This window comes from Manis javanica, chromosome 16, assembly GCF_040802235.1.
Source record: "Manis javanica isolate MJ-LG chromosome 16, MJ_LKY, whole genome shotgun sequence".
NCBI lineage: Eukaryota > Metazoa > Chordata > Mammalia > Pholidota > Manidae > Manis > Manis javanica.
In genome coordinates, this window is record NC_133171.1 from 67,566,290 (window position 1) to 67,638,378 (window position 72,089).

Genomic DNA, 72,089 nt, shown 5'->3' on the forward strand with positions numbered 1-72,089 from the left:
CAAAAATGAAAATTACAGACCAATATCCCTGATGAATGTACATGCAAAAATACGCAATAAAATATTAGCAAACAAATTTCAACAGTATATCAAAAGGATCATACACCATGACCAAGTGGGACTCATCCCAGGGATGCAAGGATGATACAACATTCGAAAATCCATCAACATCATCCACCACATCAACAAAAAGAAAGACAAAAAACACATGATCATCTCCATAGATGTTGAAAAAGCATTTGACAAAATTCAACATCCATTCATGATAAAAACTCTCAGCAAAATAGGAATAGAGGGCAAGTACCTCAACATAATAAACGCCATAAATGATAAACCCACAGCCAACATTATACTGAACAGCGAGAAGCTGAAAGCATTTCCTCTGAGATCGGGAACTAGACAGGGATGCCCACTCTCCCCACTGTTATTTAACATAGTACTAGAAGTCCTAGCCACGGCAATCAGACAAAACAAAGAAATACAAGGAATCCAGATTGGTAAAGAAGAAGTCAAACTGTCACTATTTGCAGATGATATGATATTGTACATAAAAAACCCTAAAGACTCCACTCTAAAACTACTAGAACTGATATCGGAATACAGCAAAGTTGCAGGATACAAAATTAACACACAGAAATCTGTAGCTTTCCTATACACTAAAAATGAACTAATAGAAAGAGAAATCAGGAAAACAATTCCATTCACAATTCAAAAAGAATAAAATACCTAGGAATAAACCTAACCAAAGAAGTGAAAGACCTATACCTGAAAACTACAAGTCACTCTTAAGAGAAATTAAAGGGGACATTAACAAATGGAAACTCATCCCATGCTTGTGGCTAGGAAGAATTAATATCGTCAAAATGGCCATCCTGCCCAAAGCAATATACAGATTTGATGCAATCCCTATCAAATTATCAGCAACATTCTTCAATGAGCTGTAGCAAATAATTCAAAAACTCATATGGAAACACCAAAGACCCCGAATAGCCAAAGCAATCCTGAGAAAGAAGAATAAAGTAGGGGGGATCTCACTCCCCAACTTCAAACTCTACTACAAAGCCATAGTAATCAGGACAATTTGGTACTGGCACAAGAACAGAGCCACAGACCAGTGGAACAGATTAGAGACTCCAGAAATTAACCCAAACATATATGGTCAATTAATATTTGATAAAGGAGCCATGGACATACAATGGGGAAATGACAGTCTCTTCAATAGATGGTGCTGGCAAAACTGGACAGCTACATGTAGGAGAATGAAACTGGACCATTGTCTAACCCCATATACAAAGGTAAACTCAAAATGGATCAAAGACCTGAATGTAAGTCACGAAACCATTAAACTCTTGGAAAAAAACATAGGCAAAAACCTCTTAGACATAAACATGAGTGATCTCTTCTTGAACATATCTCCCCGGGCAAGGAAAACAACAGCAAAAATGAGCAAGTGGGACTACATTAAGCTGAAAAGCTTCTGTACAGCGAAAGACACCATCAATAGAACAAAAAGGAACCCTACAGTATGGGAGAATATATTTGAAAATGACAGATCTGATAAAGGCTTGACGTCCAGAATATATAAAGAGCTCACACGCCTCAACAAACAAAAAACAAATAACCCAATTAAAAAATGGGCAGAGGAACTGAACAGACAGTTCTCCAAAAAAGAAATACAGATGGCCAAGAGACACATGAAAAGATGCTCCACATCGCTAATTATCAGAGAAATGCAAATTAAAACTACAATGAGGTATCACCTCACACCAGTAAGGATAGCTGCCATCCAAAAGACAAACAACAACAAATGTTGGCGAGGCTGTGGAGAAAGGGGAACCCTCCTACACTGCTGGTGGGAATGTAAATTAGTTCAACCATTGTGGAAAGCAGTATGGAGGTGCATCAAAATGCTCAAAACAGACCTACCATTTGACCCAGGAATTCCACTCCTAGGAATTTACCCTAAGAACGCAGCAATCAAGTTTGAGAAAGACAGATGCACTCCTATGTTTATCGCAGCACTATTTACAATAGCCAAGAATTGGAAGCAACCTAAATGTCCATCTGTAGATGAATGGATAAAGAAGATGTGGTACATATACACAATGGAATACTACTCAGCCATAAGAAGTGGAAAAATCCAACCATTTGCAGCAACATGGATGGAGCTGGAGAGTATTATGCTCAGTGAAATAAGCCAAGCGGAGAAAGAGAAATACCAAATGATTTCACTCATCTGAGGAGTATAGGAACAAAGGAAAAACTGAAGGAACAAAACAGCAGCAGAATTACAGAACCTAAAAATGGACTAACAGGTACCAAAGGGAAAGGAACTGGGGAGGATGGGTGGGCAGGGAGGGATAAGGGGGGGGAAGAAGAAGGGGGGTATTAAGATTACCATGCATGGGGGGGAGGGAGAAAGGGGAGGGTGGGCTGCACAACACAGAGAGGACAAGTAGTGACTCTACCACATTTTGCTAAGCTGATGGACAGTAACCGTAATGTGGTTGTTAGGGGGGACCTGATATAGGGGAGAGCATAGTAAACATAGTATTCTTCAGGTAAGTGTAGATTAAAAATTTAAAAAAAAAAAGAAAGAAAGAAAGAAAAGGGGGATTACTCCTTAACAGGATAAAACTATTGGTAAATCAAAGATCAACGCATGCTTTAAATATCCTTAATGTTGATCACTTAAAGGGTGTCAGATGATCAGCTATGGAGGTACTCTTTTCTGATAATATTCCTTTCTCTTAATTAAAAAAAAAAAAAAAAAAGCAGTTACTGTGTGCTGACCTCCAATGAGTTCTGCACAGTGGTATAGAGGGCATGTCAAAGTGTGGGCAAAGGGTCTGTTTGTTTCTACGCAGAAGATCAAGGCCTAGCTTGGATACCCAGAAAATGAACTAAGATACGATATGAGGAGGAGCTTCCGGCATCAGCACTCTCTGGAGGACTCGTGCCGGGGGATGATCATCAAAAAGCCTCCACAGGGATCCGGACGATGCTGCGGTTGTGGCTGCATCCAGCCCACCGTCTCCTGGACTTGCCATAAGAAGGAGGAGGGAGATGTCTAGGCTGGCATGTGCATACAGTGAGACAACGAATTTGACTGGATCTGTACTGTTGGAACTCAACCAGGAGTTGGGAGGGGTGCAAGTTGTAGCACCCCAAAATCTCATGACTATAGACTATCTATGGTTAAAAGAACATATGGGATGTGAACAGACCCCAGAAATGGGCTGCTTTAATTTGTCTGATGGTTCAAGTACAGTTGGAAAATATCCATCATATCATAGATAAATTTTCACAAATGCCTAGGGTGCCTAAATGGTTTTCTTGGCTTCACTGGAGATGGCTGGTAATTATAGATTTGCTTTGTTTATGTCACCGTATTCCTATTATGTTAATATGTGTGTGCAAATTAGTTAGTAGTTTAAAACCTATACATACTTAAGGTACTATACAAGAAGATATGTCAAAGAAATAATCAATCCTCCCAAGTTTCCTTCATATGCTACATCTATAGCTTTTCTTCTTCCTTCCTAATTACAAACCTTAAATAGAATTCATGCCTCATATCGAATTTACCGAGTATCATAATTCCTCCAGGTGGTAAAGATACCTCGAGACAAGTGCTGGGCATAGAAGCCACAGGGCATAAATCTGCAAAGAAGTAAAAAGCTAACCTTTGCAAACAATATGGCTTCTCTCTCACTTACCAACTTTACATTTCCCTGTATGGCCCCGGAAGATGACTGGTTAGCCAGAGACGGGTAAGATTCCTCAAGGGAGGAACAACCTAAGACAGGCACAGTCGCAGGGGGGCCATCAGGTGAGAATTTGGGGATCAACAGAGGTGAGGCTCAGAACCTCACCCCCCCTGCTTTGAGAGAAATCTTCTGCATCCGTGGATGTCTTGCTGCCCTTGTCTAGCCTGGATTAATACTTAGTCCATAGGCACACACCTGATCATCTGATCATCTACATTTGCCTTCTTACAGCACTAAACTATGTTTTCTACCTTTATCTTGCATCTACCTACCACTTCAGCATTTTATTAAAAATAAAAATAATAATAATAATAGGAGAAATGTGGGATCAACGTATAAATCAAGTACAAAAATCAAATGAATATTCATATTTGACCTGATGGTTTATAGGTCATATTGCATGATCAAAACCGAAAGTTTCTGTGATGAATGCCCTTGTACTGTTCACCATGTAAGAATTTATTCACTCTGTAAGAATTCGTTCACCATGTAAGAACTTGTTCGTTATGCTTCAGAAGATTGGAGACTGACGAGAATTAGGCTTGAGATGGATTAATGATTGTACATTGAGCATTGACCCCCCTGTACTGAATTTTATTGTTGTTAACAACCATTTGATCAATAAATATGAGAGATGCCCTCTCAAAAAAAAAAAAAAAAAAAAAAGCAGTTCCTGTGTGGTGACCTCCAATGAGTTCTACACAATGGTATAAAGGGCGTATCAAAGTGTGGGCAAAGGGTCTATTTGTGTTTATACAGAAGATCAAAGCCTAATTTGGCTACCCAGAAAATAAACTAAGATACGATATGAAGAAGAACTTCCAACATCAGCACTCTCTGGAAGACTCATACCAGAAGATGATCATCAAAGAACCTCCACAAAGATCCAGGTGATGCTGCAGTTGTAGCTGCATCCATCCCACCGTTTCCTGGACTTGCCATTGGAATGAAGAAGGAGATATCTAAGCTGGCCTGTGCATACAGTAAAACAACAAATTTGACTGGATCTATACTGTTGGAACTCAACCAAGAATTAGGAGAAGTGCAAGTTGTAGCGCTCCAAAATCTTACAACTACAGACTATCTACTGTTAAAAGAACATATGGGATGTGAACAGTTGCCAGGAATGGGTTGTTTCAATTTATCTGATTTCTCTGACTGTTCAAGTACAGTTGGACAATATCCATCATATCATAGACAAATTTTCACAAATGCCTAGGGTGCCTAAGTAGTTTTCGTGGCTTCACTGGAGATGGCTGGTAATTATAGATCTGCTTTGGTTATGTAACTGTATTCCTATTATGTTAATGTGTGTGTGCAATTTAGTTAGTAGTTTAAAACCTATACATGCTTAAGTTACTCTACAAGAAGATATGTCAAAGAAATAATCAATCCTCCCATGTTTTCTTCCATCTGCTACTTCTATAGCTTTTCTTCTTCCTTCCTAATTACAACCCTTAAATAGAATTCGTGCCTCATATCGAATTTACCAAGTATCATAATTCCTCCAAGTGGTAAAGATACCTCAAGACAAATGCTGGGCATCGAAGCCACAGGGCATAAATCTGCAAAGAAGTAAAAAGCTAACCTTTTCAAACAATATGGCTTCTCTCTCACTTACCAACTTTACATCTCCCTGTATGGCCCTGGAAGATGACTGGTTAGCCAGAGACGGGTAAGATTCCTCAAGGGAGGAACAACCTAAGACAGGCACAGTCGCAGGGGGGCCATCAGGTGAGAAATTGGGGATCAACAGTGGTGAAGCTTAGAACCTCACCCCCCCTGTTTTGAGAGAAATCTTCTGCATCCGTGGATGTTTTAATGCCCTTGTCTAGCTTGGATTAACACATAGTCTACAGATATACACCTGATCATCTACAATTGCTCTCTTACAACACTAAACTATGGTTTCTACCTTTATCTTGCATCTACCTACCACTTCAGCATTTTATTAAAAATAAAAATAATAAGAACAATAAAGGGAGAAATGTGGGATCCACATATAAATCAAGTATAAAAATCAAACAAATATTCATATTTGACCTGATTGTTTATAGTTCATAATGCGTGATCAAAACTGAAAGTTTCTGTGATGACTGCCCTTGTACTGTTCACCATGTAAGAACTTATTCACTATGTAAGAATTTGTTCACCATGTAAGAACTTGTTCGTTATGCTTCAGAAGATTGGAGACTGATGAGAATTAGGCTTGAGATGGATTAATGATTGTGCATTGAGCATTGAGTCCCCTATACAGAATTTTATTGTTGTTAACAACCATTTGATCAATAAATATGAGAGATGCCCTCTCAAAAAAAAAATTTGTTTCAATGTATAAGTGTATATTTATGTTTTTACATAAAATATATTTTAAAGTTTTATACACACACACACATATATACATATATCTATCTTAAAGATTACAAAGGACTTTCATAAATAATATATAATCTGTGCCAGGCAATTTCAAGTACTTTTAGAAATATTATTTCATTGTTTTCTTTACAAAAGCCCTGTCAGTTAGGTATTATTATCCCCCTTTGTTGAATGAGTAAACTGATGCTCAGAGAGATTAAGCAAATTTTCTGAATCTCCCAGCTAGTATGTGGCCGATATGATATGGATCTAAAACTCAAATCTTCAAATTCTGAGTGGCACAACTTCAGTAAAATCAGCTTGGCGTTTTCTTCCTGGTTTCCTCCTGCCCTCCTTTTGTGGATATGGTGGAAGAACTTCGGACAGATTTTCTGTAGACAGGTAGCTGTGTTTCCTCTGCCCAAACACAGAAGCCAGAAGGAAAATGACGAGTCAGGGAGAGGAGCAGGGAAGATGGAAGGTGAAATGTAACTTATATGACGCTGTTCTCAGTGTGGTCAGAGAAGCTGGGGGCTAGCCTTCTTCAAGTCAACACATTTGGTTTCAATTTGATCATGTGATTGATTATTTTTCATTAATGCTCTCACATGAAATTTTGGAATTAGGATTTGAAACCAGGAGAAAACTACATTACTGCTATTTATGAGCTTTCTGACACGTTATGTTCAAATTTCCATGGTTAACAGGTAGAAATAATGTAGGCAATTCTGTGTGTACATGTGTGTGTGTGCACGTGTATGTGAGCGCAGTGTGTAGGTAGGGCGGTGTGTGCGTGTGCATGCATGTGTGCGTGCATGTGTGCGTGTGTGTGTGTGGTGTGTTGGGGGTACTTGGGCCAAAGGGAAGGAGGTGGCCAGACAATGCCTGTAGAAAGTGGACAGCAGTGGCGCCCGAGGCCCAAAGCCAGGCGTCAGATTGGGGAAGGCAGGTGACAGGCAGGGGAGGACAGGTGACAGGGAGGGAGGACAGGTGACAGACAGGGGAGGACAGGTGACATACAGGGGAGTACAAGTGATGTGCAGGGAGGACAGGTGACAGGCAGTGGAGGACAGGTTACATGCAGGTTAGGACAGATGATGTGAATGGGAGGACAGGTGACAGGCAGTGGAGGACAGATGACATGCAGGGGAGGATAGGTGATAGGCAGGGGAAGACAGATGACAGGCAGGGGAGGACAAATGACATGCAGGGGAGGACAGGTGACAGGCAGTGGAGGACAAATGACATGCAGGGGAGGACAGGTGAGAGGCAGGGGAGGACAGGTGACAGGGAGGAAGGACAGGTGACAGGTAGGGGAGAATGGGTGATATGCAGGGGAGATAGGTGCCATGCAGGGGAGGGACGCAGCAAGGTCAGTGGGGTCAGCCTCAGTTTCCTCTCTGTCTTCTCTGCAAATGCAACCAAGGTGAAAAGCAGGACTGTGGTAGCTGGATACCATTCCTGCTTTGCACCCAGGCCTGTGGTCAGCCATATACCCTCCCGGCAAGACAGGAACCGCTGTTCTTTATGATCCACGACAATACAGACTCAGAGAGGTTTGGTGGCTTGGCCTCGGCCACAGAGCTGTTCAGAGCTGGAGCAGGAGTGGAGGGACCTGTAGGCCTGCCGGCTGCCTGGCTCTCTTTTCCCTGGCTTATTCAGAGCTCCTTGCAGAGATTTGCTGATGAGAAACCACACCCCTCTGGGAGCTCCCCAAAAGCAGGGTTTGTGAGACATGTGCTGGCGTAGACAGAAGAAAGACTTACATACCCCTTCCTAGAAAAGCAGTCACCAAGCCAGAGGGGAGGACGTCATCCGGTTCTTGTGTGTCCTGCACAAAAGACCAGCAGGTAGCAGGGGAAGGAAACAGCAGTAAGTGGGGGACTGGGTCAGGCAAGGGCTCCACTTGCCCCTAAAATTGTATTGTGCTGGTTGGCTCTGAAGGAAATCTGCTTTGGCCCAGTTCAGCTGACTGGAGGGGCCTGGTCCAGCAGGAAGCAGCCATTTGATGACTCTTAAGGGGGCTGTGGCTCCCCTCAGGAGGGTGAGGCAGGGTTATGGATGCAGGGCTATGGCCTGGGGGGCAGCCCATCCAAGCTGGGCTACATTCTGTCAGGAGCCAGTTTACAAGGGAGGCCACTCACCCAATAGGCCCCTCTGAGGTCCATGCTGAAAATGCTGGCCATGGCACCAGCTGGCCCCTAGGGGGCATATACTCAGGGATCTCTTCTAAACAGCAGCTGAGGGGTAGTGGAGAATTATCCAGAAGGGGTTAACGAGGAGCCCCTCATTCACCTCATTCCATGGAGGGCCTCAAAGATGCAAAGTGCCCCACTGAGACAAGGGAACACCTGTTCTTACTCAACTGCATCTCCTGGTTGAGGTTCCATAGTATGAGCCTTTTGCTGGCATAACTCCTGACAGTAGCATTGGCCAAACTGTGTTCTCACCATTGAGAGTGAGGTCCTCAGACTGACAGCATCAGCAGCATCCGGGAGCTTGTTAAATGCAGCATCTCAGCCCTACCCCAGACCCGCTGAGCCAGTCTTCATTTTAACAAGCTCCCAGCTCTTACGTGTCTGCATTTTGAAGTTTGAGAAGTATGGTTCTCTTGGTCACTGGTGCTCTGCAAAGAGTAAGTAAGGGCTCAGAAAATTTTTAAAAATATTTTTTCTGTCATCACACATATGTACAATAGCTGCCATCAGAAAGGAAATCTCTCAGACTTTGTTTAACCCAGTGCTTCCCAAATGTATTTAACACAAAACTCTTTTTTTAATGAAAGATGTATCAGCATCTCATGGGACACTATGTTGGTCTCAACAGAGACCCCCTGCTAGAAGCTGAAGAGGGTGGGAGTGGATGGTAAGGATTTTATTGAGCACAACTCTGATGAATAGAAACAGGGAAAGAAATTTATTAGAGCTGCCAGATATTTCAGGAGAAAGACAGAAAGAAAAGCGTTACAGTATGAAAGTAACAACCCAACTCAAGATCTGTCACTTACCTGCTGCGTGATGTTAGGCAAGGATTTAATCTCTATGCGCCTCAGTTTTCTCCTTTGCAAAATGGGGATAATCACAGAGTACTTCCACTGGGGTGTTTAGTGTAGGGAATGTTAGTGAGAAATTAATATGTGGTAAGTGCACAATAAATCTCCATTGTTGCTATTATTACCATTCTTACTAACCAGGAGAAAAAAGGGTGAAAACATTGTTAGGTTATATATTAGAACTCCCCATGCTTTTAGTTTTTATTTTCCAAGAGAGCTGTTTCCTAAAGGGATAGACAATAAAATTCTTAAAATGTAGGTGGTCTGTAGGTTAGTTTCCAGGTACAAGAAGAACTTGGAATTTTTGTGAAACTAATTCTCTTTGGGTGGTCAGTCTTAGGAGAAAGAGAGCACGAAGGGACAAAGGGGCTGCTGGCTGCCACTAGGATAGGGAAGCAGGCTGAGTCACTGGACGCATGTGCATAATAAAGAGAAGATTTGAATGTGATAACAATGGGAAGCTCTTTGAAATTCCCTGAAGCCTTTAAAAAATTTTAGTGCATCTTAAAAATACTTCAATTGGAAAAGCTGCATCCATGCTGTGGAATGAATTGGCCTCTAATACAGTTTGTAGATAGTGTGAATCCCAACTTCAGCTTCAGTTTTATAGAATCACTTGGATTAAGGAGTGTCTGAGCATTTGTGACAGGTAAGGAGTCCCCATCAGAAGACTATCTGCATGGGAACTAAGGAAAGAATGCATCAACTCAGTCTAAATCAATCAGTCTCGCTGTAAGGGATCTATCTCCCCACATTGGGTCCAATGGAGATAGATTCCCTGAATCCGATGCAGGGAGGGATTTGGGGTAAAAACTGAAAATTTTGTAAGCCATCATATGAGAGGTTTGATAACTGTCCAACATACGTATACCCTCCTCACCTAACTGCAGCTCTAGTGATGGTGGGAAGAGGCCGTCAGCAGGAGCCACAGGACCTCCCGGAACAGTGGAGCCCAGCCAGTGGTGGTTGTGTTCAACATGACCCCTCTGTCTCTAGGAAAGTGGCTCTACAGGTCTTGCAGCGGTCATGAGGCCCTACAGATGCCACGTGATAACAGCCTGTGCACGTGCATCTCTCTTGTGAAACTCCTCCAGATAGTTTTAGGGCAAACATTGTAGACGGCTTGGGTCCTGCAGTAGCAGGGAGCCATGAGTCAGTGATGGGCTCTTACTGCTGAATGACCATTTTTAAACAAGGCTAAATTGCCCTCAGAAAACTTGAGAGATAAGTCATCATGCCTCATAATACCATAAATTGGCACACACAGGGGCAGCGCATTTCTACAAGAGGCAGATAACAAATAAAGAAGTATCCACAGGTACAGAATGTTGCTTAACCCACAGAGTCACCTGTCAGGTGACCAGAATTGGTCTCAGTGTGCTCTGGGAGGCCCTTCATATTCTTCCCCCCATTTCTCCCTTTTTCCCCCACTTCTCTCCCCCCCAGTGTCCTGGCTCCATCTTGCAGGTACCCTTTGCCATGCAGGTCGTGAAGACTGCATTATTCCTGGCTCCATTTTGGAGGATGGTGGCCTTGGAGAGTCCCATAAGGTGCTGCAGATTCTTTAGAGTGGCTCATCCATAGTAGAGGAACCACCTGGTGTCATGTTAAAATCAGGTCTGAGATCAGGCCTGAGATTCTACATTTATAACAAGCACCAATGTGATGCCAGTGTTGCTGGTCTGTGGTCCACACTTTTAGCTAAAATGATTAAAAAGACAAGAAAAATATTTTCTTGCTGCTGTTGATTGCCATTCAGAGCATAACTTCAGATCACCACAGGGTGGAAAGGATCAAAAGGGGTGGAGAAGACTGAAAATGCCAGCCTGCCATATGCAGGGAGATGCACAGCAAACGTGAAATGATGTTCAGACATGGCCACAGAGCTGTTCTGCTAACAAGTCATCCCATGCCCCTCTCCTGCCAGGAGGGTAAGATGAAGCCCATAGCTAGGGGTGGTGGGAGGAAGCCTGCCCTGGTTTTGGTCTGGGCCCTGTGCTCTGCAGTCCCTCCAGAGCTTGTCTCATGTAGCTCTAATCTGCCTCATCAGGCTTAGTTGACATGTATTAGTTGACACGTGTAAGTTGACATGCAAATTACAAAGATTTCTCTTTGCATGTTTGCAATTGTTGAGATTGCAATCTTTGAAATAAAGGCTTCACCAATTGCATTACCATTGATTTGTTATTTTTGTTCATAATTGTTATGAACTGCGTGATTTATTCCACTGCCAAAGGTACAACTGCCCATTAGCAGAAAAACACTTCCAAAAGAAAAGATAATGCCTGATATGAAATGACTGTAACCAAAGGCCCATTGATGACCAGGGAAGCCCTCCTGTTCTTATGCATCAGGATCGTCTCCCTGGCCTTCCTCAGAAGCCTTTTACTCTGTGGTTATTTCCTATGTCTCACCATAAAAATGCTCCTCCCCAAAGCAATTATAATTACAAAATCCATCTACTTGGTGCCTTATAGTCTGTTTCAGTTTAATCATATTATATGTTGCTTGTTTGGTTCCCTCACATGTAAGTTATTCCAACATGAAGCCTGTGCAGTGATGGGACAGATCCCAGGAAGTAAGATATTGGATTTTTGTCTTTTAATTTACATGTAATCACTTGGGCAGGAGATGAGGAACGGTTGATGCCATTTCATTGATAATAGGTATTTAGCAGCTAACAGAGTGAAAAAAGAAAATGGGCTGAACTCCATAAAAGGACTGTTGATTATAGTTATTTAAGATCAGTGACCATGCAGCTCCATGGTAAATAGGTCAGAGCTTCTATACATGTACACGTATCATTAAATGTTAAGTTTTGCTGTGCATTTTATTTGATTCGCTCAGCCAACTCTGTGCACGTGAAAGTCATTGAGCCTGAAGTAGTGAGATACAGGCCACAACCGCCCCTCCCCGAGGTGTTTTCCATCTGCCCAAGGCCCTACTCTTTCAGGCAGTCTTTTCAATTATTTAGACGCCTTGGGTTACGGGTTATTGTCCTATTGGCCTTAGAAATACGGCCTGAGTGCCCACAGCAACATTCCGATTCCCCAAGTGACTCCACATTGCTTTGGTTTCTTCCTGCGGCCTCAATCTTGGGATGTTTGTGCTGTCGTTCCTTCCCTCTCTCAGGAAAGTTCTTGCCCCTGCTCCTGGCTTCTTGTCAACACAGCCTTCAGGTTTTTGCTCTGAGATGCCCTCCTCTTCTTTCTTTCCCTCTCTGTGACTGGATTAGATCCTCTTACATGCTCTTAAATGAGATAATTCCTCTACTTAAAAATTTTTCACTCTATTGTCATTACTGGTTTACCTGTGTTCCCTTCTAGACCTAAACTCTTTGGGAGAAGGGAGCTGTTTAATTCATTGTTGATTTCTCTGTGCTTAGCTGTTTAATAAGACCTAATAAGTATGTGTTGAATGAATAAATGAATGAGCAAGTCCTTCTCCCATGTTCATCCCTGAGCACACTGCTTCTTCCTGCCAGAGGAGAATGGTAGGCTAGTTGGAACATGTTGTTCTCAAGACTGCTGTGATTAATATCCAAGACTGTGCTAAAATTCGGCCAATTTTTTACTTTATACATCACCATCTAGTCTTCAAATCATTGGCGTAATGAAATCCTTCATTATCGGTACACTGTGAGGTTTTAAATATAAAAGCAAGCTAAAATGCCTTTGCTTTAAAATTCCAGGGCAGATTGGAATACTATGAGGACATATTAGAAATTAATTTCCTAATTACAGAGTAGGGTCAGCTACAAGCCCATGGGCCCAGAGTTCCATTTGTCCCCCTGCTGTCCTAGTGAAGCATCACCACGGCATTCAGTCCATAGTAAGTTCCTGGTATATGTGAGCTACTATCTTTATAACCACTTCCTTAATTTTCTTTCCCAACCCACCTCTTCCCCTTAAGCTCTGACCTTAGGAAAACAGACTGAAGACTCTAAAGAGTATAGAAGACAGAGCACTGAGATTTAATTCATTTCTGAAAAAGGGTTAGTCCTCCCCTCTTATGTGCACTGAGCTTCCGCCTTTCCTCTTAGGCTCCAGCTCATTTCAACAAGTGGTTACTGTACATCTTCTATGTGCCCAGAACTGCATTAGGCTAATCTAGGGCAGCTACTGGGGTGATTACAAAAATCTACAACGGTGCCAGGTCTTAAGCAACTTCAAGGTCTATCTGTAATTGTTCCCTCAGGGACTGGTACTTAGTATTCCCGTAACTCACCTTCTTACCCCTGTTTTCCATGCCCTAAAATATGCTCTAAAACCCCATCTCTGATTAACTCTTTCTTCTTGGTTCTAGAATGTACCACGGGGAATATACATTCTCAGCCTCTACAGTAATCTCCGTAATGGAGTGACTAAGAACCTACAGCATATTTACAATATACATATGCACTATTAAAGAAAATTTGCAAAATATGACACAACCTCGTAAATCAACAAAATCCACAGCAGACTCTAAGAAGCCTGAGATGGTCTGTCACACTGTAATGAAACAGTTACATTCACTTTTTTCTGCAGCCTCTTTTGAAAATCACATATATATTGAAAGCGAAAGCTTTAGCTTAAATTCACACAGAAAATAAATCATAAGGCATGCCTGGAATTCATTTCTCTAATATCTCCTGCTGTGGTTAGCTATTGTGGAGGTGGCCAGATGGGAATTAACTTCACCAAATATTTTGCAATACTCTTGCACAGTGGGGTGAACTAAGGATACAATTTTAATTTGGGTGTCAGCTTCCTTTGTGGACTTTAGAAGCCCTTTAAAGTTATTTAAATATCAGCATTCATTTGCATGGGTACAAAATAAGATCAGCTGTTGAAGGAAAAAGAACATTAGGTTTCTATTTGGTAAGCTTCTGGAAGCACTTGCTGAATTTATGCGTGTTGCAGCTCCTAGCTTATATGTGCTGAAGTGGGTCATGGAATGAGGGGGATAGAGTACATAAAGTCTGGCCATTTGTGTGCGATGTTTGCAAGTCCGAGACTGCTTTTTTTGTATTTGTGGGCACAAGGTTATCTTTTACATGTTGATAGAAGCGTGAGTTTGGTGGATGGTCCTTTATAACAGACTAGATAGTGATTGGCAAAAAACAGAACAATGGGGATTAGGAGTCTCAGGAGAGAAGATTGGTGGAGAAAATAGGGAATGTGAACCTAAGAAAAAAGGTGTAGAAGGAAATAATAAATTTAACCCAAAGCAAAACCAGAGTGGTACAACCACAGTTAATAGATGTTAAATTAATCTATAGATGGTCATTTGGTTAAAGATAAACGGAAGTGTCTTCTGGAATTTGATGCTGGTTGGGGACTTAAAAGTGAGAGGAACGGAGAGGCTATAACTAAAAAGTGCAGGACAGAAGCAGTAACTCAAGTTTAAGGGGCAGGCGTATGTGCGGGGCAGAATCTGTTGCGGTTTTTGTTGATTCATGAGGTTGTGCTGTATTTTCTTTAAAAGTGCATTCGTATATTATATATATGTTGTAGGTTCTTTGTTACTCCATTATGGAGATTACTACATAGGCTGTGAATGCATATTCCCCGTGGTATTTTCTAGAACCAAAGAGAATGAGTTGATCAGAGATGGGGTTTGGATAAATCCTCTCCAAAAATGTCATCAAGAACTGGGACCAAGGAAAGGTTCCTAATCAGCCTGGGGTGGGACCATTTAGACTAGGAGGAGCCAGACTTATGTCTGGGATGCATGACTAGGCTGAGTTTTTCTCATCATAGTTCCTACCAAGGCAGGGGAGGGGCACCTGAGCAGCTTGGCAAGACAGGAAGTATGTGCCAGCTTGTACTGCTTGCCAGGGATGCAGCGAGGGACTGTAGTCTCCTGCCTCTAATGGGCTCCTAGAGTGGTGAGTGAGACATAAATACTTAAATAGCCACAAGATAAGATAATTATTGTGTATGAATGTAAAGAGTTCTGCCTGCCTCTTTAGGTACCGACTATTTTCTGGTGTCTCATATCCTTCCTCCTCCCAAAGAGGAAAAGATTGCTTACTAGACCTTCCCAACCGAAGGGAAAATTAGCCCACTCACACTTTATCCAACCACATTCGTATTTTTGTGCTCTTCATTTGCATTTGTGAAATAATAGCCCTCTTGTCATTTAAAGGTGTTTTAGTCCTCTGCAGATAGGTAGGAAAGATTGTGGGGATGAAAGAGAAAATCAGGTGGGCCTTCACGTATCTCTAAAATCCTGCCATTGACTGTCAGGCACCTTTCAGTCCACCTGCTTCCTTACTGGCAGGGCCTCAAATCTGGTTTGGAATCTACTCGATCCTCCCATGAATTGGAGGAGGTTGATCTCAATGTCAGCACAGCAAGAGGGGCAAATCCTAACCCATCTGAGCCAGCCATGAGGGTCCTACTCCGCTTGCCCATGGGTGGCTTGGGACTGAGCTGTGGCCCACTGTGACCAATGAGTTGGCAGAGAAGACCTTCTGGGGGACTTCCAGGAAAGGTTTGCTCATGCTTCTTCCTGTTATCATCCTCATTTTAGAGGTAAATAAAGTGAGGATAGAGTGGTTTAAAAATTGCTCCAAGTCATAGACTTACTAAGTGGTCTGAACTCAGGTTTCAGAGTCTGTTCTTAACTACTACCCTATGCTGCCTCCAAAATTCATGGTCTGTAATTTGGCAAATGCATGCATCTTTCATTTACTCGTATCGTTCTCAGTAATGTATATGGTGGAGGAAGAGTTTGACAAACTGCAGCCTTCGGCCAAACCTGGTACATGGCCTTTTTTTGTAAAGAAAGTTTTACTGAAACACAACAATGTTCATTAGTTTACATATAGTCTGTGGATGCTTTTGCATTACAAGAGCATACCTGAGTAGTTGTGAGAGAGACCCTATAGCCTGCAAAGTCTAAAATGTTTACTATCTGGCCCATTACCAAAACTTTTGCCAACTCATAGTATTTCTCCTTACGGTTGATCCTCCTCAATTAGCAGCTATCAATGGGACTCCCATAACATGGCTTGACTTTGGGATGGATAATTTTGGAGATTCTGAGTGTCTAGTCCATGAGCACGCTTCATGCTATATGCTCATCTTAGAGATCCGTCACATACCCAAATGCTAAGCCTGTGGCTTACTCTTCTCCTGGCTGCCCACCAGATAGCTTGGGACTATTTCTCCTTTTCCCATTCATGTCATGTTTTTAATAGATATATTATATCCCTTCCCCATCCATGAGTGTACAGTATTGGCCATGCTTCAATAAGTGGGCTAGGCCCAAAGGAAGCTTCTGCCAGAGATGTAATCATGCAGAAGAGGAGCTTGACTAATTCTGGGCAGGCAAAGAGATCTCATCTTATTTTAGATGATTCAGTGGGAACATTATAATTAGTTTGGTAGAGTTGTTATGCTAAATGTTTATTTGGGACTTTCTGTGTCTACGGCAATTTCTGCTGGGGCCAGCACCACAATATTTGCTTCATGCATTTACACACAGGTGTTGAAACCATGTTTGCAGACATTCACATCAAAGGCACCCATTTGCTATCCTAGGCGATCAAAAAGCTATCTCATTATGCATCATTTATGCCAATCTGCCAATTTAGAACTTTTTTTCTCTTCTTCCAGGAAACCATGGTAACACCGTAAATCATTGAGGGTGTTCATATCTGTTTAGCCACACTTTAATAATACTATCTGCCTTTCCAGTCAATGCTTTGAGAACATTCTGAAATATACCTGTCTTAGTCCAAGCCATGATAACATAGACTGGGTGTCTTATAAACAACAGAAACTTATTTCTCACAGAAATTTTTTTTATTTGTGGAGCCTGGAAGGCTGAGTTTGGGGTGCCAGCATGGTGGGGTTCTGGTGAAGGTCTTCTGGGGTGCAGACTGCTGTTCTCACTGTGTCTCACATGATAGAGAGCAGAGAGAGGGCACAAGCTCTGTCACGGCTCTTCTAAGGCTGCTGATCCCATTCATGGCCTCATCTAATCTTACTTCCCTCCCGAAGGCCCCACCTCCTGATGCCATCGGTTTGGTGGTAGGGTTTCAACATATGAATGGGGGACATTAGCATTCAGTTCATGACAATACCATTTATAAGGCAGTGAAAAGATAGATGCCATTTGGCAGTGGATGGAAGCAAAGAAAGTGGCAAGATCTTCCTTATTGACATCCCCTCTTCAGCCACGTTCACATAGGAACTGGTTAGGTAGTACAGACTTTCAGGCAAGGTCTTCAGATGGTGTAATGAGTATTTCTTCAACCATGCCCCTCTAACTTTTCAAGATTTTTGCAAGTCAATTAGATTGAAATGGGGAAGCACACACACATCATTCTTGCAAGTACCTGAAGACAAAATTCATCTAAATACACACCTAACTACCTGTGGCTCAACTACCATTGCATAGAAACTCAATGCCTTCCCATTGTCCCCAAACACCCAGTAATCTCATGTCCTTTCTCAATGTTCAAGCATAACTAATTGATGAAAAAAAAAAACAATTGATTCATTCCTGGTGGACTGTGACTTATCTCCAGTGGACTGTGTCTAAGAGAGAATGTATTATCCTGAAATTATAAAGCAGATCCATGGTTTCCATTTGATAAAATATCTTAAATTTACAAAACTTCTTTCTTCCAAGCCTGAGCTCACTGGGAACCCACAGGAAACAAATCTTGTAGCTAATTTATCGTTTGTCAATTGAAGGGCACTGACGGATGCTCCTCTCCCTGGGAGGTTTTGGTGGTAACCACAGCTGAGAATAAAGTCACTGAGTGACACTGATTGGAATCAGTACCTGCCACCCTCACCAGTTCGTCAGCTCAGGAGGCTGCTTGCAGAATGCACTCACCACAAAGTTTCTGATTGTTTGGGGCTGACAGGGAAGCTGGTCACATAGGAGCCCTTGTAGGGACTGTTTTTCTTCCTGGAAGGGTGGAGGGTGGAGGAGAATGAGGTGGAGTGTGGGGACAGGAGGACGGTGTCCAAGTCACCTGAGCTCTTCATCCTGAGCAGGGCCCTTCTCCCCTCTGTCCACCATGGATTCTGATACACTTTCCCCCAGCACCACCTCTGAGCTGAGCAGTGTCACTGTCTGTCTGGACACGTGGCACATACCCGGACCACGGCCACCTTGCTGGGAGGTGCTGGCAATCATGGTAAGAGCCAATATCCCTTGGGTGTCCAAGGTTCTTACTGCCCCAAAGATTCAGGAAGGCAGTATTGGCACATTAGCTTTGTTCTTCCATTTGTATTTCCACAGAGCTTTCCTCAAGTGACCTTCTGATTTCCCTTGGCTTTGCTTTCTGCCCTAGTTCATCCAGCTTTTTCCCTTTTTATATTATTTATGACTTTTATTTCTCACTTATTTATTTTAAATGTTATTCATGCTTTTACACCCACTTAACCCAGGTCCTTATCTTGAAAAATGACTCTTCTGGAGAGAAGTAGCAAACTATGAGTGGGTTTTGCTTTTTTTTACAGAGAGGGCTCCTCAGTCATGATATTTTCATTCCAACAGCTGTATCCCAGAGTGCCAGTAGGCAGAAGTTCTCAACCTTGGCTGCACATTGGTAACATCTGGGATGCTTTAAAATATTATGGTGCCTGCACCCACCTCCACAGACTCTATTTTAGTGGGCCTGGGGTAGAACTTGGGCGCTGGGAGTTTTAAAAGATCTGCAGGTGATTCTAATGTGCAGCCAAGGTGAGGAGTCACTGCTGGGCAGCAAGGCTGTCTTTGGAAGTTAAGAATCCCCCTCTTCACCTCTTTCAGCATAGCTATCTCTCTCATAAGCCAGAAGAGCTGGCCTCAAGCCCACAACCCACTCTCCCCACCTCCATTGTACACAACCAGCACTGCAGATGAGGTTCCTGGGTTAGCCCTCTGGGTCTGCAGTACGGTGTACGCCAGGAGTTCAGGGGAACCAAATGAAACGGCTCCAGCCAGTGTTGTCTGTGGCCATGCAGGGATTCCCTGCCTGTCATCAATATGCATCTGTGTCTTCCCTGAGGTGGAGTCACCTCTTAAGTCCCCAAATGGTTCTTTCCAACTAGCAGCTCCCAGAACCTCTTAGCCTCCTACTGGGTACCAGGCAAGTGTCCAAAAAGCCTCCACTGCCTGCCACCAGGTGCATCGGCAAAGTGTTCTACTTCATGGCACAGGCCTGGGAGTGTGCAGTGGAGTTCCTTCCCTGGCTGGTCACTACACACAGCCACGGCATTGGAGAGACACCAGACGCAGGCCGGAAGCCAGCCAGGGGGAGAGCAGAGCCTCGCCTTCCTCCCCTGCTTAAGCATTTGAGTTGGTGCCTCTTCTACCACAAAGCAGGCAGTCAGTGAATGTGAACAAGAGACCAGAACATATTCTGGACCCTAACCCCTATTCTGTAAATGAGAAGAGAGAGGCAGGTATTCTAACTAGACCCCAGCGGCCTCTTCCCACGATGTGACGCTATCTTCTGGCTTGTGGTGAGGTGGCGCCTTGTCTCACACAGGCCCTTCATGGAGCAGTAGAGTGTGTTTAAAGAATAGAAGAGAAAGAGAGAGGAGGAGAGAGAAAAGACATCATAGCCCATGAACTGAGTGTTCCATGACCCTTGAAGCTCAGTCCTCAGGGGGCCCCTTGCCGTTGCTTTCTCATCTCTAGAACTTACCACCCACGGCACACAGTTCATTCCTCTCTGTTCGGTCATCTCCTCAACACACACACCTCCTCACCACTTGCACTGCTGCTTTTCTCCATTACCATGATTGCTGCTTATAGTTATATTATGCAGCTGCCACTTGTTTACTAGACCATGAGCACCTTGAGGGATGCATTTTGTTTGTCTTGTTTATGGTTCTGCTCTAGTGCAAGTCCCGTGTCTGGCCAAAAAAAAGAGCAAAGTGAATGAATGAATGAATGAATGAGTAAAACCTGAAATGAATGAATGAGTGAGGGAAGCAGAGTTGTCCGCTTTTGCAGGTGTGAGTCCACACGGCTCCCATGCCATGGACTTGTTCCCGGGTCTGGCTCTGTCTTCCATAGTATTTACCACCTTCTGACTTAATTTGTTACACATTTACGTTCCATCTTCCCCACTAGAATGCAAGCTCTGAGGACGAAGGCACTTCTGTTTTTGTCTAGAGCAGCCCTGCCTTTTCCCCAAAGCTAGGGCACTGCCTGGCAACATAGCAGAATTCAATAAATATCTGCTGGTAAATAAATTCCAATGACTCTTTGCTAAAGATGATATTTTTCAAGTGCATATCCTTTGTCATCAGCCTCTATTTTTTGACCCTTCTGGTAAGATGGCTGCCTCCCTCCAGAGTCGCCAGTAGCCTAATGACTTCCTCTCCTTCTGACCAGACACCGCAGGACTGGACATCAGCCTCTAACATCCGCCCTGTGTTGCTTTTTCTTTGTCTTCGCTCTGGCTGTTTCATCCCCCACCCCAGTGCCTTTCTTTTCCCACCCACCCAAGTCTTGCGTATTCCACTAAACCAGCTCTTTTCGGAAGTCTCTCTGACCCACAGACAAAAGTGCATTTTCCTTCTCTGAACCTCTCCAGAACCTGGTACTTCTCAAGTGGTACTTAGGACATTAGAAGAGAGAGCCTGTTCTTTGTAGGTTGTGTAGGTGAGAGCGTAATCCAAGAGGAGCTACCCAAGACCCAGGGGGTTGCTCCGTGGTAAGGTAAGCTGCCAGCTTATTCCCAGGTTGACACAATTCTTCTCTCAGACCCCTTGCACCTTCTGTCCTTCCCCAGAAGCCCATGTTCTGGCAATCTCTCACAGCCTACAGACAAATCTGGGCCACTCATAACAAATATCCTCCTACCTCTGTTTATCAGATTAGCATTATATTTGTTCATTTCATTTTCTAGTAGCCAACAGCTTTTAGTATAAGCTGCAGACTTCTATAGAGTCAAGCCTAAATCTTAAGACAGGAGTTGCCTCTTTAAAACAGACCATGGGACCCTGGGCCTCTAAAAGAGGGCTTTAAACAGCTCCCCAGTGCACTTTCTTCCCTGTTTGTTTCCCCCAGTTTTTATGGAAAGCATGAGGCAAACAGGAATGTGGGTGGACGCTTCTATTTTCTCAAGAGAAGTCATATTGGGAGTGGGAAACAGTGATGAGTGACAAGATTTTGATGGATGAAATATTTTCAGACTTAAAGATTATTCAAGGCAAACAGATTTTCCCTCTACTGCTTCAGAGGCAAATTTAATATCTCCATATCGTTATTTCTACTTTTATGGCCCAGTCCAGTTTTACCCTTCTCTGTCATCTCATGTTTACTCACATTGTATGTTCTCAGAAGGCACATTTTTCAAAGAAATGATGATATAAGTGCAGTAAGGTTTATGTGCTACTCATAATATTCATTTTTGTTAATATACTAAATTCAATGTTTTTCATTTACTCACTAATTACTCATTCATTCATTCACTCAATATAATGCATTGAGCAATGACTATGTGTCAAGCACTGCTGGGATCTTATGCAGAGACGAAGGGAGTCAGATAATAAATGAGTAAAAATACAAGATCATTAGAGGTTAGAATAATTGTGATCACTTGGGGTGTTCTATTTAATATTTTTAAAATACATTAAAAAACTTTTGCATTAAGTTACATACAATAAAATGCACAAATCTTAGTTTACAGTTTGACAACATTTTGACATGTGTACAACTCACATAACCACTACCTAGATCAATATATCAACATCCTCACTAATTTCTCTCTCCCTTCATCTATGTCACCCATCCCCCTCCCTCAAGGCATCCACCACTCTGTTCTCTGTGTTTATGAGTCTGTTTCAGCTTTGTTTGTTTGTTCATTTGTTCTGGTTTTTAGATTCCACATACAAGTGAAATAATATGGTATTTGCCTTTCTCTGTCTGACTTATTTCACTTAACATAGTATACTCTAGGTCCATCCATGTTGCTGCAGATAGCAAAATTTCATTCTTTTATATGGCTGAATTATATTCCATTGCATATATGTACCACCTCTTTTTTTATGCATTCATCCATCAGTAGATACTTGGCTTGTTTGCATATTTTGGCTATTGTAAATATTATCAAATAAATGCAATAATGGGGTGGGAGAGCTCTACTTTAGCAGTAGTCAGGGAAAGCATCTTGATTTTTGAGAGCTAGACCTGGAGAATGAGGATTATCAGGCTGAGAAGATGCAGGGTGGCAGAGTCCCAGGCAGAGGGTACAGCAGGTGCAAAGGCTCTGAGGCAAGAGAAGACTTGATATACGGTGTGAGGGACAGAAAGTGGGCCCATGTGACTGGGCCTGGTGAGCTCGTTGCCCTGGGAGAAGGAAAGGCAGAGCCCTGCAAAAGCTTTGTGGTCTCCAAACTGGGAGGAGCCTTCCTGTTTTCAACACAAGTCACTTGAGCTGCTGGAATAGCTGGAATAGTCATTAATCCAGGAGTACCTGTATGTCAGATGTTCCAGACACTGGTCTGAAACTTTCCTGGGAAAATCACAAAATTTTGCTCATGGCATCTAAAAATCTTTGTCTCATGAAACATCCTCATGGTCAAAGTAACATTTTTCTCAACACAGGAGACCCAATTTCATTGCCAGTACATTATCAGGCCCCATAAAATACAAAGCAGACTTTGAATTTATAACACACACAGCTTCTGAAATGTGATGCTAATGCTTGCAAAAGCGATCTTGTATTTCACAATAATCACCAGAACAACAATGATGCCACACACTATACTAAGAGGTAGCCTATTTTTCTGTCTTTTGTGTCTCTTGAATCTTTTATCATGCAGTAAAATGTGAGAAGCATGAAAGCAAAATAAAATTTCACTTGCCACTGATGCCCTGTATTTCAGATTAAAAAGAGATAATTCATGTAAACAATCAGCATAGTCCCTGGCAAATGCTCAGTTAATGTTTGTTGTCTTTATTATTGGATTAAAAGGATAAGCCCCAGTTTAAATCTAAAGGTTTTAGGCATTTAGAGTACAAAGACCAATTAAGTTTTATCTGAACAAAATCCCAAATTATTTTAAGAAGGAAGCCCCAACCTTCCAATTGTGCATAAGTACACTTCCTTTTGAAACCCAGAATGCCCCTGGATTTTTAAAACAAGGCACTCAGGACACTACCATCCCTGGACTTTGTTTTGTTCACTTGTTTGGTTTCCTCCTATTCTTATAGGTCAAAAGTTATTATCTTAATGTTTGAGATTTTTTTTAATCCTGGTTGGGTCAGTCTGTCCCATTCCAGAAGGGTATTTTCAACAAAAGTCTCAACTAAAGTCAGAGTGGAACATTCTCAGGTTTAACAAGCTGCTTCGGTGGAAGGAAAACCAAAGGTAACAAGCCCACGTTTGGTGTCTGGCTCCAGGGAGACCCTCTCTGCTGTGCCCTGCTTTCTCTCCGACTTCACATTTGCAGCCATGGTGTGAGAGAAACCAGCGTTAAACTTGCCCCCTGCTTAGACATTGTGGAGGCCATGCAGACGCGGACAAGAGACCTGCAGGTGGCATGTCAGGGTCAGTGACTTCATGAGCCTGTGATTCTTCAATCATGTAACAACCATTTATACCAGTAGGATGGTGACCCAGGAACTCAAACACATCATGAGTTGTTCAGTGAGTCTGAGGGTCTTGTTGCAAGGCCATGTTCACCTCCTGTTTGGGCAGGAGATGAAGGGCAGGACAGGTGTCCCCATCTGCAGGCCGGAATTGTGTTGGGTTTTCCTTCATCACATCAGATTGCAACGATCTGTGTGCATATCTCCCTCAGGTCCACTGGGGTCCTATGTTATCTGCCGTTGTGTCTCCCAAGTTTATTACAGTGTCTGTGCTCAATAAATACATGTTGAATGAATGAATTTAATTTTCAAAACCTCCCTCCTATAACGACGAGCTGGGTTGTCTCAGAGGACTGGGTCAGTGGTGGGTGACTGAACGGTTAGACCACCCAGTCACTCAGATGCTCCTGTATGGTGACAAGAACAAAGAACATATTCCCAGCAAAGCACACTGGGAGGTAACAGGTCAGGAGAAGCATAAACCACCCATATCCTTGAACACGGCTCCTTGCGATCCCGTAGAGCCACTAACACAAGCATTTCTCAGCATTTTTCACACCCGGACATAGAAAGTAGTAATATTTGTACAGCAAACTGGGATAAACCACTAAGGCTTCTCATGGCAAAAAGAGATCAGCCTGAGGGCTCCAGGTTGTTCTGGGGAGATTACAGAGCTCTGCCCAGAAGCACATTCCAACCACCTGGCAAGCCGGGTGCCTGGGTCAGCCCGGAGATGGGGACACACCACCATGCTTTTTGCAAAATGTGGTCTCACCCAACGATGACTCCTAAATATAAGACCAAAATCCAGGTACAGTTTCTTCCTAAATTACCAGTGCCGTCTCCCAATATTTGGCCAGTCACATAATAATGATAGCTTTCCCACCCACATGAGAACAAGTGTGGTCAGTTCAGAGCCTAAGTGGGCTGGGCATGTGTGGGTAAAATTGCAATATTTCCAGAATTTCTTGCCTGGCCTTAGTGCATCTCCATATCAATAGGTGTTTCCAAGGGGTGGGGAGAAGTAGTCCATCTCCATATCAGTAGTTAATTACAAGGGGAAGCAACGGCATATCTGAATTGGAGAGGTTGGGTGGGGTCCCTTTTTCTGCAACCAGGTCAGGAGAGACACGGGCGGGCGAGCAGAAGTGGACGACTGCTTGTAAGCAATAAATGAGCTTCTCCCACTTTATTTCTCCCTTTGACTGATTTCGGTTTCAAAGGTATTTTGCCTGGGATTTTCCCCCCTGAGTTACAGCATGCCTGGCTGGCCAGGTAATAAATGCATGTTATACTCAAATCCCTCAAAATATTCATACTACTTTATATTTTTATGGCATTTAATAGTCCACAAAAAGCTTTAATGTATTTCACATCAATTGATAACAAGGTATAGTGGAAAACCAGCAGAGTTAAAAGTAAAATCCCTGAATGAAATATATCTCAGAAAGTCCCATCACTAAGGCTCATGTCCTTTCCTCTTAAACCTTCAGATATTTATTCAGAATCAGTTTTATTCATACTTTACAAACAGCTTAAAGAAGCTTGATCTGATTTAGCAATCCCTAAGAAAACATAATGAGGAAGAAAAGGGGATACTAGCAGGGCAGCCTGAGAAGTGAGAGCAGGTAGTGAGGGAAGATATTGACGCACACACAGAATACAGAGACTGATAACGAGGCAGCTCTCTCTCTCTCATGTACCGACACGGCCTCTGAGAGCATCAGTGTATTGACGCAGGGCTGTGTGATAGTTGTTGTTAACAGGAGTCTATTGATGTGCTAAGTCGGAAGAGGTTAAATTGTGTTCTTCATACTCTTTAAGAATGTGTGGAAGAGAACAGTCTATTTTAGCGAGTTCTCCATTTAACATCTCAAAAAGTCATTGCTTAAAGATACAAATCCTGAGCTATATAGAAACATCAGCTATTAGCTCCTTTCAAAGGGCCCAGATAATCAAAATTTTACAGTATATAGTTTTATATTTTGCTGTACTTGTTGAACAGAGCTTTATATTCTGTGTCCTTTATTTTAGTAGCCAACATAGAAAACAGTTACTTTTTTTTTTCTTTCTTTGTATAAGCCCACTACATTTAGTTGCTATTTACTTAAATAGACCCTAGTTGACCCTGAGTGACCCTTGGCTAGATTTTTTAAAAAGTCTCTTCACCCTTGCTCGATATGATGAAGCTGCAGTGTTGTAGCTATTTTTAGCATCCACTGGGAAGTTAGGTGCAGTGATTCAATCTTTGTCTAACATAATTCAATTCATAGACCATAGAAACAGTAGATTCTTGTATGTTCAATAGCTTGGACACATTTAACTGACTAATCAGTTTTCCCTTTGAGAAAAATCAAGGCTTCCCAGTACTGCTACTAAAGAGAAGCTGAATATTCAGATCTCTTGAAAACAAAAATGATCTATGAATTCACAGTTCTGTGATAGCCTCAAAATATGTCACTGCTTATAGCCAACAGTTAGCAAATTCTATTCTGAGATTTCTATGGGAGGTGGGGGTGGAGGACCCTTCCCAGTCATCCTTCCTGCTCCCGAAGAAATCAACAAAGGAAGGAAACACTAATGAGCACCCGCTATGTGCCAGCTGCTGAGATTTAGGTTAATTCCTACAGCATTTCTGGGCAGAAAATAGGAATTTCCCAAGAAAATAACAGTTCACACAAGTGACTTAATGAGTCTGAGACTTACAGGCAGCAAGTGGTGGGAATCATCCCTAATTAAACGACCGGAGGCGGGAGCCCACGGGCTCAGGGAAGACCCTCTCGTTACTTCCACCAAATTATAGAGACTTCTTTTTCATGGCTAGGAATGAAATTCACTGAAGGCCTGGGATACCAAACATGCTGGGAGAGAGCCACTGCTAAGACTCCCTGTTGGGCACTGTGTCCATAATCGCCCTAGAGCAGTGGTGTCCGACTATTCAAGGATAATGCCAGAGGTGAGGCAGAATAAAATTAGGTAAGGTTGCGGGAGCTGCTGAGCAGAGCAGAGCGGCCCATGGTGGATGTTGACTGGCAAGAGGGTAGGGACGACTGGGAGACTGAGGACTGGGGCGGGATCTCTGCTGGGACTCCTTGATAAACAGATTATTTCCTCCTTGGAAGAACCTTTGGGTGATTAGGCTTCTGTCCAATTGTTTATCTGCAAATATGAATAATGTCTGATTAAATAGTATTGGATTAAATTTGTCCACTAGGAAAAAAAATTGTTCATTCATTTGTAAGAAATCTCCCACATGAGACCTTCTCAGAAATAGTCTCTCTCTCCTACTGTTCCATTCAGATGATATGAAATAAAGTCCAATGTTTAAAGTCAGCTGGTTGATACACATTTTTGTAGTGAATTCAAATTCTTCAGGCCTTAAACTCAGGAGTGCCAAGCATGGAGTGTCCTTTGTTTGATCATAACTGTCCTTGGTTTTTGTCTTGTACTGAATGTTCCCGGATGGCAGAGATGACTTAATTTGGTGATTCGGAACTTGCCCTTTCCACTCCTTGGGGTGCCATCTAAATTTTGGGAAGGTTCTGGAAAGGTGAAGCATGGAGGGGGTCAGCCGACCTGGATTCCCCCTTGTCCTGAGCGTACTGCTCTCAAGCCCTCTGCCACTCAATTGCACCCTTTACTCAAGGACCCTGGAGAAAACCTTGGAGCCCCTGTATCCCCACAGGTGTGCAGGGGGCCACATGTGAGACACCTCAGCCCATCTCCCCAGGTGTCCCATGCTGTCATGGGAGCAGTAGACACCATGGGTGCCCACCGCCATTCAGAACACCGAGGGACATGCAGGGCACACAATGCCTAATCTGGCCTGGGGATTCCATGGCACCCTGCCCCCCAGACTGGGCTAGGGCAGCACAGTGCACACCCCTGTCACTGCCTCTCTGTGATCCTCCTCCTGGCTCTCCTTTGTGTCCCCAGACAGAATCAAAACTTCCAGGCTGAACACATAGGCTTTTATGTTCTTATGATCGAACATTTTCTCCAACTCTGGTGCTTATAGCAGAAACATTTGTTTTTTTAAATCCAGGAGCCAGGCACTGAGAAACAAAAGCCCTTTGGGACAACCTATTGCAACCTATTGTATCTGTGGAAGTATGAAAGTCTATTTTGAATATCAGAAGCTGAAAAGTGATATTCTGCATTGTTCTGCTATGGCCTTCCTTCCTTGAAGCTATAAACCCAGACTGCCTGAAAATATGAGCCTCTCTAATCCTGGGGTAAGACAAGAAAGATTATCCCATAAATAATCCGGCAGAAGATGCTGTCCCTGACTCCAGCATACGTGCACCAGAGCCGCCAGGGCTCTGGGCCTCCTGGTCCTGGACTCTTGGCTTCCCCAGCTTCCCCTTCAACAAGTGACCCTTGCCAAGCTCAGACTGGCCCCTGCAGTCAGTGTATCCGTGGGGTGGAATGACATCCCCCTGCTTCATGTTGTGTTCAGGCGTGCCCCAGCCTGAGCATGCCACTCCTTGAGACAGGAGCACATGTCCACCTGGGGATGTGTCATCCCCAGCAATGCCATTGAGGTCTTAGGCCCCCTGCCTGGTAGCTTCCTCATACCACTGCTTCTATGCTAAGAGACAATCTGTCCACTAGTATTGTGACGTGAGGGTCATTGGCCCCAGGAGTATATGAGAACCATTAGCCAGTGAGCCTGTGGGCCAGAGCAAGGAGCCAATATAGTTGGGACTGAGAGGCTTAAAAGTGTTCATGCAACTCTTTAAGGGACTAGATTACACATCATGCCAGGGACTGCTGGCTCCCCTCTATCCTTGTAATAGAATCCCTGTATTTTAAATGGACACAAGGCTCTCAGGAATCAAGACAATATTGCCCTGCCTCCCCTGCAACCTGGTATAAACAAGTGATTAAGTGCTGGTCAATGGGATGTCAGTGCAAAAGCTGAGTGGCAGCTGTAGTAAAGAGCTCCTTAAAACAGAGTTGGCACACACCTGTTATCATCCCTTCCTGTCTTCCATCTGGCATGAGGCTGTGGAGCTTTGTACCATGCCAAAGAGAGGCAGCCCTAGAGAGGGGTGGTGGAACAGCTTCCTGGCGGGAGCCCTGTTTCCCTAAAGGCTTCACTGAGCAGCCATGGATGCCAGAGTTTTATGTGAAAGAATAAAACCTTGTGGGGCTAAGCCACTGCTCATTTAGATTGCCTGTTGATGCAGCCAAACCGGGTCTAATACATCTCAATTGCAACTAGATCCAATTCTGCTCCGGGTCAGGGTCAGGCTGGTAGAGGAGTGTCAGAGAGCCATCTGAAGTGTCACTTACTAGGAGTGGTAATCATGGATGGCTCAGACTCAGCAACAGCCTCAAGCATCAGGCTGAGCATGGAAAGTTTTTACCCTGCAGCTGGGGAGTGGGAGCTTGATGCTGCCTCCTTCCAGGAGTGAGAGGAATGGATGTGATATGAAGGGTCTGTCTATTGTGCTTCGAGATGTCAAGAGCCTTTTGCTGGGACTTGTGAGGATTCTCTGTGGTTGCCATAGAGACCAAGTGAATCCAAGTTCAACCGCGAAAGCCAGGCCTTTTTTATTCAAAGGGACATATTTTGAAGAGGAAGCCAATATTTAAGATAGGAAGGTGACTCATCTTTCATCAGCGCTGTGAAGCATGCTGAAGCCTTCCTTCAGGTTCTTAATGGATGCTATCCCAAGAAGCCTATGTTTGCATGTGAATCGTGAAATGATTAATTAAGTACATTTTCCCCACCCACCCAGCACCTGGCCTCAAAGAATTCTCTTCTTCCAGAATTTGAAGGAGGAAAATTAAGTCATCAACATACCTTTTCCACCATACCAAATAAATATATATTTTCTAGTCATTTCCCTTTCTCCTACACCTGAGAATTGTTTTCTGAACTAGCAGGTTGTGATGAAAAGAGCCCTGGACTCAGAGGTAGGGGACATGAGCCTATTTCTGGCTCTGCCCTTAATTAGCAGCATGCTTTCTGGTAGGACTGCTCTGGGCCTCCATTTCTTGAACTGCAACAAGAGGGGTAATGTGGGAGGACTTCTAAGAAACCTTCCAAATCTAAGAACCTGAAATTCCTCCTGATTTTAATTCTCCTCCTGATCAGGGCAAGAACCTTAATCAGGTTTCTTGGCCTCTATCTTCTCCAACCAGGATGCAAGCTGGTGTATTATGTACTCAATATATGTTTGTTCAATGAATGAATGAATGAATGAATGAATGAATCTGGCTTCAAGATTGATTCACCTAAATGTTACAGTTCCTTTTTTCTTTTCCCTTAATCAGTCAGACTCAGACACTGATTGTCCCCCATGGAATCCGTTTCTCTGGGCAGCAACTTTGGAGTCAAAACCAGGGCCTCCTTTGGCACTGTTGCCAACCCCAGCCATCCTTTGTTCCTTGGTCACAGTCACCCTTGGCAGTCCCAGGAACTGGAATGTGCTCATGTCCCTGCTTCTTCCTGAGAAAAAATTATATGAATGGAAAATAAGCCAAGTTCTGGCCCCCAGTAACATTCAGACTGAGAGCAAAGATTTAAAAATCTCCTGTAGGCACCTTTCAGAGCCATTTCCCCTGTTGCAGACACAGAATCACTTTTCTTAGTCAAAGGTTGAAAGGAAACAAAGGAATCTAAACTTTACAGTCATTTCTGGAGAATTCCAGAGCACGGGAAACCAAATTGCAGAGGAAGAAGGAAGCAGACAGTGAAGGCCAGAAGCAACCGGGTTTAAATTCTGGGTCCCTGGGCAAATGTGTTCCAGGCCTCCCCCTCCTCAGAGCTCACTTTGCTGGAAATGCCTCTCCATGCCCTCTATGAGACCTGCTTCTGGGGTTTTCAGAGTCTGGGCACCTGGAACCTAAACGGCTAGATTCACCATCAAGAAAAGATGCTTCCTTCCTGAGCCCCTGTCCTCCCCAGGCTACAAGCCGCCTGACCTCAGGTTCATCTCTTGCTCCTGGAATTTACAAGTCCCACCACAAAGAGGAGGGATGGGACCAGTTTTGTGTGGGCCAGGTCCTATGCTGTGCAGTATTTCACTTAAGCCTGACAGCACTGGTGTGCAAGGAAATAAATACTGCATTCCTACAACTCCTGGAGACAGACCCAGCGACACCAGCTGCTCTCTGACATGCACCTCCCCGGAAGCACCAGGGTCCTAGTGGACCCAAGTTGTCCACATCTTCACCAGCCCCTCCAGAGCTGACTGTGAATATGTCTCTGGGCCCTAGGCTGAGCTGTCATTCTCCGTATTTACTGATACATCCAGAGGGTGCTGAGTGCTGGAGGAGTTGTTTGCTGGTTATCATTTTATGGAGGACATTTTGGCTCAAGATTCTTTCTGTCCCAAGAAGAATAAACAGATAAGAAAAAAAAAGAGAAAGAATCTCCGATTCTGATGGTTGTTTAATGACCTAGTTAATGTTTGTTTGTTTTTTAGGCTTAATTTTATTTCCCACTGTAGAACCCACTTCCATGGTTCAAAATTAAAACTATAGAAAAAGGCTTTCTCAGAGATGTCTCACTTCCATTCCTACTCCCTCCACCCCAGTCCCCACCTCCAACATCTGTTCTAGGTGACCAGAGTTCCTGCTTTATCCTTCTGGTGTTTCTTCCAGCAAGAGAACCAGAGCACATATACACACATGCATTCATGAATGCATACATGATACATTTACCTATGTATTTTTAGATTCTCATTTCTTCTGATTTCATACACAACCCCACATAGCATATCATTGTTTTGCACTTTTTTCTGCTCTCATCCTCCCTATGTGTCTGCCAAGTACCCTATTGCATACTAGTCCCTTAATACTAGGTTATTAGCCATCTCCTCATTGATGAGCATTTGTATTCCAATACTTTGCTGTTAGATAATTCTGTAACTAAGGGCTTTAGGCAAGCTTGTCTTATATCAGTGGAGGTGTATTTGGGGAAGCATCTGAGAAGCTGGGTCAAAGGCATCAGTACTGCTGTTGGATACAGCTCTGCTGCTACACTGCTGCACTGCTATAGAGGCTGTACCCCTCTGCCCACCTGCAATATACAAAGTGCCAGATTCTCCAGCCCTAGTCAACTTGAACCATTCCTCAACTCTTGGAATTTTCACCCATCTGACAGGTGAAAAATATATGAGAATAATTTTCATCTGAATTTCTCTGATTAGAAATGGTTGAACATTTTTTCTTATGTTTACGGGATATTTTTCTTTCCCCTGTGAAGTGTCTTTTGAGCATTTTGTCCATTTTTCTATCAGTTTTTCTTTTATTGTTGTTCATGATAATATAAGAGTGTTTTAACTCTTAGGGAGCTTAGAGCCTTCTTGAATAAATTGCAAAGGCTTCTTCCAGTTTTTCGTTTGTCTTTTGACTTTTGCCACACAGAAGATTGTATTTATATTTCATATTTGTCAATCTTTTCCTTTACTTTTTCTGAATTTTTAGCCACAGAAAAGCTTCCCAAAGGCTGGTTTGGAAATTCACCCAAATTTTCTCAGAAAAATTAATGGGCTTAATTTTTTACATTGAGACCTCTAAACCATTTGAAATTTTTATTGATATTTTGTGTGATGTGTGGATTCAGTGATATATTTTTCCAAAAAGGCTTTTCAGTTGTCTCAGCACCTGTTGTTAAAAAGTCCAACTTCCTTCAGATATTTCAGATACCACCTTTATCATATCTTAAGTGTGTTCTTGTGTCTCTGGCCTTGTAGTTCTATTCTATTTGTCTTCCTATTTGTTCTTATCACAATCTCTAATGTGAGGACAATAGTTATCTATGTCTTAAAGTGAAATGCCACTCTTTACCGACTTTTTTTCTGATTATCGCCTTTCTGTGTATATTGTTTTGTTTTTATTGAAGTCAGATTTTGTGTAATTGACAAGCAATGAGGGCCTACCACACTGCAAATACCATTCCGGGGACAAGAAGCAGAGACTCCTTGAGCCATGCAGTGCCCAAGGGGAGAGTCACACAGCACAGCTTTCTTAGGCTTTTCTCTGGACAGCATTTATGGGACCTTCCCCCAAAGACTCTGGTTATTATGAAAGCTATTATGATGTGTCCTAAGTGAGGTGAGGTTCTTTATTCAAAAGAGATGTTTGAACAGGAAACACGTGCCTGCAGTTGTGCAGGGTTATTCTCCTACTGGGTCTTTCTTACGGATACCTTGATAACAAAACATCATTTCCTTCAGGGCTAGTCTTGCAAACTGGCTTCTGGGTTCGAGTTGAACCAGTATCCTATTCTGTCATTGAATATGACAGCAGAAGTTGGTTACTCTTACTCCAAGTGGAAGCTAACTTTTCAACAAACTGAACTGCAATCTTCACCTTTGGCTGGGCCATATCTCATGGGAATTGAAGTGATGTGGGATTAGAGTCTGAGTAATGTCTCCATTTGCTCTGAGGACACAGAGTCATGGTAATGAGACTCTTGAGTACTGCCAAGCAAGGACTCTCAGCCTCTCCGGAATCCCTTCCCTTCTCCTCCTCCCCTCCCTTCATCCCTCTCTTCTCCCAAGTCTTGTGTTTCATTCATTGCTTCACAATCCTCAAGTTTCAGGGAAATTTGCGAGGATGGCACTTTAGTTTCACCTGAAACTATCCTCTTCAAGGAGCCAACAGAAGGTCCTCCAGAGGTCCAGTCCCTGAGTTCGGTGCCGACTGGTCCTCAGTCTCCTCGTCAGACTTCCTCCTCCTTCTAGACTTCCATAGTTGTCCTGTTCGTCCATATTATGAGCTGACTTGTGCCCCCCTGAAAGATATGTTGAAGCCCTAAACACCTGTCCTTCAGAAGTGACCTTATTTGGAAATAGAGTCATTGCAGATGGAATTGGTTAGGACTAGGTCACATGGGGGGCGAGGGTTGGGGACGGGGGCTTAATCCAATATGACTGGTGTCCTTAAAAGAAGTGGAGAGAAACAGAGAGGAAGAAGATGGCCATGTGACAATGGAGACAGCAACTGAAATGCCATAGCTGAGAAACTAAGGAATGCCAAAGACCACCATGAACGGTCAGAAGCTACAGAGAGGAAAAATGGAGTCTCCCTTACAGGTTTCAGAGGGAGTGTGGCCCTGCTAACACCTAATTTCAGATTTCCGGCCTCCAGAATTGGGAAAGAATACATTTCTGTTGTTAAGCCACCCAGTTTGTGGTACTTTTTAATGGCAGCCTTAAGGAACTAATGTAATCCCAAAGTTCTTTTTCAGGAGAATTTTGACTCATATCCTTCCTGCCCCAAGGTGCTGACACAAGCAAAAACATCACACGTAGAAGTAGCTCTTCGCCCATTTTTGTGAGTTGCTATTTAATGTTTCCCCAAAGACTCAGGTTTTGTGCCTAAGGAATGAGGTGCTCTTCCTGGGCCTACATTCCCACAGAGAAATAAGGTCAGCAGAACGTACCTTTGCTCTTGCCCATAGGTGATAGTGCTGCCAGACACAAGCTCCCTTCTGCAGCCAGGAGGTCCTTTTGGTTGCCTGTTTGCCCACCTGGAGTTATTCTCAGCTCTCCTCTCTTCTTACTCAAAGACCTCCTATCCCATAGGCTCAGTTCCAGCTCCTCTTCCTCCATGAAGCCTGTCTTGACTGGGCCAGAGCACACTGACCTCTCCCACTTATGAATTTCCTAGAATAATCTTTGTGCTTCTCACAGGCATATGCAGTGTGTGCTCCTTGCTTTCTCTTACAGGTATGTCTCCCTCATTCTGACCTGATGATAAGTGCCTTAAGGGCAGGGCTTATATCCATTGTGAGAGCCCAAAAACTTCAGTAACACACAGAAAGATTTGAAATTAGACCACCAACCATAAGCTAAACAGGACCCAATGTCCATGAACAGGAAAGTAAGTAAAGAGTGTCCCTATTGAAAGAGATGAAACCAGGCAGAAATACTTGGGAGGGAAACATCTAACATGACAGTTCTCACTACAATAAATTTATAAAGAGCCAATAATAGGAGAAAAATGATTAACTAGTTAAAATTGATCTCTCTCGACTGAAATTTTTTTTTGTTGTTTGTACTTCTAGTTCTTTCTCTATGTGGGTTTTAGGTCTGCTTGATCAATGTTTGGTACTTTTCTTTTTGTAAGTATCTTGAAATTAAAAATTTTACTGCTAGAAAGAGGTTTAGAGAGTTTCTCGTTCAGTCTGAGGCAGTAAAAAGACATAGAATTTGGAGCTAGTTGTGAGCAAAAAGCCATACTCTCTTTTTATTAACTGTGGGATATAGGTTACTCACCCCTTTGAATTTTGGTGTCATTAGAATAATAATGGATAGTCAATGTCTTCCAGGAGTGGTTATTATATGATTAAAACTATTGTTGATATTTATTGGGCACATTATGAAGGTAGTTTAAAATGGTAGCTTTTTCATAGAAACCACAAAACTTGTCCTTCAATTAATTCAAATCAATGGTTTTCAGACTTTGTTCCCTAGAGCCCTAAAAATGTGGCCCTGCAGTCACCATACTGGCAGTGGCTGAAGGCAAAGGTGGTGCCTGATGGGCAGAGTTCCAGGTACCCAAACCCTCCTCAACCAAGGCAGCCTCCACGTTCATCTATTTTATACACTGGGGTTCTGGGTGGGACTGCCAATTAAAAAGAAAAGAATTAAAAGCATTTGAGCTCTTAAAGAAGGACAGTGCTTTTCACTCTATGTTTACCAAACCACACCTCTCCCATTACTAAAACTAAGCATTTCTATCATTTAGAACAAAGATTCGTATCAGGAGAAACATATTTGATTTTGATGGGTCATTTGAAAACCCTATATGTTTGGAAAATGATTAATCTACCCCACAATAGATGCCCAGAAGGTTAACTTGCTAAAAATATGTGTTTGGGACAATTGTCCAATAAATACCTAAACTACATATATCATCATGTTTTGAAAGAATTAATGAGATCAGTTCTGGAAAATCTTTGTTATAAAAACATAGGGCATTATTATGTTCATGCTGTTCTGTCATCTGTATTTAATTTGTACTCTTTTATCTTTGCCATGCTCCCTGCAGTCTGGAGATTAAACCAGAGTCAGGGATTGAAGGTCATCCAAACAAAACTCAGACTCACAAAGGTTTCATCATTCTAATTATTTAGAACAACAATGTCAAGGAAAAGATAGAATAATGGAGAGCAAGTCTCATGACTGGGATGATAGTGACATTACAGCAGCAGCTGCTGCTACTGGCTACCATTAATAGATCACTACATGCCAGGCACTATGCTAAGCAGTCAGATCTTCATAGCACCCTGCAAAGAAGGTATCATTATCCCCACTTTATATACAAGAACACTAAGGCCTGGACAGCTTAAGTAATTGTACAATATAATCTGTAACTCCAAGGGAGAAAATATGTTCCCAGCTCAGGGCAAATTACCTTTGAAGCTGAAATCAGTCAAAGGGAGAAATAAAGTGGGAGAAACACATTTATTGCTTACAAGCAATCATTGAGTTCTGCTTGCCCGTGTCTCTCATGACCTGGCTGCAAAAAGGAACCCCACCCAACCTCTCCAGTCCAGATATACCCTTGTTCTCCATACCTTTGTAATGACCTATTGATACAGAGATGGACTACTTCCCTCCACCAGCTTGGAAACACCTATTGATATTGAAATACACTAAGGCCAGGTGAGAGATTCTGGAAATACTGCAATTTTACTCACATCATCTACTTAGTAAGTGGAGTAACCAAGAGTCTACCCTAGGTTGTCTGGCTCAAAGACCAAGTATTTTATAACTATGCTGCTCTAATTGTTAGGAATGTGATAAAGGACAAGAATTATTCTTCTGACTGCTTGGACTTAAAGGTTTTCCCATTAGAAAAATTAACATGATTATATCTTCTCTTTCTGCTTTAGGCAAATGTAGAAATATTTTACTGACTGAATAAAATATTTTTAGGCCTATAAGTACAATTCCAGTTGAATAAGGTAGTCTGAGCGTTTACCTACCCTTTTGTCCAAGATATTATTGCAATGTGGATAAAGAATATAAAAAATGAGGAAGTCTATTGGAATGCTGAAAACAAATAGAGTGTCTTCAGCAGAAATTTCAATGACTTGGGTAAATTTCTGGAAGTCATAAAGCAAATGAGACCATATCAATATCCCAAAGCAGGGCAATGCATAAGCCAAAACATGCAAGACAGCTTCAGCCATGTTCCTCACCTACAGAGGCTTCAAGTTCGGAGCCAGTGGGTAAAAAGAAAAAATATGGGCCTAGGGTGGTAATCCGGGTAGGTAACCATGGACAAATAAACCACAGAGTCACCACTCCACATGCAGAGTGGATGTTTACCCTCAGCTGGAACAGCAATGACTGTATTCTGAAGAGAGTAGAAAATTGTCCTGAGAAAGGAATGGGGGCCTGAAAGGCTTTGGAGCCTCTAGAATAAACACAAATCCACTCCAAAGTGGAATATCACCCCCAGACAAAGAAAGCCCTTCCTCCTTGGGCAATTGCGATGGCCTTCAACTTGATAGCTTGCCTGCGGCAAATCACCCACCAACACAGAGCTACAATCAACTTTCCCATTCAGCAAATGACTTTCTGAGTAAACATACCTATTTTGAAATTCATTCCATTGACCTATATTAATCCACATAGTTCTTCCTACACAAAAATGTCAACAAAAGATTAAGAGGCATTTGAGGAAAATCAGTAAGAGGCAAGTTTCAGACTTTGATAGACTCTGAGGAAACAGACAAATAATGAGAAATATTTTTATATGAGAGATATATAAAATGTCTAATTTATCCTCTAAGAAATTTGACAGGCTGTTGCACCCTTAAAAAGAGTACTGGCTGCCATGGGAGCTAAGGGGATCAATTAAAGAACAAGATATAATTGTTGGAAATTTGAAATGCTTACCAGAATTTTTAAAAAATTCAATGAAGGATCTAAATAGTGGAATGGAAGTAGTTGAAGACCAAATTATGGACTGGTGGATAAAAGTGAAAGATATCTCCCAGAATGCAGGATAAAAAGGAAAAAGACATGGATAATATAAAGAAAAATTTAGTCAGTGAAAATAAATACAAAAGACTAAGTGTTTATCTAAAAGCTATTCTAAGAACAATGGAAGGGAGGATGGAATTACAGACATAATAAAGAAAAGTGCTTTGACCTGCAAAAAGATGGGACTCTTCAGGTCAAAAAAGACCAATCAATGCTAAGCATTTGACTAAAATGATACTTAGCTATATTTAGGCACATCTGTGGAAATTTTAAAACATTAAGGCTAAAGAAAAAAAAGTTTCCCAGAGAGAAAATAGGTTACCTTCAAACAAGTGTAAGATGGACAACAGACCCCCGCTAGCAACACTGGAAGCTGGAAGACAATGGAGTAATGCCTTTAAAATACTGAGAAAGGATGATTTGCAGTCCAGAAAATCAAGTGCAAGGAAAAAATTGAGATTACAGGTATACTCAGAAACTTTCTTTTATGTATCCTCAATAAATTACTTAAGTGTATGTTCTAATAGAAAACAAAAGGAACCCAAGAAAGAGAACAACAAGGGATCCTAACCCAGACTGAACCCAGAGATCTAACCACAAGGTGCTAACCCAGAGAAAAGTGAAGTGAAATCCCAGTTTGTTAACTGTACAGCAAAACTAGGAAGCAGTAAGTCTGAAAAGTCAGAGGACCCCATGAAGAACGTCTTCAAAAAGAAAGTAGATTTCAATACAATATAAAGCAATGATCTTTTCTGCTACCAAGGAAAAAGAAAGCCAGATTAAAAATTCTAAAAAAAAATTTTAGAGCTGTACAAAAAAATATTTTCTCAGGAGGAAATCTAATATATGCATATTTTGAGTAAGTTACAAAAAGTTAAGGAGAGTTATAGAGAGCACTTATTTGATTTTGATGTTTAGAATATTTTTCTTTGAGTGAGGCAAATTTAACAAAATTGAATAATGTTTTTTTTCTCTATAGATCCTATCATACTAACCAGTTTTACAGTAAGTGACTGTTCTAGTTATCTTATTGTTGTATAACAAATCATCCCAGAACTTAATGATTAAAATAACAATGATCATTACCTCTTAGAGTTTCTGTGGGCAAGGAATTTATGAGTGAGTCAGCTAGGCAGTTCTGGCTCACAGTGTCTTGTGAGGTTGCAGTCAGATGGTGGCTAGGCCTGGGGTCATGCTGAAGGCTCCCTCTTCACATGGCTGGAGCCTGGGCTGGGAAACTAGAGGACTAGACAGCTGAGGACTGGAACTCTTTGGCACTCTTTGGCCCATGTGGCTTCAGACTTCTCTCACAATGGCTCAAAGCCCCAAAGCCACGTGTTCCAAGAAAGAACCTGACAAAGCTATGTTGTCTTTATGACCTAAACTAAGATGTCACAGAGCATCATTTTTACTGGATTCTAGTAGCAAGGCAATCAACAAAAGCCCACTGAGGTTCAAGGGAAGTGGAGAGAGATTCTGCCTCTTAATGGGTGAGTGGTAAGTTTCTTGAAGAACACGTAGGACTGGAAATATTGTTGCAGCCATTTGTGGAAAATACCATCTGTCACAGTGATGTTACATGAACATAATGCTTTTTATTAGTCTTGAATTTTAAAAATCAACCTATAGATAAAATGTGGAAGGCAACCGTAATATATACCAAAGTGTAAACATGGTAAGTCTCGAAAATGTAAACAAAAAGAATATTATTGGCATAAATGTGTAGACAAGGAGGAAAAAAATATGGATGCAATGATCTTTTTATACTTTGTATCCCTTCTCTCCCTCCCTTTCTTTCTTCAGCTATTTGCTGAATGCCTACTATGAAGCAAGGAATTTCCAGGTGATTTATTTTACAAAATGACAAATCAATAGATTCTAAATTTGATCACTAAATGGGAGTTTACATGTATTACTTAAAATTTTAAGGTAAAACTAGAAGAATTATAACTTACACAAATTGTGAAGTAGAAGGAAAGCATTTTGGAGGTATTGTAGGTGACCTAAAATTTTCATCTTTCATAATGAGGAGTCAAAAATACTGCCTCTAACAAGTGAACAGTTAGTTTAAATTTAGGGAAAAACATAGTCAATAAGTGGGTTTAAAAACTTTATTATACATACCAAGGAAAAGACAACCAAATAGAAAAATAGACAAGAGAGCAGACAAGTTGAACAGCCACTTCATGGAAAGAAATAGCTAAATGTCCAATAAATGTGTGCAGATGTGCTCATTAGTCATCAGAGAAATGCAAAACCTCTACACACCCAAAAACTGCAAAAATTTGGAAGACTGACAAGACTAACACCAAGGTGACCTGCTGTGGAACAAGGGGAACACTCATACCCTGCTGGCGGATGGGGTGGAGATGGTGGAAAGCTAGCATAATCACTTGGAAAACTGTTGGTCAGTATCTACTAAAATCAAACATAATGGGTTACCTTTTAACTTAGCAACTCCCCTCCCAGATATTTAGCTAAGAGAAATGTATACATGTGTATATCAAAAGACATGTGCAAAAATGTTCACAGTGATATTAAGAGCCCTGTATTAGGGTTCCCCAAAGAAACAGAACCAATAAGGTATATATATGTGTATGTGTGTGTGCATATCACATATATGTATTATAATATATAATGAGAATTTGCTTATGCAGTTTTGAAGTCAGGCAAGTCCCAAGATCTGCAGGGTGGGTGGGCAAGCTGGAGACCCAGGGGAACTGGTGGTGAAGTGCCAGTCCACAGGCCAGCAGGTTTGAGACCCACAGAGAGGTAACATCTCAGCTTGAGTCTGAAAGGAGGGAAAAGCTTACATTTCAGTTCAAAGGCAGCCAGGAAGGAGGAATTCTCTCTTATCTGGCAAAGTGAGCTTCTTTGTTGTATTCAGGTCTTCAACTGAGTGGTCAGGGCTCACATGCATTAGGAAGGCAATCAGCTTTATTCAGTCTACAAATTTAATCTTATCCAAAAAACACTCACAGAAACATCCAGAATGTTTGACCAAATATCTGTGCATCCTGTGGCCCAGTCAACTGGACATATAAAATTAACCATTCCAAACCCCAAACTAGAAACAAGCAAGATATCTATCAATAACAGAATAGATAATTTATTTGTGGTATAGTCATACAGTGAAATTAAAGTCATGATAGTGGATGTAATTAGCTTCATGCAATGATACAAATGAATCTCACAAGCATTATGTTGAGTAAGGAACTTAGACACAAAAGAGTTCATATAGTATGTACCCATTTACATAAAGTACAAAAAAAAAACCCCTAATCTATAGCATTAGAAGTCAGAGTATGATTGTGTTTGGGGAGGAAAAAAGAGATAGTGACTGGGAGGGGGCACAAAGGGAGATTTTGGGGTGCCTATAACATTTTTTACCTTGAACTTTATGGTTGCTCATTGACGTGTTCACTTTCTTATATTCACTGAATCGTGCAAGTATTATTTGCACATTTTTCTGCATGGGTTATGTTGCTAAAACAATATTTTTAAAAAACTTTAATAAAAGAGAGTGATTGGGGATCTGTTTGAACCTCCAAAAAAACATGAGTAAATGTTATTTTCCTAATTTAAAAAAATAATCAGGAAAGCAAATCCTCACCAAGTCAATACCATGGAAATATGGCAATTGCATCTCAAAATAAGCAAAACTGTTCTTCAGCTGAATTTGTTTTAATAAAATAGTTTAGAAGATTTATTATGATAAACATTCAGAAGACACAAAAATTTTCAAGTCAGTAATGAATCATTTACCAAAGTATTCCTGCTTTGCATAAACTCATTAACAAATGATAGTGAAGATTGTAGGTATCTGGGAATTTGTTGAAACATTCATTATAAAATACAGTGGCATGTATACAACTTTTACTAAAATATGTCCTTTCATTGTCATTCTATCGACAGCGACTGTTCTTTCTCCAAATTAACCAAATTAGAAACTACAAAAGGAAGACTTTGGGATAGTAACAGAATTAAGTGTAGTCAGCAGAAACATTCAAGCAGCAGAAATACTGGAAACGTAGTAAACCAGTTGTGTAGGTCACAGTGGAAACCACTTTAACTTTCTTTGAAGTAAGATGTAGTTGTTTGGACTGAATATTGTCTTTATTGTGTGATATTTTATTTTGGATTTTTAAGTTTTAAGTATATTTAGTATTGGAAGTATATTTTTTATTTTATCAAAATAGTTTTAGAAGACTGGAAAGAAAAATAAAATAAGCCAAACAAATCTGTTATGTGATGCATTGTAAAAATCATTTGAAGTCATGAAAGGAAAGGCACTATGCAGACCAAATTATTTTTGTCATTGTTATTTAATGTAAATAGGATTTTACAGCAATAATAATGGACAGCAAAAGATCTTCTTAAGCATGTAAAAGGAAATTGAAAAGCAGAAGTAGAGTATTAGAACTTTCTTTCTAAAATCAAGATTATCTTTTCTCCACTTCTAGCCTGTGAAAGAGGCAATGTATTGATGGATTCATATGGAAAAGTAATGTTGAAATTTTCCGTAAGTATTCTTGGAACAACAAACAGCAAACAAAAACAGTATTCTCTCTCTTTTCTCAACTTAGTCTCTGATGAAATGGACTTTATAAGAGTGTCAGGAGACCGTAAGTTTAAATCAATATTTGCTCAATGAGGCAATCCTGTAGCTGCCTATGCAGTAATGGAATTCTTGGCCGGATGCAAAGTCAGGAGGTCAAAGCAATTGGCCAGTAATGAAGGAGGCAAGCCTGGGCAGGTCTGTCCTTTGTCTCCCAGGGTCCAGGTTAAAAAATAAAAGACCTGGACTCTGGCCCCCTTTATTCATGTGTCATGCTGGAGAAGGGACTAGAATGAATCTTCTCTTCATCCGACCTTGATTCTGTTCACCAAGAGCAAACATGAGCCTTGGACATGTTTTCCAGAGGCAACGACTTCACAAAAGATTCAAAGGGGTACAGATCATAGTCTCAGGGGGTAAACCCTGTGTAAATTAAATCAAGGTGAAGCAGCTTTCATCTTGCTTCTCAGCTTCCAGGGTCACACCTGTTGTCCCTTCTGCTGACACCTCTATCTTTAGGACCTCTATCTTTGTCCTTTGGGGGCCTCAGTCCTTCCATAACTCTGAACAAGCCAAGAACAATAAAAATGATGAGTTTTCTTTATTTTCCTTCCTTTTGGCTTTCTAGTTAAATAGAGGTGGGGGACCTCTGCTTGTTACCTGTTTTTAAATATTACTCCTGGGAATAAGCAACACTTCACAGAGGCCAATATTCCATGCCTTCTGATCTTGAGCAGTTGTGAGATAAAACTGTTGGCTAAGAAAAAGAAAAAGGTAAAGGAAAGCTTTATCAAAGTTTTTGAAATGCAAATTTACCTAGCTTTCTAAAGAAGCAGTATAATTGGAATTGTTGTTAGTGGGATAGATAGGAAGTACCTATAACACAGCTGACATCCATGGAGAGTAGCACATGGTGGGAGTTCTCAACCTGGGCTACACATTGGCTCACCTGGGGAGAAGGGTGGGGCCAGGGCAGCGGGATTCGGAAAACTTCCCAGTGATTCTTTATGCAGTCAAGGTGGAGAACTACTCTATAGGGGTGTCTTCCGAAGAGGGAGTGAAGGACTTTTGGATTAGAACAGATGTATAAAGACATGTCTAGTGGGAGAAATCTCAAATATGTAGGCAGCAGTAAGTTAGAGACATATGCTAGGGACAAAGGCAGGGGTGCCTTTGCAACAATTCTGCTGTGGTATGTGGTTAAGGAGAAGGTGAAGAAGCCCAGTGAAAGAAAAGGTCATGCCTTTCAACACAGGATTAAACTTCCAGTGTGAAGAGAAACAATCAGAGGATGGTGCTGCTTAAATTCAACTTTCAAAACATTTTTATTTTAGAAGTTTCATTTTAAAGTTTTACAGAAAAATTGTGAAGAGTTTGTGAAGATGTACGCTTTACCCAGTTTCCCGTTATTAACACCTCACATTAGTATGATACATTTGTTATAATTAATGAACTAATGTTGACACATATATTAATATATTAATATTATAGCTAAAGTCCATACCTTATTTGCATTTCCTTAGTTTTTATCTAACATCCCTTTTTGGTCCCAGGATCCCATCCAGGTCATCACGTTACGGTTCGTAGTAATCTCTCCTTAGGTTTCTCTTGTCTGTGAGTTTCCTGGACTTTTCTGGTTTTGGATGACCTTGACCGTTATGAGGAAGTGCTGGTCAGGTATTCTGCAGACCGTCCCTCAGCTGGGATACAGCTGATATTTTTCTCATGATTGGCCTAGGATGTGTGTTTTTGGGAAGAAGACCACGGAGGTGAAGTGCCATTTCTGTCACATCATATCATTGTTCGTACAATCAACATGACTTATCACTGTTGGTGTTGACTTATTACCTGGCTGAGGTGGTATCTGCCAGTTACTGTTTTCCCTTCCACACATACACATTGGAAGGCAATCACTGCACTCATCTCACAGATAAAGACTGAAGAATCATGTTCCTCTCCTTAAGGGCAGAGTATGTACATTACTTAAAGGATGGTACATCCTTCACGCGTCCACACCCACCAAGCAAGTGGGAGGAACCTGTTCCCAAGCCAGCCAGGCCTCAGGTGTCTAAGGGCAGGCTTTTCAATATTCTCACTCCTTGCTGAATTGAGCCTGATGACCCCAGACACAGACCCCACTGCTGAAGGCCGTGCTTCTCAGCTCTGGTCCCCCTGCAGCTCCAGTACTTCTACTGTAGAGCATGGGAGAAAATCTGGGATTCCAGAAACAAAAAATAGAACTTCCACAGTAAATGGTTTTAATGGAACCTGCTATGGGTTGAATTGTGTACCCCTAAAGTTCACATGTTGAAGTCGTAACTCCCAGTACTTCAGAATGTGACCTTATTTGGAAATAGAGTCATTGAAGATTATAATTAGTTAAGATGAGGTTATGCTGGAGTAAGATGGACCTTTAATCCAATGTCTATTATCCTTATAAAAAGGGGAGATTTGGACATACAGGCACACACATAGGCAGAATGCCATGTGAACTTGAAGGCAGAGATCAGGGTGATGTGTCTACAAGCCAAGGAATGTCAAAGACTGCCAGCAAACGGCAGAAGCTAGTGGAGAGGCATGGAAGACTCCTTCCGAGAACGTCCAAAGGAGCATGGCCCTGCAGACACCTTGAGTGTTTCCAGAACTGTGAGATAATAAGTATCTGTTGTTTAAGCCCTCAGTTTGTGCTACATTTATAGCAGCTCCAGGAAACTCATACCCCTTTCGAAGACCGTCTTCTCCATAACAGGAGGAAAAGAAAACTCTGAAAGATCCATTTCGCTCATCCTGGGACCAAGCTAAATTGCATGAGCACTCATCATTACCAAACTCAGGGAATGTTTACTGTGCAGCTGTACTGGCTCAGAACTCCTGAAACCCCGTGGAGTAGGAGAACCTTAAATATCCAGCCCTTGGGCTGAGGAAAGAGACAATGGAGGGACATGGTAGCCTTTTGTTTTACTGCCCATAGCTCTGTGCATTGCAGATTCTACATCTAGAAGGGTGGTTAGTATATTTCTCCTCCACATATGATCAAGTTGAAGGATGTTTTAGATCAGGTTTTCTGGGAAACAGACTCTGAGATCAGCATGCAGCAGGTGGAAGGTACACAGAAGCAAGACTTGCACAAAAGCAAGGGCAGCAGGACAAGGCAGGTGAGGAATCAGCCAGTGAGGTGGCTGCAACAGGCCTCAGCCAAGGCTTCAGGAGCTCGGCAGCTGGGATGACCCTTCCAAGCTGTCCTGACTTGAGGAGGGGTGGGCCTTTGCAGTCTTGTAGACACCACTCATTAAATAACTTTGATGAAGGCATTTATTTGACTTCAGACAAAAGCAGTCCCTTGGGAGAGACACACCTGTATGCTCTCAGCAGCCCGGAGTGCCCGAGGGGAATTCTGAGGGGGATTCTGAATAATGCAGTACAGCATTCACTTCAAAGGACATCCATTTCTGGATGAAAAACAAAAATCTATTGACCAACATTTATCAGGCACCTATGGAATTAGGAAACAAAATGTAACTAAACTGGCTTCCTGAACTTTCTTCTGGCAGGCCATAAAGACAGAAATAGGTGACATTTGAGGTGAAAAAATGAGAATGGAGAATGTAACTTAACCCCAAGGAGAGTGGTGCAAGGAACAGGCATTAGGCCAATTAATTCCTGGATTTTGCAGAAGTAATAAGTGACTCTTTGTCTCTTGTGAGGGAAACGGCCCTGGGCACAATTATGCAATAGACAAAGTTGGGCCATCTTTCCTTTCTTTAGGCCCCTGTCTAAGCACCTGATCCTCTGTCAATTTTGCAAGCCTGTTCAGTGATCTCGGCCCTTCCCAAAGGTGATGCCCCAGTGCCTCAGCAGAACTCTGATTGCCTTGCAGTGGTTTCTCCCAGGGGTGGGGGGGAAGCCACAGTCCTGAGAAGTCACCCACACAGAGCTGTTGGTGGCACCCCCCCTAACCTACAGCCATCAAGGGAGATAATGCCCTGCTTTCTAATTCCACGGAAACCTGCCACTCTGACATCAAAGCCAGCCTCTCCTTGTCTGTGTTGGTTTCCGAGGATTACCTTAAAAAACTATCACAACCTGGTGGCTTCAGACAACAGAAATCTATTCTCCCACAGTTCTGGAGGCTGGAAGTCTGAAACCAAAGTGTCAGCAGGGCCATCTTCTCTCTAGCAGCTCTGGGGGAGGATCTGTTCATTGCCTTTCTGTTAGCTTCTGGTGTTGCGGCAATCCTTGACATTCCTTGGCTTATAGAAACGTCAGTCTAGTCAGCCTCCATCGTCACATGGTCTTCTCTCTGTGTGTCACTATGTGTCTTCTTTTCCTATAAGGACACCAGGCACATTGGATTAGGATCCACCCTACTCCAGTATGACCTCATCTTAATTCCCAAAAAAGTCAAATTCACAGACACTGGGGATTAGGACTGCAACATACCTTTTTTGGGGGACACAATTCAACCTTTGACATCATCTAAGTTTATGATGCCTAATCTAATTATTTGACATATACTAATAGAAGATACCTTGATAATTTCCCCAGAGCCTCTCAACATAATGTCTCCACCATCATATTTTGGAGAAAAATTGAAATCTAGCAGCTGAACTTGTGACATCTATTATATAAATAGGTAACTGGGATAGTTTCAGCCCAGGTAAAAGGGGCAAGATGAGCCATAGTGAGACAGAAAAGTATTTTGAAGTATCTGGGGCCTAGTGGGGTTTCCAAACACAAGATACTAATGTTACCTACTTTTGGGCAAATTTTACTAATTATTTCCATTGTTTGAGTGGATTATATTACTAATGAGGCCAAGATTTGCTCATGATCCAGAATTATTATCTCCCAACTATGAGCCTAACCCTCGCTGACTACATCAGACAGCATGAACAGTGATCCAGAGAGGTCAGTGCAAAATCAGTCCTCCCAGCCAAAGCATCTTCTGCTGAACTGGGTCACAGATTAAGAAAGGATCTCATCCCAGTCTAAGCAGCATGACTTTAAGACTGCTGCATTTTCATTATTTTCTTAAATAGAAATGATGATGTGCTTCTGCAGAACTCCAGCCATCCATGTGTTCATACGAATCACTGTGAAGCTGGCTCCAGAGGTTGATGAGCAGGTGCTATAAATGTCAAGAAAGGAAAAATAACTCACATTTATATTTTGCTTCTCAAAGAGAGATAGAAAAAAAATAGAAGTTTGTTTCTTAAAGTCCTCTAATTTCACATTAATTTCAGGCCTGATTAACTGCTGCCTGAAATGTCTTTGAAAGATTTAAGTCCAGGGAGATGAAATCCCGGGGCAAAATACCTCTAAAACCCAAAATCAGTGAAAGGGAGAAATAAAGTTTAAAACGCATTTATTGCTCACAAACTGCAGTCCAGGGCTGTCTGTCTCCTCTGCTCCTGAAGAAGCAAGCAAGCAAGTAAGCCAGCCTCTCCCTGTAAACTTTCAGGTTCAGACATGCCCTTGGTTGCCCAGGTAATTACCCATTGATATGGAGATGAACTTCTCTCCACCCCTGAGGATATGCAAATGAACTAAAGCCAGGAGAGATACTCTGGAAATGTTATACTTTTACCCACAAAAGGATAAAACCAAAAAATGGACTCTAGCTCAAAGCCCAGTAATAACTGGCAACTCCAGGAACTAATCCATCAGCCCTGTCAGTTCCCATGAATGGGGAGATATCTTCCAATGGTGATGTGGCTCATGACTGTTGCAGAAACAGAAAATCTCAAAGACCATGGAGAAACAGATTGCACCTGAACAAGTTGTAAACTGTTTCTGTTCAGCAACCTCCTGCAGGTTAATTAGACTTGGAGCCTAATTCCTTCTCCCATAAAATTGAGATGGTCAGACTTTTCCTAGGAGAATTGGAAAGAAATGGCCAGACCATAAATTTTAGTTCTAAAACTGCCGAGACCTTGGGCAAAGAAATTACTTAAAATCTCAGAACCTCATCTCCCTCATCTATAAAATGAGATTATAATAATGTTTATTCTCATAAGGTTGTTGTAAGATTCAAATGGGGTGCAATATGTTAAATGTTTACTATATACCAGGTACAGAATATGCAATTTCCTGTTCCCACCATGTATAAGATAAGCCACCTCTCCATTAGAGATGTCCATATCTGTTGGCTCTTTAATTCAGCTTATAGACATGTCTACTACCTGGATGTACCGCTTCATCCAGCACAATAAACCCAGGCATTGTGCATCTAGAGTGATGAGTGGGATCAGTTAAATCCACAAGTAGATGGAGCTGTGTTGAAATTCTCTTGTTCCTTGGGTTAAAGATAAAAGTGTAGCCCAGCTACAGAACACTTAGCGCCACTCCGAACACTTAGCACCACTCCAGACATCAGTGAAGTGCAATGGAAAATGGAAGGAGTACTATGGTCCAACATAGGTAAATGTAAACCCAAATTACACAAATACAAGAAGGAAGAAGTGATCGTGCCTTTTGCTCTTGCTTTCCCTTTAGTCTCTCAGGGCTGGCTGTCTGACTCTGGGAACTGGGGGCAGGAGAGAGAACTCAGAGAGCTCCAAGGAGCAGTACAGGCAGCCTTGTCCCTAAAATAGTAACTGCAACTCAGCACTTTGAAGGGGAAATTTGGGCTTTTGCCAGAAGAAAGCAGAAGAGATTTGTATTGATCAGGAGGCTGGCACCGACATTTTGGGAAACCCTCTTTAATTATCAAGATTTACAATTACCCAGCAGGACCTTACCTCTCACCTAACTAAAAGGATGCATTGTACTGCTTGGTTCTAAGGATTCTTTAACCTCTAATCACAAAAATGGGCAGGACCACTGTAGCAGATGGGAACTTTTACAGGAAACTGACCTGACCACTTCCGGTTTCTTTTGCCACTTGGGTGAAAGCTTTTGTTCCCATACTTTTCCTGCTGTTGCTGACCCCTTTACACACCCATGTCTACTGAGAGATAACTATACCCTTTCTCCAGCAGAGAGTACCAACTGACTTTTCTTGCCCCTAAAATGTGTGCTTGGAGCAGTGGCTCTCAACTGTAGATCACATCAGGAGCTTGAAAGAATCCAGCACTCAGACGCACACCACCCTTTGGGGGTGGGGGCAGTATCCAGGCATGAGTATTTTTTAAAGCTCTCCAGTCATTCTAATGCGCGGTGAAGATAGAGACCCACTGACTCAATGAAAGACTTCCTCAGAGCATCATGGTGTGGTGAGTTCAGGGAGCAGCTGGCCTGTCTGGGCTTAGGAATCGTCACTTGTCAGGTACTAGAGCGCAGCAGTTTTTTTGGTTCTCCAGAACCAAAGGTTATGGGGACTGAACATCCAGGGTGGGCACCATGATGACTGTATTAGTCTGCTCAGGCTGCCATAACCAGATACCACAGGTTAGGTGGTTTGAACAGCAGATACCTCATCATAGTTCTGGAGGCTGTGAGTCCATGGTCAAGGTGCCTCATGGTCAGTTTCTGGCGAGAGCCGTCTTCCTCGCTGTAGACAGCCCCCTTCTTACTGCATCTTCATGTGAGATAACAGACAATACAAACTGGTCCCTGCCCCTGGCTCCTGGCACAGAACCACTGAACCCTTGCAATTTCCTAAGGGATAAGAGCACTAGGAGCATCTTTTGTTCTAATGAGGTGCTGGATGGGGACTGGCTACCTGAAAGACCATGCCACGAGTAGAAGCTGGAAATTTTCAGCCCCACCCTTGCCGGAGAAGGGAGAGGGCTGGAAATGGAGTGAATAATCGATCATCCTATGTGAGGAAGCCTCTGTAAAATCCCAGTAGTAAGGGGTTCAGAGAGCTTCCAGGTGGACAAACAGCCACACTGGAAGGAGGACACCCCAGTTCCGTAGGGACAGAGCTCCTGCACTCGGGACCCTCCCAGACTTTGCCTATGTGTCTCTTCCTCTGGTTGTTAATCTGTATCCTTTATTGTTTCTTTTAGTAAACTGGCGAACATGTTTTCCTGAGTTCTGTGAGCCACTTTAGTAAATTAATCAAACCTAAAGACTCATGGGGTCGTGGGAACCTCCAACCTGTAGCCAAATGGGACAAAAGTTGTGGGTGATCTGGGGACCTACCACCTGTGATTGGCATCTGAAGTGGGATGGGAGCAGTCTTATGGGACTGAACCCCTCACCTGTGGGATCTGGTGCTCTCTCCAGGTAGAGAGTGTCAATTGAGTTTTTTGTAGCTGGTGCTGGAGGAAATTGCTTGGTGTGGGGAAAAACCTCCACATACTTGGTGATCTGAACAGTGTGAATGTTCTCTGTAAATGTAAAGAAGACTCACAGGTGGAAACTGAGTTTTTTCTGCACACCTCAAATGGCCTCTCTTCTGTGCTCATGCAAAGGGAGCGTGAGGTCTCCGGAGTCTCTTCTTACAAAGACACTAGTCTTATCAGATCAGGGTACCCCATTATGACTCCTTTAACCTTGATAACTTAGAGGCCCCACCTCCAAATGCAGCCACATTGGGAATTAAGGCTTCAAGACACAAATTTGGATAGGACACAGAAAGTCCATCCACAACAGTGGTCTTAGCCCTAAAAGATGCTCCAGCAATTACAGCTTACTCAGTTGTCTGTGTCCTGCTCTTGATAGTGTGGTTAATGGACCAGCAGCTTCAGTGTCCTCTGGAAGCTTGAAGGAAATGAAGTGTTGGTTTAAACCCAGGCAGACCCACTGAACCAGAGTCTGTATTGTAACATGATTGAAGAGTGATTTGTATGTACATTAATGCAAGGGAAGCTCTGCAATAGACTTTCCTCAGTTCTATCAACTCTTCTAATTCTTAGCAGATTAGTTTGCAAAATAGCCAGCCATACAGCTCCTACACCTGGTTCCTAGATCTCTGAAAAGGACCCAAACTTTCCCACCCCATGGGTGATAGGGAATCAATATGGCTGATGAGTTTGAGCAGTCAAAAAGAAAAGTTCAGAGTGACTGTGGCCCCACCAGCTCAACCCTACTCATGCTTTACCATTCATTCACCCTCCTCTGAGCCTCCAAGAATTTTTCTTAAGAAGAACAATCAATATCAGTTTTGAGCTAGCTGCAATACCTTCATGAGCAGTCTTATGTAACATCCAGTCCAGTCCCACTAGTTGTGCAAGAGTCTGGGGCTCCAGGGTTCCCTCAGGGCCCAAGAGGTCCTGAAAGGGGCAGAGTTGAGGGGAGGCCAGAGCAGGCTGGTGCTGTCACAGTGCTACCAGCTCCAGTCACTCAACTCTAGGGAATGGAGGCAGCTGCCCTGGCCTTGGGAGTGGGTGAGGCCTTTAAAATCAGTGCTAAAGAACCCTCTGTCTGTCTTTTCACAACAGTCACCCTGAGAAAGGTGCTGTCCTGCCAATGGGTTTCAGCCCTGGGCAAGTTCACTATGGACTCAATGTGACCAAAGAAATGACAGTAGAACATTCTTGGGGTAAAAGGGTTATCCCAACCTTACCTTCACTTTATCTACACTCCACCCCTCCAGGGTTCTCGCCTCTCAATCTATGTGCGCTCAATCCTCTGCAATGGTCCCTGTGCTAGGAAGCTGGCACACAGGCCACTTTATCTCTGCCCTCTGCTTCATCCTCAGCGGCCAGAACCAATGCTCCAGTCTCAGCTGATGCCACAGCTCCAGTCATCCAATTTCTTTCTGCCTGCTCCTGCCTTTTCAAATCAAACCCACATCTCATGTCTGGGCACTGATGACCTTTGCGGGGCCCTTTAAATTCTTTCTTTGAGAAGCAGACTGTATTTCCTTTTGTGCTTGAACCTGAGGATGGAAGCAGAGCATGGAGTGCTCCATGAACTGGGGAGGGGGCTGCACCTCTCCTGGAAGAACCTGCGGTTGACAAGTGCTTCCTGCTTTCCACCAGCTTTTCCCCAGCTTTCCACCAGGTAGGGTTTCAACTGAGGAGGGGCCGATGCCTCTGGCACTGGCAGGGCCTCCACCCTCACCTGTTCATCAAACCTCCACTCCTCCATTTCTGGGGCTGATGGCTCCACTACATCCTTCACCTGCCCCATGGCACCTGGCAGTCTGCACTCTCATGCTGCTTCTCGTGCCACTTTTGCTTGGGCCACTGCTCCTTCTTGTGCTGCTTCCTCTCGGCCTACACAACATCCTTTCCCATTTCCACAGCACTTCATAGTGATGCCATTTCAGTCAGCAACAAATTTTCTTCCTCTTGGGGTGGACCCTAGCCCTCCACCCCTTCCCAGTACCACATGTCCACTGGGGGACACTTGAATGTCTCCCCATCCATAGGTGCAGCCTGCTGAAACACTCCTCCCATAAGGGCAGCCTTTTCTTTTCCTTGGTCAACAATGAATCCTGCTGACTACTGCCAGTTGTTTTGCCAATGAGATTCAGCCCCTGGCAAGTTCACTATGGCTTCAATGAGACTAAAGAAGTGACAGAAGAACATTCTTGGGCTGGAAGGGTTATACCCAACTTTACCTTCACTTTTTCCACAGGTGCCAAGCAGATTACATCTCTCTAGGAATTCATTTTGGTTAGTAATGAAAGCTGCAGGAAGACTGGGCAGTTGACACTAGCTATCTCTAGGCCCACCCCATGCCAAAAGTCCCCCTTCTGCTGTGGAAGTGTGAAATTCTGCCATTAGAGAGTCTTTTCTCTCTGTCCCTGGGCATTGAAAAGTCTGCAGTAGGAGGGACAACTTAGATGAATAAAAATTTTAGGCTGTTTCTATCATGATTGAGGAAGGAAAAAAGGCATCTTGGATCTCTAGGGAGGAGTTATAGGAGCAATCCAGGGAGGCAAGAAGACCCCAGAACAGAATTCACACAATGAATTTGCCTGCAGCCCACCTGACCCAAGGATCTGCACTTGGGTTCTCATGGACACCTCCACCCAGAGTTCCAGAAAGCAAAGGATTCTGTCTCTCTCCAGGTACCTGTGTCTTACGGGGACTCAATTTTAGCTTTGGTTTCTGCCAACCATGCAGACTTTTTAGTGTCTTTGGCCAATTCTATGCTCCATTCAACAGTCCCCATATCCACAGACTGCTCCATATGAGCCACACCTAGGGGAGATAGTGATGATGGAGTCAAACTATCCTTCCAGAGCAAATTATACTCATTAGACATACACACAAGTACACGGGTATGGTTTTTCACAGATTGTAAAAAACTGCATATAGAGCATCCTCAAAGGGAAAAAACTGTCAGATAGGCAGTAGGTAACTGTCTTGCCAATGGGTTTCAACCCCGGGCAAGTTTACTAAGGATTCAATGTGACCAAAGAAATGACAGTAGAATGTTCTTGGGGTGAAAGGGTTATACCCAACTTTATTTCCATGGTCTCAGTTCAGTGACTAAAATCTCGTTCACTCAGAGTGAGTGTGCATGCAGCAAGCCGGTCTCTGCCTCTGGGCCTCTCTGCCCGCACAGCCTTCCCAGTCTCTGTCCTCGGCACTGCCACCACTCCAGTCTCATCTCTGCTCTCCTGCAGCTGTGCAGCTATACCACTGTGTCTCACAGAGCTCTTTATATAGAGTCAATAATGACATATTACCCACACGTGTGTAGTGAGCTAGCCAACCAGAGCCAGGTGAAAATCCTGGCCATATGCACCTTCACTTTATCCACAGTGGCCCACAGGGGATGGGGATGTTTAGACGGTGTGAAGAGTGTACAAGGCCTGTTACAAGGCCTTGGTAGCATATGCCACCATTGTGAAGAAAAGGGAGAATTCCCATACCAGACCTACTTCTGTTTCTTTAGAGACATGTGAATATAAGAGTCTTGGGACAATGAGGCCATACCATCTTATATTTTTATCATAGAACAAACAAACAAACAAACAAACAAACAAACAAATAAATAAATAAATAAAGGGACATTGAATTTTGTTCAGAGAAACAATAGGTCTAGTCAATAGCTTCAGAAGGGGAAGTTCTAGAAAAGCTGAGGCTCCAGGGACATGCCAAGGAGGACAATGAGGACATTTCAGCCATAACCAGCAGCGAGGGACTGGGAAGGAGTACAGTATGCTATTAGGTGTATACACTAAGATATAAGAGTCAGCAACAAATTTTCTTTCTGCCTTTTTCAGGAGCTGCCGAGGCTCTGAGGCTACAAGTTAGCCTGCATGGTTTCATAGAGGATGGTAGAAGACACGAGACTCCTGGGTCAGAGATAAAGGACTTTATTACTCACAGCCACACCAACTGTCCTTGCTTTCCTAAGTCTCATGGGGACAGTGTGGAGGCAGGCCCAGGTGGATGGATGCTATGCACACAGTGGGTGTGTGTCACAGCTGAGGAACATCAAGCTGAAAACCCGAATCTTACAAGGGGGAGGAGAACTAGAAAACTTGTCTGACCTTTGAGCTTGAGGGAGATACTTTCTTTTCTTATCCTAGTCAGGAAACAAATCAGCCCTTTACTCTGGGGAGACCACTATCTTTGCTAAATAAACATCCTTGGAAACATAGTCTGTGACAGAAGATGTCATAGGATGTGTACAACCACCATAGAGAATTGCACCTCAAAGACATCTCCTTTTAGGAGTCAAGTTCCTGACTAATTGTGTTGTAGCTAGATGTAGAACTGCCAGCTGGCTACACAATTCAATGTTCCCCGTTAGTATTTTTCTGGACCAAGGTTCTTAAGAGTCATACAGACCTGGATTAGAATCTTAGCTCTGTCATTAAATGACTAAGTTATTTGCTTAAAGTCTCTGACACTCAATTTTCTAATTTAGGATATGGACCAATGATTCTTACTTTATAGTGTTGTTGTGAGGATTAAAATACATTAATAGTGACAATTATCTGAACAACTGTTGATTCACCACCTAAGAGTTTTTGATTTTTACTTAGAAAAAGTAACATTCTGGAAAACCAAATGCCTGGTCAAAGTCAGCTGTCTTTTCCTGTGTTTTGGGTCTATAAGTTACAGGGGGCAGGGGAAACAAGAGTAGAGAGGTCTTTGAACTTCTCCAGTTAAAAAGTACAGTTGATCCTTGAGTAACATGGGTTTCAACTGCATTGGTCCACTTATCTGAGAATTCTTTTCAGTAAATATTTTGGAATAACTTTTGGAGATTTGCAACAATTCGAAAAACACATTTTCCTTTCTCTAGTTTACTTTATTGTAAGAATACAGCATATAATATATATAACATATAAAATATGTGCTAATCAACTGTTTATGTCATTGGTAAGGCCTCTGGTCAACAGTAGGTTTTCAGGGAGTCAAAAGTAATATGGGGATTTGTGACTGTGCAGAGCATTGGCACCCCTAACCCCATCCATGTTCAAAACTGTACTCATGTGCCCTTCAATAACTCTTGAGCCAAAAGATCTCAATCCTAAAATTTCAACAACACTCCAGATTGGAAAACAAGTCATCTTTGCTTTCATTTCTCTTGGCTCAAATAACTGCTGACCACCCTCTTTTCTCTACCTTCCCAACTTCTCCATCCTCCTATGCTTACCTCAACCCTGCTTACTTTAGAGCGAATTTAGGTTCTCTGCCCTCAATTCTACATCATAAACACTCCATCCTGCCATAGCATATATTTCCCTAGGGAACTCCAAGCCAGAAGCCAGTATCTCCCTAATTAAACCTGTTTGGGACATAATTTTTTCTTGGCAGCTCCAAGCACAGTTGGTAAAGAAATACGATGTAAAGACTAGAAAGCTGCTCCTTTTAAAACAATACTAAAGCAGATAACTTAATTACAGTAGACCAAATAATTCTCCTCTATTGCTTTGTAAGATTTTGCTGTGGTTCCCAATCCAGAAATAACAATAGGACTCCAGGTGTATTTTTGTGCTTTTTCAGTCCAGGTGAGCCAGGTGTCATTGTTTTATTACTGAGAGTCATCAGAAAAATAATTTTGCTGCAGACAAGGAAATTAGAGGCAACAGTTTAAGCATGTCAGCAGATTTTAAAAATACTACCTTGTCATATACGTGGGTTCTCAGGCTTTATCATGCATGAGAATCACCTAGAAGGTCTGTGAAAACTGATTGCTGGGGCCAGTCCCCAGAGTTTGTGATTCAGCAAGTCCAGGGTGGAGCCTGAGAATGTGCATTTCCAATAAATCCTGGGTGATGCTGAGCAGCTGGTTCGGGGCTCACACAGCTGGTTGAGAAGCAGTGCTCTGAAGTGATTCTCACCCCAGGCTATGTGTTACTCTCACTTGGGGGGAGCTTTCAGAGGTGTGGCCTGGGTCCCAAGCCTCAGGTTTCTGACTGAATTGGACTGGGGATGGGCCTGGGCATCTGGATTTTTAAAAGCTTCCTAGGGATTGACTAGGATACTAGGGTTGGGAACCATTGAACAACTAGACGTTTCCAGGATTTACATGATCTTCTCTCACTCCAGGCTCAGCAGCTCAGGAGAAAGATGGATGGATATAAACAAGGCATTATTATAAGCCCTGTTGGATGGAAACAAGGCATTTGAAAGCCAACTGGAAAGTAAAGTAAGAGGAGCATCTGATCTTCTTGGAATTTCCTGCTGGTTAGGACTGATGATGGCTCTGCTTGCAGTAACCCAGTTTGGAATGCTGGGCTGCTGAGCAACCACACACCAGAGCCTTCTTAGGCTAAAAAATAATCTACGCAGTAGTCCCTCCCCCCTTCAACAGAGGGCCTCAGCGGTGGGTTTCAGCCCAGTGAGAGGAGAAAACAGGCAAGCTGCTCCCTGGATGTGGTTGATTCCCTTGGACCCCACAGGGGAGGAAAGGGTGCCCTTTGGCCAGGACTTCTCATTTACAAAGGGCCTTATTATTTTCTCAAATCTTAAGCTACCTGTCCTCAGCATGTGGGTTAAAGAAGAGTTCAGACGAGTGGTTCTCAACAATAACTGCACATCAGAATTAGGAAGGACACTTACAAAGAGAACCTTTCTCCACCCAAGGAGGCCCCCTAATCCCGTTTTCCCATGATGGTCACAGTTTTAGCACCGAAAGCCCTACATCCAGGGAACCCCTTGGTCCTTGGCAAACAGGGACAGGTGGGTCACCCTGCCCCACCACAGGACAATTAAATCAGAACCTCTGGGGGTTGGTCCTGGACATCAGAATTTCAAAAGCCTCCCAGGGGATTGTAACCTGCAGCTAGGGTTGAGAATTGCTGGTTTGGGGTTAAATGAAGTTGTGTGCAGTGCAGTGTTTTGGTGCTTTCTAGAGCTCTGAGCACCTCAGGATGTATTAGGTATGGGAGTGTGTGTGTGTGAGGCTTTTCAAGTGAAGAGGAAATGGGCTTCCTCTAGATTTTACAGAGTAATTTTCTGGGATCTCTTAAACAATCGTGGCATTTTAAGTCTCACAGAGGCTGTGTCTTTAGCAACCACATCATGTATGACCAGCCAAAAATGTTTAGCTTTGTGGAACGTGGCACCAACAGGTTGCTATGACCTAACTTGCACTTCAAAGGTGGTCAGAAGTAGTTGTGGCTAGCTGGTCCAGCCCTGTTTGCAGGGACAGTGCAGAGACATTTGACCATGCCCACAGTGCCTCAGAAGGAAAAGTGCCTTTCCACTTTCATCAGGTTTTTAAAGTGATGATAAACTGTGTTTTAAAAATATTTTTTTAACTTAGAAAGAAATAAAGCTACAGATACAATCAAGTGGGCAAGACAAAATATGTAGCCAGCACGTAAAAGCAACATGTGCAGAGCAAATGCTGATCTTTTTGTTCTTTTGGCTCCCCTATTGCCACTGACCAGCCTGCTTGCAGTGCATTTAAAACAGGGCCTGGCACACAGGGAACTGTCAGTAAAAGTCAACAGCTGTGGTGCTAATGCTGGTTTTTAATATCAACATTCTCCCTAATCTGGATAGGAACCACACCTGACAGTAAAGAGCATCCAGATGATGCAGGTGAAAGTGCCTTACAAACAAGAGAACATTTTACAAAGCTAAGCTATGAGTATTTCCCCCACCAGCTCTGCCCCAGCGCAAGGGATTAATTAGTCAAACATTTGTGAAGGGTAAGTAACAGGCTCTACTGAGGAAGAGGGAACTGATCTGTGTTCACTTATCTGAACTTTGATTCTAACAGACTTCCCTGAAATCTAGAGAATGACTGCAGACAGCTTACCTTGAAGCTGAGAGATTTAACATGCAAGGGACTCCTGTTGTCCACACAGATCCCAACAATTAACCATTGTAATGTTCACTCAGTCATGTAGGTGACAGGGCCCTGTTCTTAACAGCTGATTTAAATATTTGGAGAAGAGAACATGCTTGCTTCCCATCAGCATGATATAAACAGGGACCTGTCGCAGGGGGCCACTCACAGGCAGGTCTCCCTGGGCCCCCAGCTCGGGCCTTCCCCCAGGGACGGGACCACTCCAGGCTCAGCTCTGTGCCAAGCACACACTTGACACAGTGCCAGACGCTATCTAGGCAGCTCCTTAAGCTGAGTAATGAGACTTGGTTTACTGGGAGCCTTTAATTACCAGTCTAATGGACAGACACATTTCTCTCCAGGGATGTTCGCACAGTCCTTTCTCCCCAGGAAAAGCAAGCTGCTTCCTCCTCCTGGCAGAGAAGATGGGGCTCCAGGGTGGTATTTGTCCCTGATTAGTGAAATCCACCTGCTCCCACAATGAAACACACTGTCTTGCCAATGGGCAAGTTCACTATGGACTCAATATAACCAAGGAAATGACAGTAGGACATTCTTGGGGTGAAAGGGTTTATACCCAACTTTATTCCCATGGTGACAGGTCAATCACTAGAATCCCATCCACTCAGAGCAAGTCTGCATGCAGCAGCAAGCCAGGGCCTCTCTGCCCGCAAAGCCATCTCAATCTCTGTCCTCGGTGCTGCCACCACTCCAATCTTATCTCTGCTCTCCTGCAGCCGTGCCACCATGTCACGCAGAGCACTGGGAAGAGCTCTTTATATAGAGTCAATAACAACGTATTGCCCACACGTGTAGTGAGCTAGCCAACCAGGGCCAGGTGAGAATCCTGGCCACAGGAACCTTCACTTTATCCACATACCCGCACACACATTCTTGCTCTCCTACCCAATAATCCACTTAGCCACTCTGACAATGTCTGCTAGTTAACTGACAGCCCTCCCACCCCCACCCCACCCCACCCCCGTCACCTTTATTCTGATTACATCATGGACAGAATGACTGTACTAAGATTCACAGAGCAAGAGAAACATAGATTCTTTACTACCTAGGTGCACTGAATCTAATGTGGAAGATAAGAGAAATCTCCTTAGTCCAACTATCTGAACATGGTCTATTTATTATCAACCCTGTTTAACAATAATTTCCCTGAGATTTCTAAGTAAGTGATGGGGCTGAAATCCAGTCCTCCCACTGAGGAGTACCGAGCCTGGCCATTTCCGCCATCTCTGGGACTCCTCTGATGGGCAGTCTTTGTTCTGGGCTGGGTCTGTGTGAGCTGAGAGACTGAGGCTGTGTCTGGCTGATGCTTTCTCAAGAGGACCACTGCTTTCCAAAGCTTCCCTTCCCAGTCCTCCCTCCTGCCCCCTCTGTTTTCCCAGACGTCACACCTGGGCTGTGTCTGAACACTCTCTCGGCCTACCCTGCCTCCACCCCTTTATCCTTCTGGTGCTGCCCCAATAAATCTCTCACACATCATCCCCATCTTGGTATTTGATTCTCACAAGCCTCAGACATCAGCACCTTTTTTCCGGCATCACTGGGAGCAGCTCTGCCTCTGCAGTCGCCGGCTCAGAAGCTTCAGTCTCTGACCACAGCCTCTAATCCTGCAGGCTTGCCGGCTCAGTCTCTCCCTGCTGGGTCTGATTTTCACCTGATCATGTCTCCCTGTTCTTTGATCTGCTTTCACTTCCTCTCCTGTTTTCACCTTCCATCTATTTGGCTTGGTTAGAGCCCCCCATCCCTCAGTTTCTGCCTTTATTGGTCACCTGGGGGGATGATTGTTTGTGTGGGGTACCCTCCCACACACTGCGGCATATTTAGCCTCCCTGGCACCTGTCTACTAAATTCCAATAATGTTTCCTTCGTTGTGACAACCACAAGCTTGCCTACCTGCTTCAGACACCACAGCAGGTGGTACCACTTTCCCCAACTGAAAAGCCTTGGGTTATTCTTTTGTCAGTTTCCTTCACCACAGTCCTTTCCTGAAAACCAGCCCTGGAGGACCAGCACCGACCACTGCTCCCTGCCCATGAGCAGGTGCCTGAGTGCTGCTGGGAACAATCTCATGCTTGGATGGATTGACACCACTGTTAGTTCCTTGACATTAAACCCAAGCAGTCTCCTGACACTTCTAGCAAGCTAGGGAGTTCACCCTGCCATTCTGAAAAATGGCCACTCAGACCTTCACGCTCCTGAAATCTCTGGCACTCAGCCCCCAACAAATCTAAAAAGAGAACTTTGTCTATTATTGTGCAAGGAGAGTAAATACCATCAGACCCTCTGTCCTGGACTTGCTGCCCATGACAGCTAATTCCTGCTGCATCTGGCTCTTGGCCCCATCCTTCCTTGGTCTAAGCTGCCCTCTGCCCCCTTTTCCTTGCCTAAAATCACCCCACCATCATTAAACTACCTCTCCTATGTTTTCACAGCTATAAAAGCATCTTTTCTCTCCCCAACCCTCTCCTAATTTCATCTCATCACCATCAAAAATGTGCTGTATGAAAGTTACATAGTTGAGATGAAATATGTCATAGAATTTCACATAGCATCTCACTAATGCTTCATCACAGGAGCTGACTTAGCTTGACTAAAGATTCAAAAAAACTCTCCTCCTTTGAGCTACATCACCTCTCAGGATGGTCAACCCTCTTTAAAAGCCTGTCTACCCTCATGGTATCTGTTTCCTTCTCTCTCCCTCATTCCTAAGTCCTTTTAATTTGAAACCTATTCCCAACATTGCAATCAGAGCTGCTCTTGCCAGTTAGCAAAGACTAGATTCAACAGACACGTTCAGCCTTCACTTTGCCTGACCCCCGGCAGCTTCCGCCATGCTGATTCATTCTTGTAGACCCACTTTCTACCTCTGGCTTCTGTGACACTAACACATTTTTCCTACCTTTGGACCATCTTCCTCCAACAGCCAACTTACTTTCTAACTTACTCTTAAACTGGTATTTCCAAAGATTGTGTTCTAGGCCCTCCTTTCTTCTCACCCTTCAATTCCTTTCCTGGCAGTAACTACCTGTATAATCTCACCATTAGAATCCATAGGCCAACATCCATAAATTGCTAGTCCAGTCCTTTCTCTTAAATTCCAAACCTGTATATCTGATGTCATCTGTGTGTTTACATCTGAATGTCTGCAGATTCTGCAGACTTACTGCTCCTGTATCTGTGAAGTTTCAGTTGCTATTAGCATGAACCATTTTAGGCATTTTAAGTGGAAAGTGGCTTCCACAAGGAACTGCATACTTAAAAATTGTTGGAAGGACTGGTGAAGTCTCCAGAAATGACACCCAGGCTAACCTTGCCAAAGAAACCTTCTAGGAGAAGTGTTATCTTTGCCATAGCAGAAAGCTGGGGAATCGGAAACCTGTCCCAGCTATGGGCTTAGCTCTGCAGCAGCCACCAGGCAGCAGGTGGTCAGCATTGCTGGATCCACAGGCTCTCACACCCGCTGGATTTGCATCAACAGAGAGGGTGCTTTGGGCTCTGCTGCCTCCATTCTGAACTCAAGACTCATGTGGCTGTAGCTGACTGATGGCCCAGAACCATGTTGATTTGTAGGGGGAAATGTAGTTTTTTGGCTGTCTAGGCTCTGGAGTACATAGTGGGTCACTGGAAGGAACACAGACTAGAAGCCAAGTGGGCCCTTCTGCTACATCCCTCACAACATCTCAGAGAGTTCTTCATTTCCCCCAACAGACTATTTCTCGCCTGATATCCTGTATTTCTATAAATTGCTTTCCTTCTACCCAGTTGGTGAAGTCTGAAACAGGGAGTAATGCCCCTGCCCCATTCCCTTCCATCCCATATCCAATTTATGCCAGTTCTACCCCAGATGTTTTCTAATTCCATCTCCTGCTCTCCCTCCCACACATCCATTATCTCTCCTGAATTACTGTACCAGACTCCTAACCCCTAACCAGGCTCTCTGCATCCCTCTCTGCCCTTTTCTAACACATTGTCCAGACACAGACAGAGTGATCTTAGTGAAGTATATATCTGACCATGACCCCTTCTCTGCTTAAAAACCTCAGTGGCTCAATGAACATGTGTCATCTTCTCTAGCTGGTGACCACCATGAAGATAAGAACTGGGTCTTACTGACCACATATGCACCCCAGAGCCTTGCACAGTCCCTGACACAGAGTAAATATTATTGGTACCATGGCAAAAGATCTTGCTCTTCCTCCAGCCAAACCATCCCATCCTCACGGGGTAGTTAGCAAGGTTTCTTCTTGTCTGGTTATAAGCAACAACTGACCAAGAGAAGCATAGCACTGAACAATATGAGTCCAGAGCAACAGGAGCATCCTGGCTATTGGAAGTCAATCCCTCAAGATAAAATTGCCCCTTAGAGATGCACATGTTGTGCTTAAGGAAAGTTTGAGGAAGGCAAAGAATCAAACTTCTCTGCTTGCCATTCCATCTTCTCTTGCTCTCGCTTACACTCATTCTCTCCTTTATCGCTCTGTTCTACTCTTCTTCCTTTTCACTCAGTCTCTTTTCTCTGCCCCTGCTCAGGCCTTCTTGTTTAATATCAACTTCCTTGCAAGCCTGATGGAAACCTGCGGGCCTCCTTTTGCCCCAATCCCCAGGGATTTCCACGTCAGACTCACTCTGCATGAGGATGTGCTCAGTGCTTTGGGTATAAAATGCTGTCCTCCCAGAAGCTGTTTTCCTCTGGAACCTTTGCCCCATTCCCCAAGATTTTGCTCAGAGCCAGGATTCTGCCAACCCCAGACAGTTGTGAGCTATGGGGGTGATTCCTCTCTGCTGGTGTTTCTTTGGAAAGACTCTTAATAATCTCCAAGTCTATTCTTGGAATCCTATTCAGAATGTCCCTGGAGGAATAAACAGCCTGCAAACAGACTGCAGAAGAAAACAGCAACTTTATACAAGGTATGGAAACACTAAGACCCCAGCATCATGAGAGTGAGCATGCACATGCGGCCCACAGGATGCCCAAGGGAGGGGTCCTGAGATGAATTCAAGGTGCCCTCCACCCAGGAAATCATGTTCATCAGTTTCCTGGAGAGAATCACTGCCTATTGTTGTCTCTTGAGCTTTGGCCTGGATGTTGTTCCAGGAGGAGGTGAGAGAACCTCAGAAGCTAAGGGGATCCTGAAGGACCCTGCATCTTCTGTGACCAGTTTCTACACCTGCTATTTATCTGCAAGGTGGATGCTTCTTAGGGCCAAGAGGGATGCTGCTAGGAAGTCTCTCTGACCCTTAAGTATTCCTTCCCTCCTACTCCTGTAGCAGAAAAGCTGTGTGCCATGAGCAGAGCTGCGCAGACATTTTTTTTAGCCTCGATCTCCTACTTAACGTTATGTGCTGCGTTTTGTGATCTCTGTGTACTTGGGATGCGCATATTACCTTGCTGAGGTACTTTATTCACCCATTTACTCCTAATTTCATTCATTCATTTAATGAACACTTATTGAGTACATACTATGTGCTCATAATTATACGTTGATAAATGGCACATAGCAGATACTCAATAAATACGTGTTCAGTTAGTAAATAAATGGCCTTCCCTCATCCTTAGCACTTCTGAATATTAAAAATGAAGGAACATGACTCTCGCCTGATGCTGTGTTAATAATTTTCACATAACATTAATTCAAAGGCTGGGAAAGCCCTCTTTTCTGCACTACCAAATGCCTAAGCCGCACGTTTCCCTTGTGGCTGAAACGGTGGCTTGCCTCTTATTAAGCCTTCTTCCTGCTCACCCCTGCCCTGCCCTTCTCCTCGCCCTCCCAAGGCTGTGCGTTGTTACTGGTCACTACAGCACTGTCAGGCCAGACGTTTAAATGCCGCTGAGTTTTACCAGAGCTCATCTGAAGGAAGAGAATTTCTATCTGCCTCTGACAGCAACTCCTTTTCCCCCACTTCTCCAGCCTCTTTTCCTGTGGAGGAACAGATCCCATCACCTGCGTGCTTGCTATGGGGGCGAGGTCTGAAGCCAACCGTAGTGCTGCGTGGGAACTAATTTGTTTGATCCTTGCGCGCGTGATGAAAGGGGACCTTTTGCGTCCCTGTTTTACAGATGAGAGAACAGAGTGAGGAGAAAAGTCAGTCTGTTTGCCATTGCACAGCCGGGAAGGGTCAGAGCTCAGATGTGAGCCCAGGCCATCCTGCCCGGAGCCCCCCTTCTTGATTGCCACTCCTACCTTTTGCTCAGGCAGAGGTGCTGAGAGACCACCGCCTGCCTGCAGAGGGCCTCTCCCTCCTCCGGTCCGCAGGCAGGTTCCCTGGCATTCGGTTGGGGCTTGTAAGGAGGTGAGTAAATCACACCCATTACTTTGCTACCACATCTCAGAACCAGTTGAGAGATACAAGATCTGAGCTTTCTCCTGATGAAATCCAAGTTGGAAGATTTTAATCAAATGGGCCTGAGAAAGCCCTCAACCAAGCCACCCGTGCCCACACCCCAGTCTAGATTTGGGACGGCCCACATGAGAGAAAATTCTGCTCTGCAGAGCAGGCCCATTGATCTGGAACTGCTGCCTCCCCCTGTACAGGGGTGGAGAGAGAGAAGAAGGAGGTCCAAGCTCCAGGTTGTCTTTGAACAGCACTGCCCAAAGGCAGCAGTTTCTGGGGGCTGCTGCAACAAAACTGGGGGGCTTAGGACAACAGAAACATGTCCTCTTACAGTGCAGGAGCCCGAAGTCTGCAATCAAGGTGTCAGCAGGGCCTTGCTCCCTCGGAGCGTCCAGGTCCTGCTCTCCGCCTCCTGTAGCTCTGGCGCTCATCGGCATCCTGCAGCTGTGGCCTCAGCTCTAATCTCTGCCTCCGTGCCCACGTTGCTGTCTCCTCTTCTGACTGTCTTCTTCTCCTCTGTGACGACCTCAGCTCCCCCTGACTCTAGTTTATAAGGACTCTTGTGATGACATGTAGGCCCCAGCTGGACAATCCAGGGTAGCCTCCTGTGATAGACTAAATCGTGACCCCTCTAAAATTATTCTGTTGAAGCCCAACCTCCCTAATGTGGCTGTATTTGGAGATAAGGCCTTTAAAGAGCTAATTAAGCTCAGATGATGTCTTGAGGGAGAGGTCCTAATCCAACAGGACTCGTGCCATTATCCGAAGAGGAAGGGTCACCCGTGTTGTATGAACAGAGAGGGGAGGAGGCTGCGTGGGGACCAGGGAGAAGGTGCACCTGGGCCACGGAGAGGGGCCTCGGGGACACCAGCTCCGCCAGCGCCTCAATCTGGGTCTGTTTCCTTCAGAACCGAGAGAAAATACATTTCTGTGTTTTAAGACACTCCATCTGTGGTATTTTGTTATGACAGCCTGAGCACCCTAACACCCCTTATACAGGATCCTTAAAAAGACCCTTTCCCTAAATAAGGTAACACGTACAAGTTCCAGGGACTGTGACTTGATATTTTTGGGTTGCTATTTTTCATCCTACACTAAAAACCATGGACCAATAGCTGGCCCTACAATCAGATAACTCATTTCTCCTCCAGGGGGAGAGTGAATAAGGATAGGGGCAAGAGGCCAGGGCTCTTACTCGTTGATCTAGGGGTTACCCCTAAAAGCATGAGGAGCAGGCAACAAGTTGCTCCCAAGGTCTCCACTGGTACATGAAGACCTTTCTGTCTACTCATTGCATTTGGAAAGCTCCTGATGCCATGGAAGGGCCTGTTTAACAATATTCCCTCCTCTCCCTAATGAGCCCGCAAAATCTTCCATGAACCAGATTCCCTTTCTGCACCACACTGGCAATCACTCCCTGTCTTTGGCACACAGGCCCTGGCCACCAAATAGTGTAAATGGAGGTGAGAAGACCAGAACATCTTGGTATGTGAATGTCTTGTTACAAAGTGGTAAATAACCAGTGCTAGACTTTATCTCTAACAGGATCAACAGCTGCTGAATCAGCCAAGAAATGTTTGGGAGCCGGATCCTTGGCATTGTGCCACTATTAGTAAGTAAATAGGCATGGTCCCCAGCCACAGCAGCCAGCAGCCTATGACAGACCGTCCTGCTCTGCACAGGCAAGACGAGAACAGGGCAACAGCTGCCAGGCATTAACCAGAGGCGGCAACATCCAGGCACAGACTGAAGAGAAACTGGCATGAAGTGGGTTTCTGGGTGGCTTGGATATTGTATGAGAAGCAAGTTTCTGCCTGGAACAGGGACTGAAATCAAGGGTGCAATCATGATTATTTCTGCCCCAGCACTTCCATGACTTTTTTCTCATACCTTCTTCCAATGGAACCTATACAAGATGGGTGAGATTTTTCTAGTTCTTGGAGAAATTAATAAACCACATTTTTGAGCATCTGCCATGAGCAAAGCACCCTGCAAGCTAGAAAACACCAAGCAATGCAGGCTTCACTCCAGGAAGGAGGGCCTTGGACCCCAAGTCTGCATCATCAGGGCCGGTGGCTCATCTACTTGCCACACAGTCAGCACCAGTGGCAATGAATGCAGGCATTGCAGGCTTGTGTACAATCTCCCGCTTTGTGTGTGTCATCTGTGTGAATTAGACGGTATTGCCTGCACCTTAAACACGAGCTGTGAAACTCAGAGTGACCACTATTAACAACTGACATTTCTCGAGAGTTGTGGTAATGTAGCTAAGGGAACAGCTCAGGGGCCCGACTGACTGGTTCAAGTCCAGCTGAGCCCCATGACTGTGGTGTGGCTGCAGGTGGTTACCCACTCTGGGCTTCAGCTGCTCCCCTGGTACAGGGGCTAATGACACCACCTAGTAGATGAGTTGTTTTGGGACGAAAGGAGTGCATATACAGGAAGTACTGAGAACAGCACCTGTGGCCCTGGGGGAACTTGGTGGGCACTTGTGAGCTCATGGGGCTGGCATTTTACAGGTGAGGCAGCTGAGCCTGAAGGAGGTTTATTAGTATCCAAGGCCACAGGCAAACAGAGGAGGCACCAGGACACAAACACAGGTAGGCTGGCTTTAGGGGCCAGTCATTTCTCCAGACACAAGCTGCCTCTCTTGCAGCTACTACATGGGGGAGTCGAGATCCTCACCAGGCGCCACTGTGCCCTCCAGAAATGCTTCAGCCAGTGTCCCATAGACTGCTGGTGACAGACCTATGATCAGAACCGAAGCCAGCTCTAAGTTTTGCTCTACAACCTCCCCTCTCAAATCGCCTTCTTATCTTGGCCCACTGTAGCTCCTCTTTGCAGCTGACATCTTCCCCCAAACAAGACCTTCCCAAGCGTAGTAAGCCCTTGAAACCCTGTGTTCTAACATGAATATCCAGCATCCTCAAGCCCAGAGCTGACATCAGCATTCCTGGGGACCTGGTCTAACTTTCTACAGCTCAGTTCTGACATTTTAAAATTACCAACCATTTTGAGCATTATCACATGCAATACACAGTACTAACTATTTAATATAAAGAGAATGAAGACAGGTACTTGCTGTGAAAGGAGTTTATTAGCTAGTGAAGGAGATAGGCAGATACACAAATAACAGAGGGGCATGAACAAAGTCAGAAGGCGACCAGGAAGGGACTGCTGCTGTGCCAGGAGCCCACCCCTACACTGGCTTTCTAGTGCTATAGGATGGCAGGCGGATGTCACAGAGCCCCAGCTCAGGGGTTGGGGGGCAAGCTGCTTTTCAATCCATCCCTGTGCACCGCGGAGCCAGAGCACCCTGGGATCTCTGAGGGCCTCCCTCTAAGCCTTCTGAACAGCTTCAAGGACACCAGGGTCACAGAACTATGCCATTTGGCAGATGGCAGAAGCTGCCTCGGGGAAGGATGAAGTCTGGCTCTGGTACCAAGCCAGAGATAGAAAACATTTTCCCTGAGTTAGAGAATGAAGGGAGTGTCCTTTTCTGAACAGAAGCAGCAGATGGACCCAATATTCCAACACTCCCTAATCATGCTGTAGGTTGTAGACCCTTTTGAGCATAGCATGAGCATGGTAGGCCCATGCCTCAGAAAAAAGAACAGGGGCTCATATGACACATTGCTTCTGTGGTTTCTCAGGCTCTTTGAAAACCTGGTTTTCCATAATTGTGGATTCCCAGTGGGTCCATAAACTCCAGGTTAGAAATCCCTATTTGTAGTGGTTTTTAAAAATGTCTGCAAATTCTTTGATATTCCTCCCTTCTGAAGTCAGGTTTAGATCCTTCCTCTTGAATCTGGGCAAGGCTATGACTGCTCCTACCAACAGAGTATAGCTTCCAAAACTAGTTCATAAGAGGCCCTGCCACTTCTATCTGATTAACCTGAAATGCTCGCTTTGGGGATTCCCCCTCCCAGAACCCAGCTCCATGCCACGGAGACGGGCCATGTGGAGGAGCTGTGGCAGACCGTCCTCGCTGAGCCTGGCTGTAGGTTGGGTTACAGCCCCCAAAATAAGTTAAAATTCTAACCCCCGGTATGGATGAGTGTGACCTTATTTGGAAACAGGGTCTTTGCAGTTGACCCAGTTGAGATGTCATTAGTAGAGTGGGCCTTAATCTAGTATGATGGATGTTTTCATAAAAAGGGGGAATTTGGACACAGAGACAGACATACGCAGGAGACCACCATGTAAATATGAAAGTAGAGATGCATGATGCATTTGCAAGCCAAGGAATGCCAAAGATGGCCTGTGAACCCCCAGAAGCTAGGAGAGAGGGCTGGGACGGTGTCCATCAGAGCCTCAGGAGGACTCAGCCCTGCCTGCACCTTGATCTCAGATATCTAGCCTCCAGGACTGGGAGACCATACATTCTGTTGTTTGTGGTATTTTGTGATGACAGCCCCAGAAAACTGATACCCCACTTTTGAAGTCATGCCTGCCAGGCTCCAGGTAGGAAGAGAAGAGCCATCCCAGAAGCAGACTCTCTAGTTCCCAGCCACTCAAGTCACCCACAGCCATTCTGGTCTTCCCAGTTGAGGCCACAGACATCACAGAGACATACCGTTGCTACTGTGCCTCGATTGAGTTTCTGACCACACAGAATCTGTGAGTATAATAAAATGGTGGCCACTAAGTGTGGGGTTGTTTACTATGCAGCAGGAACACTTTTTAAAACTCTCCTGACCTCTAACCAATCTAAATTACATCCTTGTCCTTTTATGTCTGCAAAGGGAGCTTGCCTGGTGAACTCATTTGAGTAAAATGTCCAATGCAATAGCATCATAGTACCCGAGAATGTGAAGGAAGCTTGATACTCACATTAGGTAAAAACAAATTACCCATAGCCTTAGCTTCATATAAATTGAACTGCTTTCATTTTCCCTTTCAGTCCCTGTGCATACATAATTTGCAGATAGTTTATTCAAGATTCATTCAGCATAGTTATAATCAGAGTAGACTTAATTTTTCAGTCTGCTTTGTTCAGTTTGCAATTTATCATAGCATTTTCCAAGTTGCTACATAGTCTTTATACTATTTTAATTGCTTGCAAAGAATTCCATAAGTGATTATACTACAGTTCACTCAATCATTGTCCTTTTGACCAACATAAATATTTTGATGCAAATCTTCTTTAATTGTGACATTTTAATTATTGTTCTAAATCAGGGATCAGCCAACTATGGCCTGAGAGTCAAATCTACCCACCCTATTTTTCTACTGCCTTCCAGCTAATGATCGTTTTTAAAGTTTTAAATGGCTGGAAAAATCTGAAAAAAAATACTATTTCAAGACACACAAAAATTTTATGAAATTCAAAATTCAGTGGCCATAAATAAAATTTTATTCGAACACAAACATACCTGTTCATTTACATGTTGTCTGTGGCTGCTTTCACAATACAGTGGCAGAGTTAACAGTTGGGAAAGAGACCACATGGCCCATAAAGTCAAAATATTTACTATTTGGCCTTCCACAGAAACATCTGTGGACCCCCTGTTTGTTCTAAGTATACTCCACCTGCCCCCTGCAGCATTCATGTCCATACTCACTTGTTTTTACTTCATCAGAATCTCTTTTGCTTACCTTTCTAACTATCATTATTAATTTATTCAACAATAATTTATTAAATACTTGCTCTTTGCCAAGTACTTGTTCTTGCCAGACATTGTGGGGCAAATAAAGCTAAAGAAGGCAAAATCCTTGCTTTCAAGGAGTTTACAATCTAACAAGACATTTAAGACAGGCACTCATACTAGTTCTACAGGTTCGAAAGTTTTATGAGACATTAGGATGTGCAGAAAATTCTTTGGTGTTCAGATGCAGGATAATTTCTGACAGCTGGGAACATGACATTTGAGCCAGGCAGTTTATTTGAGTGCAATCCTGGGCGAGGTTCACCAGTCTGCGTAAATACAGGCTGGAGAAGTTGCGCAGAACTAGACAGATGGGGAGTTTTTAAAGAAGGTAGGGGGAGGCAGAGCTTAGATTTACAGCCACATGAGGATTGGCTAGCCTAAGGCACATTTTTCAGGTTAGGAGGGGGCAGCAGCCGGGTACTTCGGCACGTCATCAGTGTCCGACGTGCTTACCCCTCCCTCTGGTGCCTCCAACCTTACATTCCAGCCTTTTGGTTATAATAGGTGCCAACTCGATCTGGCTACTTCCAGCTGAGGAGGGGCAATGTGGGTAGGGTTAAGGCTGGTGGGAGGCTGGAGGAGGCTTGGAGGGAAGGGGCGAGTACTGATGTACCCACATGGTCTTGTGCACTTCTACTGTCAGACCTCTCTATCGGTGGCTGGAGGTTTTAGCAGATATGTTGTCTTCATCTCTCAGGACAGATATATCTAGCATGATCACCTAGGCTTTGTCCCGTGTAGTACTATAGTCCGGACGATGAGATGCAGACTGAGGCTTGTTCGTAGCAGGCAGCCTGGACAAAAGAATGGAAAGATGAGCATTGGGTGGGACAAGGGGGTATCTTTCTTAGGAGTGAGAAGTAAGGTAGGTAGAAGAGGTATCCAGGGGAACTTGAGATAAGAGAGTATAAGGTTAGTGACAACCAGGTGAAGAGGGACTATAGCCTCGTTGATTATCTGCAGGTCTTCAACAAGCTGGTAGGCCCCCAATGGCTTTTTGACTGGAAGGATTGGAGTGTTACAGGGAGAATTAGTTGGTAACAGAAGTGTTTGGGAAAGAAGATGGTTAATGATAGGTTGGATGCCCTTGTGATGGGTGTGGGAAATAGGAAATTGGAGTCTAGAATGAGAGGAGGATGGGTCCTTGAGGCAGATGAAGACTGGAGCATGATGGCTCCACACTACAGGAGTAGAGGTGTCTCAGACTATTGGGTTAATGCTGGTTGATGGTATAGAAGGGTCTGTGGAGGCCTCAGGGCTACAACTTACATTGGTTAAGACGATGAGTGAGCTCAGTTGGAGATGACTAAGAGGCAGGGAGATAGAGGCACCAAGCTTGGAGAGGAGATCTCTCTCTAACAAAGGGATGGGACAGGATGGGATGACTAGAAATGAGTGGGTAAGAGGATGGCTCTCAAAAGTGTAGACTACTGAACCTGTTTCTAGAAGCTTAGAGGAGGTTCCTGTGACACTCATGACCAAAACCTGGGAAGGGTGTAAACACTCATGAAAGGAAGGTAAAACAGAGTAGGCAGCTTCTGTGTCCACTAAAAAGGAGATGAACTTACCCGTTACTCACAGTGTGGCCCTGGGCTCAGCAAGGGTGATAGGGGTGTTCAAGTTTAGGCATCTTCAGTCTTTGAGTAGGCCCAGCAGGTCCGGAGTGGAGTCCCTCAGGGGGGTCTGCTTCCCACGAGACTCTGTCATGAGGGGGATGACTTTCCCCAACTGGGCACTCTACTTTCCAAT

The 72,089-nt window shown here is 43.6% G+C and overlaps 2 long non-coding RNA genes across 2 annotated transcripts; one reads left to right on the forward strand and one right to left on the reverse strand.

The window, feature by feature from the left end:
* Positions 1 to 6,332: 6,332 nt before the first annotated feature.
* Positions 6,333 to 38,994, reverse strand: LOC140846834 (uncharacterized). The gene is made up of 4 exons (XR_012126282.1): positions 38,763 to 38,994; positions 8,576 to 8,751; positions 7,896 to 7,956; positions 6,333 to 6,542 (listed from the first exon to the last, which is right to left on the reverse strand). It is a non-coding gene; the product is annotated as an uncharacterized lncRNA (long non-coding RNA).
* A 126-nt stretch (positions 38,995 to 39,120) lies between these two features.
* On the forward strand, positions 39,121 to 56,891 carry LOC140846667 (uncharacterized). Its single transcript, XR_012126016.1, has 3 exons — positions 39,121 to 39,166; positions 42,140 to 42,198; positions 56,589 to 56,891. It is a non-coding gene; the product is annotated as an uncharacterized lncRNA (long non-coding RNA).
* Positions 56,892 to 72,089: the final 15,198 nt, after the last annotated feature.